Source organism: Silene latifolia, unplaced genomic scaffold, assembly GCF_048544455.1.
Source record: "Silene latifolia isolate original U9 population unplaced genomic scaffold, ASM4854445v1 scaffold_75, whole genome shotgun sequence".
NCBI lineage: Eukaryota > Viridiplantae > Streptophyta > Magnoliopsida > Caryophyllales > Caryophyllaceae > Silene > Silene latifolia.
The window spans coordinates 167,026-239,114 of record NW_027413661.1 but is presented as its reverse complement, the minus strand read 5'-3'; the positions used below and the strand labels follow the sequence as shown (position 1 = coordinate 239,114).

The window sequence follows — 72,089 nt, the reverse complement described above, 5'->3', positions numbered from 1 at the left end:
TTGGCCAAAGCTTGCAGTAAAGCTTGGCGATGTGGGAATGAGCTTGCTACTAATTGCCAGACTGAAAGATCAGCCTTTGTCTTCTGTAATTGCTTGAGCAAATGGTCGGTGGAGTCTTCTTCGTTATCATTTGGTGTGATAACGTTGGTTGGACCATTTTGAGTAGTGCTTTGATATGGACGTCCCAAACGAGTTAGGTGGTCCACATCTTGGTCTTCACCATTTTGGACTATTTCTTTGACTAGGGAGTTTTCAATGAGATACTCGTCCTCATCATCATCGGCCCACATTCCATTGATTTTAGCTAGTTCCCTCATTCTCATAATTTCATCTTCTAGTCGTAGGATTTGGTCGACTAGTTTATCAACCACGGCGACTACTTCTTGCATAGTAGCATTTTGAGAGAAGATTAGTGGTACATGCTCTTTGGGTGTTGCGTTGGGATCATGTAAAGTTGTCACCACATTTTCTAATTCCCAAACTTGTCTATCCACATTCCTTGCCCATGTGATGAAGTCGGAAATGGTAGGGGAGATAGTAGAGTATAACCCCTCACTCTCGATGGCATGGATATCATCTTCAATTGGAGAAATGAGGTGTGAACAATCTAAGGTAGATTCGTCACTTGTAACCACTAGAACTCCAAGAGGATTCTGAGTGTTGTTGGGTTTGCCTCCCGGCGGTATTGGTAGTCGACCATATTCAATCATGTCTTGAAGCACATTTTTCAACTTGTAGCATTTTTCTGTGTCGTGCCCCTTGCCCCTATGGTATTCACAGTACGAATTCTCGTCCCAGAATTTGGATTTCCTTTCGGGTTCGGGAGTAGGTCCAATGGGTTGAAGTTTGCCTTGCTTTATTAACCTTTTTAGAGCGTTGGAGTAAGTATCCCCAAGATTTGTGAATTTCCTTGGTGGGGTACTTTTATTGGATGGCTCGAGAAGGTTAACCTCATCGGTCTTGCTAGTGGAGCCGTATGAACGACTTGTTGAGCCTTGATATCCTCGACCTACCGTTTTGGACAAGAGTCCTTTACGGATGTCATCTTCAATCCTTGTCCCTAGTACGGTTAAGTCTTTGAAAGTCTTGATGTTTTGGTATCTCAAATGGTTGGCATAGATGGGTTTGAGATTATCCACAAACTTCTCCACAAGGGTAGCCTCATCCGGGCGTTCAACTAGTTGGGTACTAGTCTTCCTCCACCTACTTAGGAAGTCGGTGAATCCTTCTTTGTCATTTTGGGTAAGAACCTCTAGAGTGCGCATGTTAACTTGGATCTCGGCATTATCCGCATATTGCTTAGCAAACTCGATTGTGGCATCTTCCCAAGTAGCGACCTTCTTGTGTTCTAAAGAGTAGAACCATTGCTTCGGGATGGTGTCAAGAGATGAAGGAAAGATCCTTAAGAACATCTCGGGTTTGATGCCTTTGATAGACATGTAATCCTTGAAGGCACGGATGTGGTTCAAAGGGTTTTCGTGCCCCTTGAATTTAGGGATATCCGTCATGTTGAAGTTGGTTGGCAATTTGGAATTGACGGCCTCGTACTTACGATTATTCTCCCTGTAAATGTCATCCCCCTTAAGGTACATCAATTGCTCCTCTAAGTATTGGAGTCTTTTCTCGGCTACAGTTAGTCCCATGGGAGGATTTTCGTCCCTGGATTCATCCGCGGAGTCACCTATAACTTCACTTTCATGAGGAGGCAACCTCCCCTCTACGGCATAAATCCGGCCCTCGATGGTCTCAAGGCGATCATGGACTTGGTCTTGGGTAACTTGGATTTGGGCTAGCGCGGCTAGGATTCGATCATTACCATCTTGAAGTTGGTGGAGGTTTGTTTCGCTGGATCCAGGCATCTTGAAAACTGGATAAGAGATCGACGACGAATCAAAACCCGATCGACCATTCTAACACACTTGCTAAAAGAAGAAATGTTTTGACTCGTGAAGTGGGTGTGTGCCACTTGTGTTGAGTGAGCTTTGAAGAAAAGACAAGGATTTGAAAATGTGTATCCTAGTCAACTATAGTGTAGTTGTAGGAGTGGACTCGAAGTGAGGTTTTGAAATGGGCTTGTGGCCCGAATTTTGACTCGACAAACGGACAGAGTTTTGACTGGGTTTTGTGCTAATCAATGGCCTATTTCGAAATATTTATTTAAAAAAGGGTTTTGATTTTTTTGCAAAATTGTCATGGTTTTGTTTAGAAATGGTGATCACGTAAGGTACAAACATTTATACAAGCATTATAACGGGATGTTGAGTGCATTTAAAAGGGTTTTGGTTTAAAGGGTGGGTTGCCATACCGAACCATCAAACCCGAAGTCTGTGGAGAGGCTCGTACCAAACAAGAGTAAGGCCGATTACTAGTCGATTTCCTCAAGTAGTGAAGGCCCTTGATACAAACAAGAGTAAGCATCATGGTATGGATGACGTCAATCGCTATCCATCCTTAGGCCCAAATAAGAATTAGGACCGTTTAGACGGGACGATTGGTCGAATGGGTTGGGTTGGCCCTAGGAAGGCCGAATAAAACGGTCTAGGAAGACCGAGTTATGAAAACCGACAATTGTCTTGTACAAACTATTCCCTAACCTTGTTCAAGTTTCACCCTTGGCTACACGTAAGTGTATTATCCCAGTGAGTCGCCAAACCGTGGACAGCGGGGGGCCCACGGGGGCGCTTGGGAGGAAGAGAACAAGCGTTTGCATTTTTGTTGGAGTCGCCACCAATTTTTATGGGAAATTGGAACCGTTCGAATACCTCGTGCCATGTCAAGACACAAAGTAAAGACATGAACACCAAGCAATCGTTACCCTTAGCATTCTATGTCTAGAATGACTCTCGTGGATGCCAATGAACACGGATGTTCACAGAGATCTGGAGTAAGGGGTGAGGGTACGTATTAGGAAGCTCTTTTGATCGAACACCTAATCCCGCCCGCCTCGATACCGGCCTCTACTAATGATTAGGGAAGTTATTCGTACTTGATATATCGTCGATTATATGCATGCAATGCAACATTCAAGTTTTAATCCTAACATGTGAGAATTAGGCTAAGTCGGTTAACAATTAGTTTAACATACAATTAATGTCGAAGTAGGATTTAATGCTCAATTACATGTGAAAACATACAAGTGATACAAGAAATATGATAAAGAAAATAAATAAAATTACAATAACGAAAATTACAATAATTACAATGGAATAGGCGATTTATGTCGAAAATACCTTTAAAACGGATAATTTGAGAAAACGAATAAATAAATAAATAAATTAACGAACAAAAAAGTAGGTGATAATACGAATAGTAGTTAATTAATACGTAAACTAATTAATCTAGGTCAAGCAACAACGGAGTTCAGAGACAGAATTCAACCCGGAACAGGCGCAGCAGGACTGCGCCCCTTGGAATAGGCGCAGCAGTTGCTGCGTCTGTTCCTGACCTGAATTCTGGCTGTAAAGCCGGAATTGCGTGCTGTTAATACTGCGTCTATCTTTACATATATTCACCTGTGCTTATGTGTGATTTGAGCGGCCCGTGAGAGTCCATAATGATAAGTCTATATAGTTGACGGTTCAGCGGTTTTTTTTACGACTACATAACTCGTTTGCATGATTCATATTGCTAATTGATTGTTGATTTTTTTAGCATTAAATTGGTTTAGGCTTTACAGTTTGCATTTCGCTCTGAAAAGGAACGCGTTCCATTAAGTTTTAAGATCGAGTCTAGTCTTGCTTGGGGACAAGCAAGGGTTTGGTTTGGGGAAGTTTGATGCGTGTCCTAAATATGATGTTTTACACCCTATTTTACACGCATTTCAGAGCTCAATTATGTAGTTTATGCTACTATTTTTTTCTCTATTTCCGTCTACTTTCGTGTTCTTGGGTAATATTGCAGAAACGCGAAGAATCCAGCGGAAAATGAGCCAAATCCATCCCCGAGTACTTGGCATATTATTTGACATGAAGTATTTACTCAAGAAACGAACTTGGTGCGCATTTCGAGGCCTGAAAGACAAATTTACGAGAAGATGGCAGAAGCATAACTCCAGTAGAGGCAGTCGATCGACTGACATACTCAGTCGATCGACCAAGGAAGCTGAATCTTAAGTATCAAGTCAGAAGCTACTGTTCACATCGTGCTTAGGTCGATCGACCACTGTCATCGGTCGATCGACCGCTATTTTAATCTGACACAAATTTGGAAAACGAGAAAGCCCAATGAAATTAGGTTTTAGGAATAAAAGTTACGTAAGACTATCTATATAACGTAACCTGAGGTTTCAGAAGAGATATATCGAATTAATTAGGGTTCAATACACAGAAGTTGAATTTTGGATTATTTCATTAGTTTAGATTAGTTTTCATCAATAAAGTTTTCTTTTCACATTGGGTTTTGGTCTTTTCTCTTCAATTCTTCTTTACGGTATTCCTCTGTTCCTTTGCTCAATTTCGTTGCTTTAATTCTTCCGTAGTTTAGAATTGCTAGTTTAGATTTCCCAAAGCCAAATTCTCGTTTCATGTTAGTTATTTATTTAGTTAATTCAATTATGAATTCAATTGCTCTATTTGTTAATTTTATTGTTGTTATTGTCACCATCATGAGTAGCTAAATCCTACGTGCTAAGATGTAGGGGATCTGTAGGTTAGACGGTTTCGACAATAGGTATCCTGTTATCGGGCTCTGATCGATCGACTGACTTCGTTGGTCGATCGACTGCCACGTGTTAGATTAGCTTCGACTTAATTAACTTAATTTCTATATTTGACGAATCGAGTGCACGCGACTAGTTGAATGCTTAGGAATTGACCGACCCGATAGATCGAAAGATAGGGGAGAGAAATAGACTACTTAATTAAGACGACTAAATTAATAAGATCGAGAGATAAGTTAATTTAGGCTTTTAGTATCATTAATCATGAACGAAAGTTAGTATTTGTGAGACTTAGGGACCCGTAGCTTAGGCCGAAAGGTTGCTACCTGTTAAATTGGACCGAGAGGACTTTTTATTTTCCCGTCTAACATGCTTCAATCAGTTTACTTAGAGTTACCGCCGTCGAAACTACAGTGAACCGACCATCTTAGCATCCTTTTAATATTTGATTTCATCCATTCTTTTTAATTGCTCATTTATTTGTTTTAGTTTACTTTTAATTTTATTGCCCTTTAGTTATAGATCATTCAAATCAAACCCCCCCGAAACTGTTACTTTAGACTCAAATTTGATAACTTTAAATTGCTTTCCTCCTTGTGGTTCGACCCTGACTGCCACTATCTATAGTAGTAGTTTGGATTATAAATTTTATTTTTGGTACTCTACGACGGTATCAATAGGTACCTGTTTACACAAATCGTCGAGGGAAACTACGTTTCTCATGACTACGGATTCTTGCCACGTTAAGTGTTCTCTCTAAAGGTGTATGGATATACATACGAAGATCACATCGATAAAATTGCTCAACGGTTGACGACGCCCAAAAGCCTATCGCTTCCCCCATAAAATGAGAATCGGTATGTATAGTACTTTATTATAATGAATCACGATTCTATTCGTTTATTAACACGCTTACATGCATGTATATGAACTAAAAGTTCAATTTTTAATATTTCATAGCAACCATTGGCTGCTAGTGGCAATAAATGTGAGAAAAAGCATAGTTTACTGGATTGACTCTTGCGGGCATGGTCCCTCTGAGAAATTTGTAAAGTTTATAACTGAGTAAGTTTACAACCTTACATTATAATGTCATTTGTTATTGTATGACCTTTGAAGACTAGGCTCCTGTTAATGTCCCATCAATATTACTGAGTCAAATGCTAATTATAATTTCCTGTATATATTTATGAATTAGTGTGTTTCGAGCAATTGGAGCATTAAGTCCAACTATTGTCCGGATAAAAGTAAGTGTATTCTTAATAATTATTCCATCATTTAATTTATATTTATGCGAGAGGTTGATCTAATTTAGCTTATTTGTATGTGATTTATATAATAGTCTCCTCTACAACCAGACGACAAACAATGCGCCTTTTACTGTTGTCGATCCATGTGGGAGATTATCACCCGAAAATATACCAGCATAGAGTCACCGGTTAGTGTGTTTTAATAACTATTTAAACATAATTTGGGTTTAATTATGTGTAATATTCCACTTATTTTGTCTATTTTGATTAAGTATATTTTGATTTGTAGTTCCCACTTTCAATCAACAACAAAGACCCAACCTATTCGAAGGAAGACATCGCCGACATGAGAAATAAGTGGGCCACTTATTTTCTTTCATTAACGGATGGTCAATAGTCCGCTCATTATGTATGTGTGTATATAGAGCCATGTGTATTTAGTTTTGATCACCCTGTTTATAATATTTTGATGTAGAGTTGAATAGATCAATCTGTGTAATATTCGGATGATGCAGGATTGAACTTTTGCAATGCGCAACTGCTGAAATGCTATTTTGCAGTAGCATTTCAATGAACCAACTCTTTTCGCAAAAATTAGCATTTCAAAGAAATTTCTTGAACCTCGCTAAAACAATTTTTTTAAAAAAATATTTATAAATTCGATTACGGTTAAAACTAAAACCGTGGTCAATCAATATATTGACAACGGTCGCATTTAAATAGAAACCCGTTGACATATTCATCCAGAATGCTACGGCCAAAAATATAATATAACGAAATAAAATCGTTGTCGAATTCATGACATTTAAAACGGTTTAATAAGCATAAACCGTTGTCATATTTAATATTTTTCAACGGTTTTTTTTTCTAGTAAAACCGTTGTCAGAGGTTTCCGTAGAGCATTCCAACTAATACTACCACGATTTCAATATTATAGACAACGGTTTTTAAACCGTTCTTAATATTGTATTACGGTTATTTGAACCCGTTATTTATATTTCATAACGGTTCCGCCTTTTTAACAACCATGGTAAAAAATTAACAACGGTCGATGTAACAACAGTTCCCTGTTTAGTATTACAACGTAATATCACCTTATCTAATCGTTGTTGGTCCTATTATTTGGCGTAGTGTAATCTTGACATGAAACTCAAGGTTATACTAGTTTTAATCATAACCTTGAGTCATAATCTCAGGGTTACGTTAGTTTCAGCTATAACCTTAACTCGTAGTCCAAAGTTATACTAGTTCAACCTATAACCTTGATTCATATTTCCAAGGTTATACCTCAAACGGCCATAACTTGAGTCATAACTCAAGTTTGTATTAGCTTCAGCCATAACTTTGAATCATATTTTCAAAGTTATACCAACTTCAGCTATAACCCTGGACATCACTCTTGGCCGCAGGTCGAGCCGCCTCTAGGGTTTCACTCGTGAACCCTAGCCGCGCACATGACACAAATAACAACACATAAACCACACACGCATCATAATTAGGACATTAAAACATGCACAAACATATGAAACATATTATTCATGGCATTAAATCATCAAACATATACTTAATCATACAAAATAATCATTAAATCATATTAATTTTATCAATTGGTATAAACACAATTAAAAGAGAAACACCTAGTTACCTTTTTAGCAAAACCTAAAGATCGTCTTCTACCATATAGATGTCCTCTCTAGGTGCAACTTCCACCCCTTTAACGAATTATCCACATGTCAAAGATAACGGATCTAATTAATATACTTATTATATAAATATATTATATAAACGCGTAAACTACAAAATTTACGACGAATATTGATAGATCCAAGAGGTAGGATCGATCAAGGCACGAATGACGATGAAGAACGAAGAAGAAAAGGCGGCACGAATCCCTAGGGCTCCAGAAACCGTGCGGCTCAATGGGAGGGAAGAGAGGAGGAAGACTAGGTTAGTATACGAAAAGAAAAGTAAGGGTTTGGTTTCCTTTCTTATTTATAGAAAAACTCATGGGTTTACTCCAACTTAAGCCTAAAACTCCACCCACCTACCATAACCACACGTAAAACCCACAACCCAAGCGGGTCATCACCAAACTCAAGCTCGATCAACCCATTAAAAAAGAAACGAATATTTTCCCGGAAAATAAAATATGAAATATAGGGAAAAAAATAAAGAAATATATTACGGAAATTAGGGGTGTTACATGACTCCTCTAAGATGTGATCGAGCTACTTAGGCGAAAGAATATTTGGAGTATGCTAGGTACATGGTTGAGGTAACTGTAGGTCAACCCCTACCTGATTTCATTGAATTCCTTGATGAGAAAGGGATGCTGCAAAAGCAAGAGGTTTTATGAGTGGAAACCAGTTGTTTGCAACACCTACAAAGGGATGGGACATAAGAAGAAACCTATTCAGAAAGCATGGGTGCCCAAGGTTGTGGCTCCTGTTTTTAAACTTCAGAGGCAGGAGGTCCAACAAGAGGTTCAACAAGAGAATGTGGAGGTGCTTCCCTTGTTTAACCATGCAGCTTTGGTTACTCCCATGCCTTTCCAGGGATCTATGCTCAACTTTGTGTCTCCTGCTAGGTTTATGAATAGGTTTGCCAGAAAGGGTGAAGGATGTGTTCAGAGTGGACCTTCTTTTATGGACGTCTTGAATAATTCCATTAAAAAGAATCTTCTGAACAGCATTGGTAAGGGCAATATCTCAATCAATTCTCATGGTTAGTGTTGGATTTTGGAATGTTAGAGGTCTTAATAAAAAGAATAAGCAAGGGGATGTTCGTAGGCTCTTGCACATGAGTAATGTAGGCTTTTTTGGTGTTGTTGAAACTAGGGTAATGAATAAAAATATTAATAAAGTTCAGAAAGATTTGGGGCTTAATTGGCAGTTTGAAATCAATAGTGATGTGAAGGATGGAGGAAAGGTCTGGGTTCTATGAGAACTGGGTTTGGTTGGGTGTGTTCCATGGTAGTCTTAGGATGGGTGACCTCCTTGGAAGGTTTCCGGGATACGCATGAGCGAGGACAAAATGCGTTAGAAAGGACGTGTGTTGATATGTGGGACATGTACACAACCTGACGAGCTACCGTGAGTGACTGTTCCCGATGTTAGGTTTGGGTCGGGGTGTTACAAGTGGTATCAGAGCAACCCTGGGACCGTGCGGTGAGCCTGTGGTCAGGAGTTTAACACGCCCATTGATGCGTGCATTTTATATAGGCATTTTGTACTTCATTTGCATGCATTTCAATGCATATTACGTAGTATTCAGCTACAAATGTCCCCCGAATAGTCTACTTTGGTTTGTCTTGTATTATTTGTAGGTATGAACCGGAGAGGAGAATAATCAATCTTAGAACATGTCCCTATGCATGCATTTAGGAGATGAGTTGAGTCGGAGCTTGGAGACTACTATTTTGAGATGCGCATAGAAGTAAGGTACCTAGGCGAGTAAAGGAAGAGCTTCAAATTACTAGTACCTACTTTGAAGAGCCATATATCGAGTTATACAACCGATTTTCAAGTGATTCCAATTTCAGATGAAAGTTATCCTCCTAGCTTTCCAACGCCACCAATAACGCTCTGTTTTCCCAAGTAACGAAGAAATGGCGGCCGTTTGAAGTTCAGTACGCGAAGCAGGAATTGTGCGCTGGAAATCACTCGATCGAGTACTATAGTGCTCGATCGAGTGCCTAATGTCCTCGATCGAATGATGCCTTTTTGATAATGTTCGATCGAGTACCTAATGTCCACGATCGAGAGGTTTTAGCTTGGATTTGTTCGATCGAGTGATATGAAAGTGCTCGATCGAGTACTTTTCTATCTGACGCAATATTTTAATATCTTGTTATCGTATTAGGTTAAATAAATATCTCTCCTATAAATACGAGAGACTTAATTAGGTAAAGGGGATTCCTCCAGACTGTATTATTCATCTTTTATCACTTTTCCTCTGCTCATTATTTCTGTTCGACGCTACACTGCTCTATATTTCCGGATCTCAACTTTTGTAATTTCTTTTCTCTCTTTTATGTTATTTCCCTTTTGCACAACTCTTTTTATCATGTTGTTTATTATTTCTTTATCTTTCGTTCTTGCTTTATTTACCACTATGCATAGCTAATTTCTGTACTGCTAGGATTAGGGGAGCCTTGATAGTATAGCAATGATGCGATAATTTGGTTTAGGAGCTTTTGTTGTGAGAATTGATTCATTAGCAATATAACTGTAATTATTAGGTTGAATGCATGCAACTGAAATAATTAAACTGGTTAAATTCAGACCTAGATCGAGAGATTGAAATGAATAGACCTGCTATGAACAATAGACTACACTAATGAGGGCGAGAGCTAAGTTAGTAGTATTTTAGGGCGGATAGCGGACCGAGAGGACATTTCCACTACCCTTCTCACATCAGACCGACTGACCTACCTTTAGCTGATTTGTGTGATATCATGGTGAACCGACATCCTAGTATCTCTTTCTATATTTCCTCTCAATCCCTTTCACTTTTGCATTGTTACTATTTTCATTGCTTTTAGTTTAGAAATCAACTCAAACCCCCCGTTTTGTGACATTAGACAGACCGAATGACAAGTAGATAGTGACCGCCTCCCTTTGGCTACGATACCCGACTTACCTCTGCTGCATTAGTAGACACAATTGGTTTTATTTTTGATAGGGTTGCGACAGCCGTGTCAAATTTTGGCGCCGTTGCCGGGGAGGCAACTATTTTATCTGCTCGTTTTATTTTTGTCTGTCTTTAGCCTCGAGGAATTTATTCCTTGAGGTCGTTTTTACTTTCTTTTCTAGTGCTGTTTTGATAAGCCCTACATGTCCATCTAAACAGGTCTAGGAGAAGGATCATCAAGGGAAGGCTTGAGTACCTTTGATCTTCCACCTATGTTCCATCCTATGGCACAACAGGTGGTCCACTGTGAGAGATGTGGAGCTGCTGGGCACAAAGTTGTTATTTGCTTGGCAACGAATGACGAAGTCTATGCGTTTAGGAAGCGTAGACAACCCAGTCAACCCTTTGCATATGTGCCGCCACATCCGCTTTAGAAACGAGGGTATCAAAAGCCTCCATTCGTTTGGCCACCGCAACAACAAGCTCCTCCTCCTGATAAGCAGAAAGAAGAGATTGCTGAATTGACGTCTTTGGTGAAGACGCTTGCACTTCAAATGCAAGAGAATGATAAATCTAAAGAGGCTCATATCAAGGAATTTGAGTCTCAAATAGCTCAATTGGCTGCCGAGTTGGACTTTAGGCACTCAGAAACAGTATATGCTACTTGTACCGAAAGCGGTCTTTCCCATGAAAGACCTGAGTTGCCTATTGACAATGATGACATGTATGACTCGGAATCTGAAGATTTATCTGAAAATAAAGCATCATACGAAGACTTCTGCACTATACTGCAACAAGAGCTCGATCGAACAGAATTCATCCTTCGATCGAACACTTTGCACGAAGAACCACTCGATCGAGAAGTTATATGTGTGATCGATCGAGTAATATTTAGAAGGAAAGCTCTCGACCGAGTACCATTTTTGCTCGATCGAACACAATGGCCACGGAGAGGAATGCTATGTCATCTAGGTCCGTTTCGGATGACGATTTGGAAGAAGACAATGGTTATGGTGAATCTCCCATTTGGAAAGCCGAGCTAGATGCTTTGGAGGCTGCAATTTACGGGATAAAACCCATAAATGAGGGGAACGAGAAGGTAGCTGAGTCAGTGAATGTTCCTAACACGGTAGAGGTAATATACTCTTTTGTCAATGATTCCGACGTTAGGAGCGACCGACCTGAGGTATTTAACGATAACTTCTTGATTATTGTTATGACTAATAGTAAACTACCTCATGTGATTTTTACCTTATGTTTTGATGCTCCACCCTCCCCCGATTGGACAAATAATTTAATAAGGTTTCACCATACTTGTCATCGGCAATTTGTTAAGTTGAGACGATATTTCAGATTGCTTTTATATGCTCCTTTTGTATTATGGTGCTACTTATGCTTTTGTGTAGCACATGCGCAGATTTATGATCGATTGCTAAGAGCTTTGAGTTGCTTTGATTGTGACCAACTGGAGTGATTGAGATGAAGACAGAGAGAAGGTGGAGCTGGGACCTGTCTGAAACTAGCGATGTCCGGGAGGCAACCCGGAGTTTAAAACTTTTTAGTTGACTTTCAAATATTTAAGTTTTTGTTGGACATGTAATAATTGGTTTTCAGACGATAAACTTGAACGCGCTAGTAGAAAAAACATTATTTGCGGCTCTAAAAAATAGGCTATTTGAGGCGTTTTTGGTGTAGCAGCAAATAAGGGGGCAGCAAATAGCAAAACTATTTGCGGCGTTTTATAAACGCCGCAAATAAATAGCTATTTGCGGCATTTTTTTGAAAAAACGCAGCAAATAAGATGTCTATTTGCGGCGTTTTTTTGAAAAAAACGCAGCAAATAGGCATAAAAAAATCTTTTTTTTTTTTTTTTACTAAAAATTTAATCCAAACAAATGATTTACAAATAGTAACCCGCAAATATATTTTTGCACAAACAATCTTTACATGGTTTTAGTAAATATTCAAAATTCATACATCAAATAGAAATAATTCGTACATGAAAAAGAAATAAAACACATACAATACTCCAAAACTATCACGAGCACTAAAATATAAAAATTAAAAAGTAACTCAACTTTGATTCTAAACTCAAGCTTCTAATTCATTCAATTCTAATTCATTCAACAAGCCAGCTCTTATATATGTCACCTCTCCAAATGTTCAAAGCGTTCTTTCTAGTCACTCGTGTTTTGGTGGCTGACGAGTTCCTTGAGGATGAGTAAGTACCTGAATTCTTCAACTCAAGCAATCCAATTTGTTTTTTAAATAGTGTCTTCTGCAATGTTCCTCCACCTCCCTAAAAACACATGAAATGCCACCAATTACGAAGATGATTGACGGAGAAATTTTTATTTACTAGAAAATGGAAATATTAGAAGGGAAAACTTCAATTACTTACAGCCAATAGTTCATTTTCTACACTTCAATTTTATGTAAGGAATGGAAACTGCGCAACTATAATTCACTACAGCAAAATTATATCGGTGTAGAAAGTTACATACTTCAATTACTTACAGCCAATAGTTCATTTACAAAGATGGTTCACTAAAGCAAAATTATATCAAAGGACTTGTTTATAGTGTTTCAAGTCATTAATCTTATGATAAAGGATAAAAAAACACAGTAGAAGGACCGGGAAGCAAGAATTGCATAAGAAATTCAATTTCCACAATCAAACAAATTCCATTTGTGATAAGAATCACATTTTGACGGGTACAAATATAGGAGGCAACTTAAACCTTATCCAAGTATGGCAGACACAACATTATCGAGCTAAAACGATAATTAAACTAACGAGTCTTACCCAAGTCAAAACTCTTCAATAAAGAGACAAATAAGGGCAATAACTTGATAAAGAACTAAAAGAGAAGGGGAATGAGGGAGTCTTCAAGGCTTCAGGATTTATTTTTTGATGGGGGTATCGGGTATGTGAGGAAATTAGGTCTCTGGTGCAATAACAATTAAGTTCTATTTATAATCAAACAACATCAATAGTTTTGCTTGTTTTATGATACCTGTAGCTAGATAGCAGGCCAATAACACCCACCAGCAGCACCAGCTAGTAGTCTTACTACAGCTATTATCAGCGCATCAACTACTAGCACTACCAGTATGCCACCTACAGTTCCACTAGTACGTAATCAACAAACTTAACATTAAAAATCCAAAGGTTTGCGATTAAGCCCAAGCAAATCAAACTTCATCTAGTTCACGCTTAAACTAAATCCCCATAACTATATCCAATGTGCCACATTACAGTGTTGAAGATGAGGAAAGAAATGAATTATACCTTACTTTTAAAAGTTGCCGCCCTTTGATGATATTCCACATAAGACATACCTAAAAGGAAAGCATACAAGTGTGTTGTGTTCTTGTGTCCTGAAAAAAAAAAAGCATATTACTTTTACTACTGTTAGTTCATTGCTAATCTTCTGCCATTAGTATCTAAATCATTAAGTTAACTGAAACAATTGCCTGAAATTTTCAGCAGCTTAGGAATCATCATGATGTATACATGAGTAAACTTTTCTTGCCTGCAATCGACAATCTAGGATAAAATTAATGAAAAGAGTAAGTTAAAAGACAAAAGCAAACCTGAAATCAATTTTTCCCCAATTCTATACAAAAATCAATACCCTAGATCAGAGATAAAAGCAACAAACTTGAAAAAAAAAAGGCCAAAATTTCATATAACATCTAGATGAGTTGGGAACCATAAAAGCATAAAGCCCTATTAATGTAGGCTAAAGAAAATAGTAAAGGAGCTATCACCAAGAGAAAAAGGAACATTACAGCAACTCTGCCAAAGTTTCTGATCATGTCGACTTCAGAATCAAAATCCAAGTTCCTCATAATCTTATATTATCCCTGATTACATAGACATTTCACACATTTTTTTTTTAAAAAAAAGCTCAAAACGTGTAGATAGACCACAAGGAACTCAAGTTTTGATGGTTCAGACTTCAGAGAGAAAGTTTTAGGTATGAACACCTTCAATTTCGATGCTTCTCAGGGGATGTTGCTTATAGCACTGCACTTTACGCTTCAGGATACTAAAGACCAACTAAAAATGGAAACATAAGAGGGATTAGTTTCCGGGAGATGTGTGTCGTAAAAATTATCGAAACATAAAGTGGCATTGCTTCTGGGAAATGATGCACTATGATAGGGCTGTCGTATACCTATCAAAAATAACTAACTAAACTAACTATATAGTTAGGGAAGTCAGGTCGATCTCCTCATGAAGGCAAGATATCTGTAAGAGTCCGTCTATTTGGTCAGGAAAAGAGAATTAACCTATCAATAGAGAGGAGACATGTCAGGATTTCGGTTCACTACGGTAGTCCAGTGACTCAACTGTAAACAACTTAGATAAATTATTGCGAGACGGATATGGAAAGGTCCTTCCGGTCCACTTTCTATCCTACACTTCCACTAACTTAACTTCTGTCCTCACCAGGGTAGTCTACTGTTCATAGCAGGCCTATTTAGTCCGATCTTCCGATCCAGTATTAGGATTAAATTTAACCAGATTAAAAGGGTGACTCAGAAGCGTGCACTCAACTAAGTCGATAAATATAGTTATATTGCTTGACAGAATCTCACAATTAATTCATCTAACTTATTCACTACATCGTCACATTTCTACCGTAGATCCCCTAATCCCAACATGAAACAAGTTTAGCTACTCATATCGCTATTAATATTACCAAAACTAATAAAGATGAATGAACTAACAATAAACATAATGAAGCGACAATTAAATTGCATAAAAGTAATTAGGGCAAAGAAATAAATGAAGTAAAACGAACAATTAAAGTAAATGGAAGAGAGATTATTATTAAGAAAGGAGAAAGAGATTACAATTGCAAGAATCCGGCGTAAAGAACGACAAAATCCGAGCTAAATAACCCCGAAAGCAAAGTTACACTTGTTCCGGGTGTAATTCCAGAGCAAGTATAGTTACCACCCGAGGCTAGTTGAATGATGTCTTGAGCTGAATCCTTCTTCTCTTTATCGTTCCTCTCGGTCTCTCCTGCAACAATGAACGAACTGAGGGCTTGGCTTTGTGCCAGCGTACTCACTCACTCCGACGCTCAAGTCGAAACTTAGAGAGGTAAGTTGTTACTTGGTCAATGTATATTGTAGAGAGATAAGGAAGATATTACTGGATGAATAGTGTATTAGGTTTAGTTGTGTATTTTCTGGATCCTTTCCTCAATGAAGGTTGAGGAGTATTTATAGGCCTTCACCTTTTGTCACGTAGTGGCCAAGTGGCCAAGTGGCTAGCAGTGGAAAGACGATCTACCCCTCGGCCGAGGTTTCTATGGCAGGCCGGCGGGCCCCCTGTTGACTCACCGCCGAGGGGTCCCGGATGTGAGTACGCGGGTATGTGCCCCTACTGGCAAGTTGCCATGCCGAGACTCAGTGACGACGGCCGATGGGTCCGCATCGGCTAGGGCGTCTAAGTCGTTGACTTGTTTGTGGATATCTTTGACCTTGCTCAATATGTTGACTTGGTCGGTCGGTGCGTGCGATATGCCCCATCAATTTGCCCCCAAACGTAGTCTATGCCGTGGCATGGGCTCGATGTACGTTTGAGCGTATATTCTCGCGTAAGTAATTTGCGGAAAATTTCGATCGGCTTCTTCTGCGGCGGCTTCTTTTACCTCGGCCTAGTCTTTCTTAGGCCGTACCATATCCCCCTCCACATGGATGTGTAAAGGGCATCCGATGTGGAAAAGAAAGTGACGCGGGCCGAGACCAGGATTGAGTGTGCCGGTTGTTTTTGATTGCCCCGTGCGCTACTTAGCTTGGTTGACCATGTGGCTTGCGAGAACGATGCTTGGGAATTTGTTGAGGAAGGTGAATAGGCAAGGAGATATGAATAGGCGTGTTGAAGACGCTTGTTCTTGTTGCATTGATTGACGTCTAATCGTTAACAACGATTGACATCCCGTGGTTGCATGTCCGACACGTGTCCGCACGCCGATTGGTTGACGCTTGGTTGGGTCCTTCATGTTTTCTCTCGATTGGTCCTTCTTCATGGGCTTTTCCCTATAAATAGGGCAGTTACTCCGTGAAATTGGTCACCAATTTCATTCTCCAAAATTTTTCCTCTCTAAACTTTCAAAGGTTTCTTTGTCCTCTAATTTTCTCAGTTGTTACTCCGGCGAGTGTTTTTCTTCAAGGTAAACAAACAGATTTCTTCACTCTTTATTTTGTTAAATAACTATTGCTATTATGTCCTCTGCTGACGCCGGGACTAGCGCTTCTGTGCCGGAGAGTTCCCCGTTGCGTCTTGATGGGGAGGAGATATTAGACGCCATTCCGATAAGGTTTGGGGGCCCTAGGTCTCCTTCTCCCGTAGTCGATCCACCAATTATGGGGGAACGGGAGGATGAGGGTGACGATGTTGATGAGGATGAGGGGACTCCTTCTGATGGTGGGAGGCTGTCTATCCTGGATCATGGCGAGCCCTGTACGACTGGTCTTGACCGTGCTTGGTCCCATAAGTTCGCCAGTTGTTCCGGCGAGACATTTTTCGGAGGCCATTTCTCCTTCGGTGAGGGGTACAAGATTGTTATTCCTAAGAAGGGTCAGGCGGTCTGTTGCCCTCCACCGGGTCACACCGGCGTGTACATCAGGCATCTGGAGTATGGGCTGCGGTTTCCTCTGAATAAATACGTCATGGCCATTATCGAGCTATGAACGTCGCGGTGGCCCAACTACATCCGCCGCCATGAGGACGATAGTTGGCTTTGTGTGGCTCGTCTCTTTAGGGGGGAGGTCCCGACAACAACTTATTCCGCCGACTTCATAGTCTTGGCCGTCAATCGCCGGTAAAGTGGGGTGGTATACTGTACATGACGGAGCAGGCTATGTCTCCGTGAACAAGCTTACTTCTTGCAAAGACCGCAACGGCGGTGGGTGTACGTCCAAGTGCCGGAGGACTACCCATTGCCCCGGTCTTTCCAGAGCCCTGTTTACTTGCGGGGTGAGAACCGGGAAGAGTATGAGGAGTGTACCTCCCGGTAAAGTTAAAATGGACGCTTCGATGGTCTCTCTTGCGAGGGCGAGAAGCGGGCGATGCAACCGTTTGATGCTTTGAAGGGATGGCTGCCCCGACTCGATCATTCTTCAGATGAGCCGCTCTCACACGTCGGCCTCATACCGGCCCTCAGCCAGGGTGAGTGGGGTCGGTGTGAGGCCCATCTTTGCCTGTTATGCTCCTGTTTTTAGAGCTATGTTTTATTTCTTTCATGTAATTCTTGTTTGTTTTCTTGCAGACCGGTTTGGCCAGGGTCTGTCCGAGAGTACCTTGAAGAGGTTAGGCCTTGATAAGGACGGGAAGGTCGTTGAGCAGCATCCTACGGCTGAGAAAGGTGATCGTAGACCGGCTCCCAACGAGCTTATGGACAAACAGCTGAAGTCACTGGATCTGACGGCGGCCCAAGCTCGGGTTCTAGGTGGCGTGCCGAAGAGAGCAAAGAAGGCAGCGTCCAGGCTGGCGAAGGCGTCTGGGTCGACTCCTTCCTCGACCCCAGTGGTTTAGAAGGAGCCTGTGGAGGTCATTGATATCACTGGGGGGTCGGTGACCGTTGCTAAGGAGCCACCGTTTGCTTCCACCGTTGCCGATGAGAAGAGTAAAGAACCACCGTCTGCTTCCACCGTTGCCGGGGAGAAGAGGAAAAAGCCACCGTCTGATTCCGCCGTTGCCGGGCAGAACACTGACTCAGGCGGCCCTCGAACGAAGAGGGTCCAAACTGGTACGGATCTAACTTGTGGTTCGGATTTAGCTGGTTCGCTGGACATCCCAGATGACCGGCTTTCTGATGTGTCAATGCAAGGTGACATGGATGCTCTGTGTAAATTTTTTGTAGATCCTCCTTCGGCAACCGCCGTTCTTACTGAACGGCAATCAGGGAAGCAGCCTGAGAAGGCGGGTGGTGATACCCGTCGCTGTGAGTACCAAAGATAAAATTTATAAACTCTTATTAAGACTAACCTAGGCTAGTGGTAACAGGGTCGATCCACAAGGAGGCAGTTGTAAATTCTAGTTGTTCTATGATCAGTCTAAGGTAACTATTATGGGGGTTGAATTGAGTTGGTCTAAGTCTAAAGCAAACAAAGATAATAAACTAAAAATACGATTTAAACAGATAAAAGAAAGGTACTAGGATATTCGGTCATTACAAAATGCCTGGCAAAAAACTAGGTCGGTCTGAAATAAACACAAGTAAGGCGGGAAATAAGAGGTCCTCTCGGTCCACTCCTAACAATTAGCATCTCTCGATCTCGCTAAAGGTCCCTAATGTCACTAATACTAACTTTCGTCCTGAAAAGTGACTTATAATCTAAACTTTACCTATCTTTCGATCTCAGCATAGTTTAGTCATTTTAATTGGTGATCTAACAACTGTCCCTATCTCTCGATCTAATGGGTCAGTCAAATCCTAAACATTCAACTAGTCGTGTGCACTCGATTCGCCGAATTAAGAATTAAAACAATTAAAACGAAAGGAAAACCTCACGTGGTCAGTCGATCGACCACGCATAGCAGTCGATCGACTGACATACGATTCAGTCCGAATTTATTCTACGCCGCCTACACTATAATTCGCCTACATCCTAGCACTAATTATTTAGCTACTCATTCTAAGGGTAACAACAATAACATCAATGATAAATCTAACTATTGAATTCATGTTTAAAACGGTGGAAGAAACAATTAACATAAAACAACAGTTCGGCTTTTGGGGAAACTGATCTAGCAATTCTAACACTATAAGCAAAATACTAAAATAGAAACAGTAGAATACCGTGTAGAATTGTGAAGGAAAAGAACAAGGCCGAATTATCCAAGCAAATTGTACTCAAAACCGAAGCAAACCTTGAACCCTAATTATTCTAAATCAATGTAAAACTCAAAAATAAAACTTGATGTAAAATTATCCCTAAAAGACTTGATAATAAAACAGAAAGTTGTGTTACGTTATATAGAAAATAAGCGCAACAACCCTTTCCTAAACCTAAACTTCACGGGCTTTGAGTTCTAAATCTCGTCTGGAATCGAAGTCTGGTCGATCGACTATTCAGATCGGTCGATCGATCGCTTCTCAAAGAATAAAAGAGCTTCGGGAACCGAGCCTTGGTCGATCGACTGAATAAGCTGGTCGGTCGACTGGCTAAGCTGCTGCTTGACTTCTTTTAACTCGTGGACTTGTCCTTTAGCCCTTGGATCGCGCACCAAGCTTGTTCCTTAAGCGGTTCCTTTACGTCATTTGCAATGCGATTACTCGAACAGATTTGGCTTGATTTCCCGCTAAATTCTCCACATTTCTGCAATAAAGTATAAAAGCACGAAAGTAGAGGAAAATAGAGAAATATGGGCATATATGGCACAATTGAGCTCTGAAATGCGTGTAAAAAAGAGATGTAAAACATCATATAAATGGCACGCATCAAATCTCCCCAAACCAAACCTTGCTTGTCCCCAAGCAAGAACTAGACTCGATCTAATGACCTAATGGAACGAGTTCAAACTCAGAGCGAAATGCAAACTGTAAGGCCTAAACCAATTTAATGCACAACCAACAATCAACTAGTAATGTGAATCATGCAAACGAATTACAAAGTCGTCAAAAACTCGAAATCGAATCTTGACTATAGAGACTTATCAAATTGGACTCTCGCGGGTCGCTCAAATCACTCAATCAAGCACAGGTGATATATTTGTAAGATAGAAAGAATTAATTTTGTAGTGACTCTCACCTAACTACGACCTATGAAGACATGCCAGCAATAAATTATGAAGACGACCTCTATGACCGTACATACGCATCCCAACCAAACAGATGACCATTGACACATGCCGAGGTATAATTATGGGAATGTGAGGTATGGGTAAGAAGAGGCAAAACATTTTATGGTAAAGTGGAGGTACAGGTGATCAAGCTAGTACCAAAACGGAACCAAAGGACAACATCCAACTTCTTTCTCATAATCAAACGAAACGGTGCTATAGCAAGCACAAAACTCACAATCTCCAAACTATTAAATCAATAAACTCCCCATAAGAAATAAATGAAACATGGGAGCAAAAATCGCCAAAGGCTAAGGATTAAATCATGCGAATTGACTTTTTTCTTTCTTTCACGAATCTCAGTCGATCGACGAAAGGTGGCAGTCGATCGACTGCTTACACAGTACAGAACCTCTTTTTTTCTTCTTTTTTCGAATCTTTTTTCTTCTCTTTTTTTTTCTTTTCAATTCTATTCTTTTCTTTTTTTTTTTCCTTTCCTTCCACCATTTCACCCAACATCTCGAAATGAGCATATAACCAAACCGCAAATAAACACATTCCCAAAACTAATACTACTAGCTTGACAAAGGCAGGCTAAATATAGGATGTAGTTAAGGGACAAAAAGGCTATTTTTGGCTATGAGGGGTTCATGGGTAAAATGAATAAAGGGAAACCTCTACCACATGTGTCAACAAACCACAACCCGAATGCATACAGGTATTAAGTAGATCAAGTTCATAATTATGCAAATTAAGGAAACATGTCTCATAAGGAGTACTACTCACATTCCTAGATAAACTGGTCATAGATGTCACCAGTTATAGGCTCTAATACTCAGAAATATGATGTAGCTTGCCAATTATTAAAGTCAAGTCTCAAGTTCAGCAAGAATGTAATGAAAACTCGTAGATATGCATTTACGATTCTACTAATAACATGTAAGTCAAGCAGGGCTCAGGCAAAACAGGTGCAAATGCAAAATCATCCTTGAAATACTACCGTTCCGACTCGACCTAAATGCTAAAATAAACGTGCATTTTATGGAAATTTTTGAAATTTTTTCAATTTTTTTGAATTTTGTATATATATGAAATGAAATTTTGTATATATATGAAATGAAATAAACAATGCAAAACAAAAGTAAACGTGAATGCAAAACAATGATATGCGACGCAAAACCCTTCCCCAAACCAAATCGCACAATGTCCCCATTGTGCAAAATCATGTAATGAAGAAAAGAGAAATGGGAATTTGCGATAAAAGAGAAATAAAAACACAATGACATAAAGTAAAGACTTGGGAACTCACAAGACTTTAAGCGCGAAAAGAAACCTCCCAAACCAAATGAGCTAGGAGGTTTCAGTAGCCAGCAGTGCTACTAATAAAAGTGCCTGAAAGACAGAAAATACCACGCATAAGACCGAAGAAAACAATTTTAAAGCGGAAAAATTGTACACAGGTGAGACAATAGAAGAAATAGAGAATTCGACGGAAAAATAAAGTGAAGTAGAAGACTCCCTTAAGTCCGCATATCGACCAAACACAAAGGGGGAGAGGTCGTGAACGAATATAAGCAAGAAGCGGTGGTCGATCGACCTAAAGAGGCGATCGATCGACCAGGTGTGTGGCATGAACAAGATAGCTCCTGTAAACCTGCAATTCAGTCGATCGACCATGATGGCCAGTCGATCGACTGAAATCACTGCTGCAGCGTCTTATTTCTTCGTAATTGCTCAATGATTTGAGCTAACAAGCTCGAAATACCTGCAAATGCACAATAATACGCGCCCAAAATTGCGCAAAACCCAGAACGAAGTCTAAAGTACTTAAAATCCTAAGCAAATAAAGTAAAAGCGAAGTTTTCGCGCACACAAAAGCAATAGAAAATAGTTCGAAAGCAATAAAATGAAGTTTATAACGAACTTGATCAACTAATAGTTGATCAAGAAGGACCACGGTATGGCCCACTTCGTCGGCTTCACGGCTACATGAGGTAGCCTCAAGCAGTGCTCATCTTCTCACCGCACTCTTCTCACCCCAACATCCGCAAAACTCAATGGATCAACTTGGTCATCTCCCAATCAAGGATTTCCTTGGACTCGTCGAATCCAAATCGGACTTCGTTGCTTTGACCGGCTCGTCATCCACTTCCTCATCAGTCCCATAGCTCAAGCAACCAAGACCACCCCTTGAAATGATTGGCTTCTTTGCACCGAGCAACTTGCTGCGCTCACCCTTCCCAAACCAGCTCTCCCGCAATATCGAAATAGACCGATCTTCCTCCAATTTGCTCCCAATTTGGGGCGGAGGTGTTACAACAGAGCGAAATAGAGACAGTAATTCAGGGGAAGCACAAAGCACGATTTCTTTTCGAAACCGTGTTGCAAGTGACCGCCACATGGGGTCTTTCTTCTTAGCAGTCGAGTAAAACGATGGACTGTTTCCCTACTTTAAAGGTCAACGTCCCCGAGCCTACATCTATAACCGCACCAAATAGTGTGCGAAATGGTCTACCCAAAATAATAGGAATATGAGCATCCTCGGGTATATCAAGTACAACGAAGTCAACAGGGAAGAAAAACTTCCCTATTTGGACATGAATGTCCTCTAAGACTCCTATAGGCCGGACCGCAGAACGATCGCCATCCGTGCTCGGTCATGCTAGTAATCGCAAACCTAGTCAAATTCAATTTCCTAGCTAGACTCAAAGGCATGACACTTATATCGGCTCCTAGGTCACACAATGCCCTCTCAATTGAGAAGGTACCTATGTTGCAAGGAACAGAGAAACCGCCCGGGTCCTTTAACTTAGGGGGCGCGCAGTGTGAGACAGATAGGAGCAAGACTCCTCGATAAGTGCGACAAAGGTGTGCACTTTGTTTCAAGTGACCGCTTTTTGGACAACAATTGTTTCATGAATTTCGTGTAAAGGTGCACTTGTTTAATTAATTCAAGAAAAGGAACTTGTACATTTAAGCTACGGATAACATTTTCGAACTTATTAAATGATACCTGTTCCTTGGTCGGCACTAACCTCTCCGGGTAAGGGGTCAAGAAGAAGAACCTTAGCCCTCTCCTCTAAATCACGCGTGCCAAAGATCCTTGGACTTTGGCCGAAGTCCGTCACCTTCTCTTTGTTGCAGCTCGACCCTTCTTCGACCGTCTCAAATGTGAGCCATTAACCGTCATCGGATCGAACTTGGAGCCGGGATCGACCCATCAAGACACTCGGTTCGCTTTCAATATTTTCGGATCGTGGTACCCCAAACAAGTGGTCTCTTAGATTAGTTGGCATTAAAGGACGAAATTCCTCATTATCAGCAGTGATCTTGGTCGATCAACCTACCTCCTCAGTCGATCGACTAGTCTGTACACTCCCAGAAGCTCCTGTGACCCGTGATTCGATTCATCGATCGGGTACTTGATCGATCGATCAATTGCCTGCGACGTCTTTTTTCTTCTTTTCGAACCGTCTTTCGCCCACGATGGACCCGGCAATAGTAGACCCGCTCCTCAATGTTATGGCATTCAAAGTCTCCTTTTGCCCGGTCTCATCTTTATCAACAATATCAGCAGTAGGCGAGGTCGATTGACTTTCAAATGCGGCAATTCTACTCCTAACGCTATTCTTCCGCGCTCCGAGAGTTCAGCCTCTTCTCTTCCCAATTCATCTTTATTCGGGCTTACCCTTTCCATAGCAGGCTTTTCAGGGGTTGACCCATTACAACCGCGTATAGCATGCACGGTCTCCAGGCGTTGAAGAGAAGAAAGGTCGGCCATTCGGGAGTGAGTCGATTTAAACCATGTCTTTGCGCTTTTGGCCGAAATCTCTTCTATCATAGCTTTGAGATCCGCTATCTCGTCAGAGGGAAGAGGGATTGGAGGTGGTGCAAAAGAATATGGAGGCTCTTGAAAGCCTTGATGATAGTACGGATGTGGCGGCGTATAATGACCTTGTTTATATTGCTTGTAAGCATAAACTTGGTCCATAGTTGCTCGGCAGATAGCGAATCATGCCCCTCAAAGACCACATCTCTCACAAAATTCCACCCGCTGCTCCCAAGAACGGAACATGGTGAATCCTCCTGGCATCTGCTAATAGGACCTGTAGGACCTATCGAAACAACACTAAAGAGGAAGATAAGAACGCCTCAAGGTACTCGCCTCTTCCCTTGAGGCTAAAGACAGACCAAAATGAAAACAACTAAAACTAGCGCTACCTCCCCGGCAACGGCGCCAAAATTTGATACCCGTCGCTGTGAGTACCAAAGATAAAATTTATAAACTCCTATTAAGACTAACCTAGGCTAGTGGTAATGTGGTCGATCCACAAGGAGGCGATTGTAAATTCTAGTTGTTCTATGATCGATCTAAGGTAACTATTATGGGGGTTGAATTGAGTTGGTCTAAGTCTAAAGCAAACAAAGATAATAAACTAAAAATACGATTTAAACAGATAAAAGAAAGGTACTAGGATATTCGGGTCATTACAAACTTCCTAAGGCAAAAAACTAGGTCGATGCCGAAATAAACACAAGTAAGGCGGGAAATAAGAGGTCCTCTCGGTCCACTCCTAACAATTAGCATCTCTCGATCTCGCTAAAGGTCCCTAATGTCACTAATACTAACTTTCGTCCTGAAAAGTGACTTATAATCTAAACTTTACCTATCTTTCGATCTCAACATAGTTTAGTCATTTTAATTGGTGATCTAACAACTGTCCCTATCTCTCGATCTAATGGGTCACCAAATCCTAAACATTCAACTAGTCGTGTGCACTCGATTCGCTTAATTAAGAATTAAAACAATTAAAACGAAAGGAAAACCTCACGTGGTCAGTCGATCGACCACGCATAGCAGTCGATCGACTGACATACGATTCAGTCCGAATTTATTCTACGCCGCCTACACTATAATTCGCCTACATCCTAGCACTAATTATTTAGCTACTCATTCTAAGGGTAACAACAATAACATCAATGATAAATCTAACTATTGAATTCATGTTTAAAACGGTGGAAGAAACAATTAACATAAAACAACAGTTCGGCTTTTGGGGAAACTGATCTAGCAATTCTAACACTATAAGCAAAATACTAAAATAGAAACAGTAGAATACCGTGTAGAATTGTGAAGGAAAAGAACAAGGCCGAATTATCCAAGCAAATTGTACTCAAAACCGAAGCAAACCTTGAACCCTAATTATTCTAAACTGAATGTAAAACTGAAATAAAACTTGATGTAAAATTATCCCTAAAAGACTTGATAATAAAACAGAAAGTTGTGTTACGTTATATAGAAAATAAGCGCAACAACCCTTTCCTAAACCTAAACTTCACGGGCTTTGAGTTCTAAATCTCGTCTGAATCGAAGTCCGGTCGATCGACTATTCAGATCGGTCGATCGATCGCTCCTCAAAGAATGAAGCTTCGGGAACCGAGCCTTGGTCGATCGATCAATAAGCTGGTCGGTCGACCGCTAAGCTGCCGCTGACTTCTTTTAACTCGTGGATTTGTCCTTTAGCCCTTGGATCGCGCACCAAGCTTGTTCCTTAAGCAGTTCCTTTACGTCATTTGCAATGCAGATTACTCGGGAACAGATTTGGCTTGATTTCCCGCTAAATTCTCCACATTTCTGCAATAAAGTATAAAAGCACGAAAGTAGAGGAAAATAGAGAAATATGGGCATAAATGGCACAATTGAGCTCTGAAATGCGTGTAAAAAGAGATGTAAAACATCATATAAATGGCACGCATCAGGTGGCAGGAATGTCATCGTTGATTCCTCAGCTCAGCAGACTCCTGCCTCCGAGCTTGTGGCGGAGGGTTTGAAATTGTGTAAGAGGCTGGTGAAGTGGACCCAACAAGCCTGCTCCTACATCACAGAGCAGGAGAAAACCATGGCCCAAGCCGCGCCACTGGCCGAGAGGACCAAGGTTGAGGAAGCTGACGCCGCCACTGCCAAGATGATGGGGGAGCGGGACAGGTACAAGGACGGTTATGACGCCGTGGTTGCCAAGGGGGAAAAGTGAAAGGATATGTTCCACAACCAGGCGGAGGCGCTCAGGGACGCGCAGGCCTCCCTCGCTCAAAAGGAGAAGGATATTGCAATGCTTCAAGATGATCTTCTCCCTAAAATGTGCGCCCACCCGGGACCAGCCGAGGAGGCGACCAGGGAGGCAATAAGAAAGCTCGTCCCCGAGGGCTCTTTCCCGTGGGATAAATTTGAGCGGCTTTTGGACGAGATGGCTGATGCTGCGGAGGCAGCGGCTACAGAGAAGGCGGAGGCGGCGAAGGCGGCTCAGATAGCCGAGGCCAAGGCGGTCTATGATGCCAAGGTGAAGGAGGGTGACGCGCTAAAGGCACTTGAGAATGTCGAGCCCTCTTCCGAGCCAGCCACCGAGGCTGCTGCTGCTGCGATGGAGGACAAAGAACAGCATAGGGAGACGGGCGGTCGTCACCGAACTCACCAGGCGTCTCGGATAGCTTTAGCTGTTCGGGGCCAATTATTGAGCCTTCTCTCCCTGCCATCTTTTGGCGCTTCAAATCCCAAGTCTGTAACCTTTTGTTTTTTGTTTCCTTGCTTTTTGTAAAGCTTTGGTAGGTAGAGTTTAGGCTATCCTTGTGGGGACGGCCGTCGTCTGTACTCTCTTTGCAATTATTTTCAGTAAAGTTTTATCTGTTCGGTCCTTGGCTTGGCCGGGACTTTGATCACGACCCTTTGCTTTTCTTGCGTTATTAATTGAGTGCCTTCGTTTTTACCGTCAGCATGGCCGAGGCAGTTAGAATACATATCTCAACTGTGTAACGTCTTTAGCATTTCTTCTAGCGTACCAGTCATTGTATCCCCGTCGCTCTCGGCTAAGACCGAGGTAATCGGGGTTATGGCTCGATAGCGATTCTTCTAGCGTACCGGTCATTGTATCCCCGTCGCTCTCGGCTAAGGCCGAGGTAATCGGGGTTATGGCTCGATAGCAATTCTTCTAGCGTACCGGTCATTGTATCCCCGTCGCTCTCGGCTAAGGCCGAGGTAATCGGGGTTATGGCTCGATAGCAATTCTTCTAGCGTACCGGTCATTGTATCCCGTCGCTCTCGGCTAAGGCCGAGGTAATCGGGTTATGGCTCGATATCAATTCTTCTAGCGTACGGTCATTGTATCCCGTCGCTCTCGGCTAAGGCCGAGGTAATCGGGGTTATGGCTCGATAGCAATTCTTCTAGCGTACCGGTCATTGTATCCCCGTCGCTCTCGGCTAAGGCCGAGGTAATCGGGGTTATGGCTCGATAGCAATTCTTCTAGCGTACCGGTCATTGTATCCCCGTCGCTCTCGGCTAAGGCCGAGGTAATCGGGGTTATGGCTCGATAGCAATTCTTCTAGCGACCGCCTGATGGCAATTATGGAGAGGACAAACACTTCGATGGAAAACTTGGGTGATTCATTTGCTTGTCATGATCGTGCGTTGGGGTGTCCACAGGGGTTTGGACACCTCCGCCGCTATACAAAGTATTTCCTTAAGTTATCGGTGTTCCAATGGCTCATCAAAGGCACACCTTCCATGTCTGTCAGCCGGTATGTGCCCGGCTTCATCTCTTCCACCACTTTGTAGGGACCCTCCCAGTTGGCCGTCAGCTTACCATGAATATTTCCTTTGTTGGTGGCAACCGACTTTCTTAGGACTAGGTCTCCCACTTTTAGGTCCCTTTTGTGGACTCTTCGGTTGTAGGCTCTTTTCATCCGGTTTTGATATACTGCCAAGTTGAGGCGTGCTGTATCTCGGCTTTCTTCGACCAGGTCTAAGGAGGCTCTCAGGCCTTCCTCGTTTTCAACTGGGTTAAAGGTAGCCGTTCTGAATGTTGGAACCGTCGCTTCAATTGGTAGGACTGCTTCGGAGCCGTAGACTAAGTGGAAGGGGGTGTACCCCGTTGCTTCTTTCTCCGTGGTCCGAAGGGACCACAGGACACCGGGTAGTTCATCGGCCCACCTTCCCTTGAGGTCTTCGACTGTCTTCTTCAAACCGTTTAGGATTGTTTTGTTGGCTGCCTCCGCCTGCCCGTTGCTCGTGGGTGGCGACGGAGGAGTACGCAAACTTGATGCCAAGTTCTTCTAACCAGCTTCATTATCGTCGCTCCAAAACTCTCGGCCGTGGTCAAATACCATAACTTGGGGTAATCCGGCGGGTTATAACATTTTCCCATTACCTTTCGACGGCCGCCGTGGTCTTCGGCCGGTACTCGCTATGGCTTCAACCCATTTGGTGAAGTAATCAACGGCGACGATCAAGAACTTCCTTCCTCCGGAGGCCGTTGGGAACGGCCCTAGCATGTCCATCCCCCACTGTGCGAAAGGAAGGGGACTAAGCACCGGTTGTAGGTCTCTGGAGGGTGCGTGTATCACCGGGGCATGCATCTGACAGTTCGTGCACTTCTTGGTCTTTGTTCTGGAATCTTGAAGCATGGTGGGCCAGAAGTAGCCAGCGCGGAGAGCTTTGTGGGCTAGCGTTCTTGCCCCCATGTGGTGTCCACAGATGCCTTCGTGAATCTCTGTCGATGCTCGATTCTGCGTCACTGGACCGACACACTTCAAGAGTGGTCTTATTACGGATCTTCCGTACGCTTCCCCTTCGAATACCAAGTACCTGGCGGCGATCCTTTTTATTTGGCCGAGGGGTTGCGGCCCTCCGGTAATTCACCTGTAAGTTTGTATTTCATTATCGGAGTCATCCACGTTGTCTCGGTCTCTATGTTACCCACCATGCCGACGGTCTCAGTGATGCTCTTCGCATTCCTGATATCTACCAGCACGGTTCGGCTGACATTCTTGATGGTTGAGCTGGCAAGTTTGGAGAGAGCGTCGGCCCGGTTGTTCTCGGATCTGGGAATGCATTGAATTTGGAAAGACTTTAATTTTGCTATGTCGGCTTTTACCCTCTCTAGGTAACTTACCATTCCGTCGTCCCTAGCCTCAAACTCCCCTCTGATTTGGTTAGTAACCAACAGTGAGTCTGTCTTCAACACAATGTGCTCTGCTCCGGCAGCCCTAGCTAGCTCGACTCCGGTTATCACCGCCTCGTATTCGGATTCGTTGTTCGAGGCCGAGAAGGTGAATTTCAAGGCGTACTCAAACTCGTCCCCGTTTGGGCTGATGATAAGGATACCGGCTCCTGAGCTGTTCGTCGTAGAGGAGCCGTCGGTGTAAACCTCCCATATGCCTGGGTTTGGCTCTTCTTGATATGTGCATTCGGCCAGGAAATCTGCAAGTGCTTGCCCCTTTATCGAAGGCCTTGGCTTGTACTGAATGCCGAAACCGGAGAGTTCCACTGCCCATTTGATGAGCCTGCCGGATTGTTCGAATTTTTCCAAAGCTTTCTCCAACGGCTGATCGGTTAGGACCGTCACGGGGTGTGCGTCGAAGTAGGGTTTTAACTTCCTCGTGGCAACGACGACGGCGAAGGCTGCTTTTTCAATCAATGGGTAATTTCTCTCGGCGGGCAACAGCGTATGGTCGACAAAGTAGATTGGGTGTTGCTTTGTTTGTCTTCTTCCCGATGATCACCGCACCGACCGTGGCCGAGGTAATCGCTATGTATAAGTATAGCGTCTCCCCGATGATCGGCCCGGACAGAGTTGGGAGAGTCTCGAAGATGAGCTTTCGATTGCTTGAAAGCCGTGCTCTGTTCCTCCCCCAGCTGAAGTCTTTATTCCCTTTCAACACTTTGAAGAATGGGGTGCTCTTGTCGGTTGACCGAGAGATGAAACGGGCGAGAGCCGCCATTCTTCCTGGTCAAAGCATCATAACCTCTTTTCGATTCCTTGGCTCCGGCAGGTCTAGGATTGCTTGGATTTTGTCCGGATTTGCATCGATGCCTCCGCACTGACAAGTACACCGAGGAATTTACCTGCCCGGACACCGAAGTTGCATTTCATTGGGTTGAGCTTCATCTTGTACTTCCTTAGTGAACAAAATGTTTCGTGTAAATCGGCCAGGTGCTCGCTGTCGGACTTGCTTTTCACAATAGCATCGTCGACGTAGGCCTCAATGTTTCGCCCTTTTTGATTTTGGAACACTTTGTCCACCAGCCGTGTATATGTTGCGCCGGCATTTTTCAAACCAAACGGCATCATTTTGTACATGTATGTGCCGTTAGCGGTGATGAATGCGCATTTAGGCATGTCTTCCTCAGCCATGAATACCTGGTGATATCCCGAGAAGGCGTCTAGCAGGCTCAACATGGTGTAGCCTGCCGTGGCGTCGATTAAGCTATCTATCCGAGGCAAAGGGTAACAATCTTTGGGGCATGCTTTATTAAGTTGGGTAAAGTCTACACACATTCTCCATGCCCCCGATGATTTCTTTACCATCACAACATTGGCTAACCACTCAGGGTAAGTGCAAGGCATAATAAAGCCCGCCGTAAGTAGTTTATCTACCTCGGCTTTGATGGCCTCATCTTTCTCGGCTGAGGAGTTCCTCATCCTTTGCTTGACAGGGCGAGCGGTGGGGAGTACGTTCAGCTTGTGGATAATTACCTCCCTGCTTACGCCTGGCATCTCGGCCGCTGAGTAGGCGAAGACGTCTTTATTTTTCCTTAGCAGGTCCAGGAGTTCGGCTCTGAATTTTGGTTCCAGGTTGACACCGATGGTTACGGTGCGGCCCGGGTCAATCTCCACCTCCTCGGTCTCTGCTCCTTTGACCATGCTGATGGTTTGGTCGTTCTCGGACCTGGGAGTGTGCTGTATCTGGAAGGATTTTAATTTTGAAGCGCCGGCTCTCACCCTCTCTAGATACCTCGTCGTCCTATAGTCCCGAGCCTTGCACTCTCCTTTGATCTGGTTGGTCAATAAGAGCGAATCTGTTTTTACCACGACATGCTCGCCCCGCGGTTCTGCTAGCCCGACTCCGGTTATCACTGCCTCGTATTCGGATTCGTTGTTTGAGGCCAAGGAGGTAAGTTTCAAGGCGTGTTCAAACACGTCTCCGTTCGGGCTAATAATAACGATGCTGGCCTTCGAGCGATCCGTCGTGGAAAGGCCGCTGGTGTGTACCTCCCACATGCCGGGATCCTTCTCGTTCTTCGAGACGAGCTTATGTGCTTCCCCCCGGTCCGAGACGTATATCAATGTCAAGGCCCGGATGGATATTACGGCGTCGGTTTCACTCAAAGTGACCCTGCCTATGAGAACGTCGTGGGCAGACGTGCCGTTGATAACTATAAACTCAGACATAACATTCCTGGCTGCACTTCCCTCGCCGAACCTCACCGGGAGTCTGACCGACCCCAGGGGGACCAGGCCGACCCCAGAAAAGCTGTACAACGGGTTGGTGCAGGGGCTCAAGTCTTCGACTCTCAGACCGAGGCTGAGGAAGCATTCTCTGTACATAACGTTTGTGTAGGCGCCCGTGTCAATCAGGCACCTTTTCACCAAGTGGTTGGCTATGTCCAGGTGGACCGTAAGTGGGTCATTGTGAAGAGCGTCGACTCCCTCGTAGTCCTTCTTACCAATGGTCATATCGGGGATATTGGAAGCGGGGGTGGCTGTGTTGGGCACAAAGTTGATGGCCTGACATGGTTCATTCAGGTGCCGTTTGTGCCCATGAGCGGCCCCACCATTCTCGTTGCCCTCGATGATAGCATGGATTACTCCTATCCGTTCAAAGTCGGACTTGCTATGCGACCCGCCGGCATCTGGTTTTTGGCCTCTGGCAACATATTTGCCGAGGCTCCCCTTTCGAATCAGTTCCTCAATGGCATTCTTCAGATGTCGGCAGTCGTTGGTTAAGTGACCGGTGTGGCCGTGGTACTCACAGTACTGGCTCGTGTCACCGTCACTCCTCGGCCTAGGGGGTCTTTCCCACTTCTGGCCCTCGTTCTTGCTCAAAGCGAAGACTTCGGCGGCCGATACGGCTAGGGGGGTGTGATCATCGTACCGTTTTTTGTAGTACGTTCCCGAGCTCCCCCCGGCATCCGCCGAGTTCTGTTTCCTGGCAGACTTGTCCGACCGTGACCTATTATTCTCACGGCGTCTTTCATCGGACCGTGACCCGTTGTTGTCACGGCGTCTTTCATCCGGGTTGTCCTCCCGGTGGCTCTTCTTTTCTGAGTGTTCGGCCTCGCTGGGGCCTACCCAGGTCTTGTGATAGTCTTCTACCTTGATGGCCTGGTCGGCCATCCTCCTGGCGGCATCCAAGCTCAGGCCTCCGCACTTGATGAGCTCATTTTTTAAGTCTCCCCTCGGGAGGCCCTTCATCAGCGCGAAGGCCGCCAATTCGGGATTAATTTCTCGAATCTGCTGGACCTTTCCGTCGAACCTCTTCACATAGCTTCGTAGAGACTCGCCCCCCTCCTGTTTGATAGTTAGGAGGTCCGACGTCTCCACGCCCTTCTCTTGTTGCAAAGAGTACTTGGGCTAGAAAGGCGTCCCTCAGGTCGGCGTAATAGTATACCGAGCCGTCGGGAAGCCCTTTGTACCAACTTTGAGCCATCCCATGCAAAGTTGTTGGGAAAACTCGGCACCAGACCTCATCGGGCTGCTCCCATACCGACATGTAAGACTCGAAAGCCTCAGCGTGGTCGGCTGGATCACTATCTCCTTTGTATGATAGGGGTGGCAACTTGAGCTTAGTTGGCACCTGGACTTCTAGGACGTAGGCGTTGAGGGGTCATCGACCACGTGTCGAACGACACGCGGCGATCGGCTCCTCGCATTCCTAATCCGGCTCCTCTCCTCGTAGCGGGAAGGACTTCTCCTTCGACTCGGACTTCTTCTCCAACTCTGCTGAGTCGGGCTCCTCTGGTTCCTTTGGGGTAAGCCTCGTTCGTGTTGCGGGGACGCTGTCCTCCCATGAGTGCGGGAAGGACTTAGGTCTACCACGCCCACTTTGGGCTCCCCCGGCGACTTGGCCGGGTCGGCTTCTCCCAAAGGCTCCGTTCAAATTTCTCGGAGTCACGTTTTGGGCTCTGGTCTCCTGGGCGTTTTCCGCCGCTCTTGTCGGCGTGACAGTGTGAGCAGGCGTATTACTAATTAGGTCCAGGACCATTTTCAGTTTTGCTATGTCGACCACGTGTCCCATGATGGTGACCTGGTTAGCTGGCAGCGACGTGTCCGGCATTATTGGCATCCCGAACTCCGGTTGGATTACTCCGCCGGTGGAGGGCTGCACGACTCCAGAATTGTTGAAAGTATCATCGTGGTAGAATGCGGTTTCGTCGGTCACGACTGCGTCTTGTTGTTTTGACATCTTAGCTTTTTGGGTGGGTTTTTGTTGTTTTTTTTTTTGTGTTTGGGAATGAATGTGACTAGCTTCTAGTGTCTTTCCCCACAGACGGCGCCAATTGTTCCGGGTGTAATTCCAGAGCAAGTATAGTTACCACCCGAGGCTAGTTGAATGATGTCTTGAGCTGAATCCTTCTTCTCTTTATCGTTCCTCTCGGTCTCTCCTGCAACAATGAACGAACTGAGGGCTTGGCTTTGTGCCAAGCGTACTCACTCCGACGCTCAAGTCAGTAACTTAGAGAGGTAAGTTGTTACTTGGCTGAATGTATATTGTAGAGAGATAAGGAAGATATTACCAGATGAATAGTGTATTAGGTTTAGTTGTGTATTTTCTGGATCCTTTCCTCAATGAAGGTTGAGGAGTATTTATAGGCCTTCACCTTTTGTCACGTAGTGGCCAAGTGGCTAGCAGGTGGAAAGACTGATCTACCCCTCGGCCGAGGTTTCTATGGCAGGCCGGCGGGCCCTGTTGACTCACCGCCGAGGGGTCCTGGATGTGAGTACGCGGGTATGTGCCCCGGCTGGCAAGTTGCCATGCCGAGACCCAGGCTGACGGGCCGATGGGCTGCATCGGCTAGGCTGTCTAAGTCGTTGACTTGCTGTGGATATCTTTGACCTTGCTCAATATGTTGACTTGGTCAGCGGTGCAGAATATGCCCCATCAACACTGAAGGATGAAAGCAATATAACGCAGTCTTCGAAAAATGATAGATAATGAATTAGATGCTAATGACCTAGTAAAGTTGCGTTTAAATAGAAAATAAACTAAGTTCAAAAGCCAAAACAAGTTCACGGGCTAATTAAAGCCCACGAAAGCCTAAACCCCTTGATCGAGTAGTTTGAAACCACTCGATCGAGTAAAACTCCAGATAAGTTACTCGATCGAACATAAATGTTACTCGATCGAGTAACTCCACTTTCCAGCACTTCTTGATCGAGTAGAAATCCACTCGATCGATCAACCAAGGCTATAAAAACCACTCGATCGAGTAATAAAACCACTCGATCGAGTATTCTTCCTTCAAATCAGCCCAATCTTGTGCCCGACTGCCTCGTAAACCGTGCCTTTCACGCTTCCCAATGCAGGAACTCACTCCGGAAAATCCCGTCTCCTCAAAATGCATGCAAAAAGGATGAAAAGTGGTACGATTCCACTACTTTCGCGTTCATTTCTACAAAACGGACAAAACGAACCAAAGTAGCCAATTCGGGGGCAAAATGCAATATAACAGTATGAAAGTGCATATAAATACGTGCTAAAATAGGCTTAAAAAAGACTATACAAATTGCACGTATCACACTATATGGTGGAAATATGTATTGAGTAGTTGAATTTGGCTAATACTTTCAGGATTCAAATTTGATAAATGAACCAGAAAACAAAATGCACTAAAGCGATATTGTGGGTTTTACTACTCGATATATATATGTAAAAGCAAGTACACCCATTCCAACTAGGGTCATATTTTACCTAAAAATACAATCAGTATAAACAAGAAGACCAACAAAGAATTTCACGAGTTATGATACAATTGGGTTGGGTCATGTCAAGTCAGTCTTGACGAAGTTATATGAGAAGCAGAACAGTCACCCAACACTCTGTAGGCGAATGGATTATGCCAAGGGCTAAAGACATAAAGTTCCAAACTACCACCCTCTCTCTTTAAATCTAAGCGTCCCAATTCCGCCATTTTAGTAAGAGAGATATTGAATTACAGTGCCCTCCGCCACCTATACTCCATACACACGATAAAAAGACTACTCCAACTTAATTTCATAAGATAGCAAAGCATATAAAAAACAGAACATATAGCTACTCACAGCATGGAAGTTATTATGCTTTATAAATATGAAACATAGTTTATATTTGTTAACATAATTTAGCATCATACTCATTCAACTTCTGAGATTAGTTAGCAGAAGTCATTTACCTAAATATAAAGTCAAGGTTGACACAATTTCTAAAATATTAAAGCAACAAGCGGAAAAGGAATGTAATAGGTACCAAAATATAAGGGGCAGTATTACACCAGAATTGAATGTATGAAAATAAGAGCAGATATTGAAGCGCGAAAAGAAGAAAGAAGAGCGAAAAAGAGTAATACGATTGTAGGAATGAAAACTTGACAAAAAAAAATAGGGCAAAACGAAAAATCAGAAGAAACCATCACAAACTGTAGCATTGAGGCACAAACACAAGACAAATATGCAATCATGAGGATGAAACCAGTTAATAAACACAAGACAAATATGCAATCATGAGGATGAAACCAGTTAATAAACCAACTTTAAAAACAAAAACTCAGAAATCTCTGATTTGTATTGAAGAGAAAATCCCTAATTTCTTCAAAACCCTAATCATCAAATCCACTCAGTTAAGCCAAATACTTATAATGAAACAGAAATTATGCTATATTCGAATCACAATACAAACATTAAACAACAATCCAATTTTGTATAATTCGAATAAATAAACTAATTACCAAACCTTAATTAGTTAATCAAAATTATTCTAGTAAGTGATTATACCATGGGAAAGAGAAAGAACAATTGCAAAGGTATGAGCCGCCGTTGGACACTCGACGTCTTTTGGTGGTGTTGTGCCTTGCGGTGGAAGAGTTGGCGGTCGATGGCAAGGATGTGTGGATCGAGCAAAGGGAGTAGATCGCTGAATTGATGTATTGGGATTTGGGAGTAGGAATGGGAATGGGAATGGGAAATGGGTTAGAGGAAGAGAATACGAGAGTCTAGTTAGGGTTTGTCTATTTGTATTTGCTGCGTTTTATGGAAAAAACGCCTCATTTAAGGTATTTGCTGCGTTTTTCTATAAAACGCCTCAAATAATTTTTTTTTTTTACAAAAAAAAAAACGAGACATTGATTTGGATTTGCGGCGATATGGCAAAAACGCCTCAAATAGAGAGCCGCAAAATAATGATTTTCTACTAGTGACGTTTGGTTTTGTTTTGTCAGTTTTGTGGGTTGTCTGCAGGTACCTCTCGATCGAGTACTCATTTCACTCGATCGAGTGCCTGACCTTCTCGATCGAGCACTTTCGTAGCCCATTTTACTCGATCGAGTACCATGCTCTCTCGATCGAGTAGGCTTGTTTTGATTCGCTTCCTATGACGCTGTTATGGAGCTATTAGCGACCTCCCTTGTTGCTGGTTGGTTTGGGGAGGTCCATACTTCGCGTGTTTTTGTAAGTTTTCGGCAGCTTCAATCTTTCTTTTCGCATTTTATTTCCCTATTTTTGGGTAGAATGAGGGCATTGTACAGTTTGGTTTGGGGAGGGGTATATGCATCCATATTTGTGTCTGCATACTGTTTTTATTGCATTTCTGTTATCACGTTTAATTTTCTGCTTGCATTGTCTTTTATTTAAAAAAAAATTAAAAATCACAAAAAATCAATAAATTCAAAAATTTCCAAAAAAATTTCACTTTTCTTTTTACATATAGGCCGAGTCGGAACCGTAGATTTCAGTGATGAACTTGCACTACATTTTGTCATTTCACTTAAGCCTTGCAACAAATTGATATTTTATTAGCTTGGTCATTTGCATAATCTACGAGTTTATGTTAAAATTTAGCTGAACGAATAGACTTGACCTGAAATGTTGGCAACCTACTCATATTTTCTAAGTTTTAGAGCCTTAAAACTGGTGTCATTAATGACCAGTTCATGTAGGATTGTGATTCGTTGCTCCTTGCAAAGCATGTATCATTAATTTGCACATATATGAAATTCAATTGCCTTTTACCTATATACATTCGAGTTAGTGGTTGGTGTCACATGCAGGGAGGTGCTTGCATTCCCCCTTTCTTTTATTCTTATCCATTTAACTCCATATGTAGCCAAATTTGCCTTTTGACCCTTAACTACATCCAAATTTAGCCTGCCTTGTCAAGCTAGTTTAGATTGTTTTTGCGGTATATTGTTTTTTATGCCGAATTTGGTTTGTATTGATAATCGGAGTTGGTAATATATGGAGGAGGAGGAGAATGATGAAAAAGTATGAAAAAAAAAAGAAGTTGAAAAAGAAAAAAAAAAGAATGAAAGAAAAATCAGAAAAACCGAGAAAGAAGAAAAGAAAAAGAAAAGGAAAAGAAATGAAAAAAAAAGAGATTGAATAAGATTGGTTTTGCTCCTATGTTTTATTTTCATCTTATGAGGAGTACTACTTTGGTTTGGTGAGTTTGTGTGCCGAATTAAGGGCACTGTGCTTATTTTTATTGGATTAAGAATCGATATGGTTCATTAATTGGTTCTGTTTAGTTAGCTAGCTTGGCTATTAACCTCACATTTCCAGAAATGTTTTGCCCTTTCTTACCCATTGCCTCACTATTCCATATTTTTGTAAGCCCTCGGCTGTGACGGGACCTTGTTTGGTTGGAATGTATGTGTACGGTAGCTAGAATTGTCTATCATATTAGCTGCATGCATGTTTATTTGGGTCGTAGTTTAGGTGAGCGGCTATATTTCTTTCTCTCTTACATTTAATTGCTTACCCTTTTCTTCATGAGAGAAGAGTGACCCGTGAGAGTCCATTATCAAAGGTCTTGCAAGGTCGACGGTTCAGCTTTATTATAGACATCCCATAACTCGTTTGCATTTGACAGTATTTGCTATAAGTGTTAGTTTGCTTGTATTAAATTGGTTTAAGTGGACAATTTGTAGCTAGCTCTGAGTTTTCTTTTCTGTTCTGTTAGTTGCATTTAGTTTTCTTGGGGACAAGCGAAGGTTTGGTTTGGGGAGATTTGTTGCGTGCATTTTATATAGGCATTTTGTACTTCATTTGCACGCATTTCTATGCATATTACGTAGTATTAAGCTACAAATGTCCCCCCGAATAGTCTACTTTGGTTTGTCTTGTATTATTTGCAGGTATGAACCGGAGAGGAGCATAATCAAGCTCATAACATGTCCCTGTGCATGCATTTAGGAGATTAGTTGAGTCGGAACTTGGAGACTACTATTTTGAGATGCGCATAGAAGTAAGGTAGCTAGGCGAGCAAAGGAAGAGCTTCAAATTACTAGTGCCTATTTTGAAGAGACATATCTCGAGTTCTACAACTGATTTTCAAGTGATTCCATATGGAGATGAAAGCTTATCCTCTTAGATTTCCAACACCACCGAAAACGCTATGTTTTCCCAAGTAACGAAGAAATGGCGGCCGTTTGAAGTTCAGTGCGCGAAGCAGGAATTGTGCGCTAGAAATCACTCGATCGAGTACTATAGTGCTCAATCGAGCACCTAATGTCCTCGATCGAATGGTGCCTTTTTGATAGTGTTCGATCGAGTACCTAATGTCCTCGATTGAGAGGTTTTAGCTTGGATTTGTTCGATCGAGTGATATGAAAGTGCTCGATCGAGTACTTTTCTATCTGACGCAAGATTTTAATATCCTGTTATCGTATTAGGTTAAATAAATATCTCTCCTATAAATAGGAGAGACTTAATTAGGAAAGGGGATTCCTCCAGACTGTATTATTCATCTTTTATCAATTTTTCTCTGCTCATTATTTCGGTTCGACGCTACACTGCTCTATATTTCCGGATCTCAACTTTTATAATTTCTTTTCTCTCTTTTATGTTATTTCCCTTTTGCACATATCTTTTTATCATGTTGTTTATTATTTCTTTATCTTTCATTCTTGCTTAATTTACCACTATGCATAGCTAATTTCTCTAATGCTAGGATTAGGGGCGCCATGGTAGTATAACAATGATGCGATAATTTGGTTTAGGAGGTTTTATTGTGAGAATTGATTTATTAGCAATATAACTGTAATTAATTAGGTTGAATGCATGCAACTGAAATAATTAAACTGTTTAAATTCAGACCTAGATCGAGAGATTGGAATGAATAGACCTGCTATGAACAATAGACTACACTAATGAGGGCGAGAGCTAAGTTAGTAGTATTTTTGGGCGGATAACGAACCGAGAGGACCTTTCCACTACCCTTCTCACATCAGATCAACTGACCTACCTTTAGCTGATTTGTGTGATATCATGGTGAACCGACATCCTAGTATCTCTTTCTATATTTCCTCTTAATCCCTTTCACTTTTGCTTGTTACTATTTTCATTGCTTTTAGTTTAGAAATCAACTCAAACCCCCCGTTTTGTGACATTAGACAGATCGAATGATAAGTAGACAGTGACCGCCTCCCTGTAGATACGATACCCGACTTACCTCTGCTGCATTAGTAGAGCCAGTTGGTTTTATTTTTGATAGGGTTGCGACAGCCGTGTCACCCATCTACCAAGGAGCCTTAACAAGACCTTCCCCAACAGATAAGGGTGTTACCATCTCGGTTACCCGAGGACAGTAATAATCAAATGTCGATAAAAGAACAGTTATATTAAATTACAAGTGATACAAACAAAACAATGGTACAACTCGTGACTACTATCAACTATGTAAACTATCTCTGCCAAGACTCGTGGTAGACTCGTCTCTCCAAGCACCCAGCTAGGATCCATACATCAACCTGCTAAGACTGACTGCTCACCATGGTGGATCACGGCAGACACAACACAAGAAGATAACACAACAACACCACACAAGGTCAGCAACTGAAGGAACAAATATAAAAGCAGACACAACAAATACAGTAACACACATACACCACCTCCTCCAATCAACCACACATCTCTGACTGCTCGAAGGTCCAGTCCTGCCAGATTACCAGTCGCGACTAGTAATCCACACCGCCAGTGGGGACCATAGCCGTTCCCACCTAAGCCCCGCTCATCTAATCCGAGCGATAACCCATGTTTCTTAATGTGCACATCCCCTCTATGGCGGGTTCCAAAGAGGGCGAATCATGGGCGTGAAGCCATTCCCGCAAGTGACTCAACTTAGTTGAGGTCGCACCTCGAGTACCACAAACGAACAATCACAACCAACTATATTATACAACAACAACGATCAACAATAACCAATCTACACCATCAATAACGACACTAAACCAATTATACAACAACAACCGACACTCTAGACAACCAACGGTACTGAGTAGGAAAACCTACCTTTAGCAAACTGCAACAATTCCGCTCACGACCACAAGACAACAAGCAATCACCATAACCACCTATAACAACCAGCATAACTATCTATTACTACTACCATAAACACAACTGAATCCAAGGGAGACGATGATGATGATGGCAACATACATATACAAAGCTATCCAGCGTCAAGACCGCTACCCGACTCAAGTATCCCATCCCTATGGTGTAACCACTCTCAAAGGCCTCAAAAATATGAACCATGGTGAAGGAGAAGTGATATGACGGCATCTAAGTTTAGGAGAGAAGGAGCAGAAATGATTTGGGTTTCACGATATCACGATTTATAATTCCCCGCTGAACTCCCGTTACTCGATCGAGTGGCCTCTACTCGATCGAGTGACTAAGCTACTCAATCGAGTAGCCTCCGCTAGATCGAGTAATCAACACATCAAAGGGTTATAACGTCACAAGGTTAGCTCGTAAGGTTTCCGAAGGTCTAGATAGGTGTCTAGGGTCAGTCAACGACAGTCAACGGGTCTCTAAAAGGACGGGTATTATAGTCTTTCCCCCTTAAAAAGAACTTCGTCCCCAAAGTTCAACTCATCCTCCCCCACGACACATGGCAAAAAGGAACTAAGGCAACCTACAACTATCCATCCCGACAAGGACAAACACAACCGTTCGTATCTACCACCCAGTTATGAACGCTCACCACCCATCATCATCATCTACCCTAGCACCCAACGTCCCACACGGCTTCCTAGCAAGTCATCAAACATATATTATACACGAGAAAAAAACCGACATAACCGTTAGTTCCACTTATCTCATGTCATTATTCAAGTATAAACCAACACGAAAATCATTTTTATTCCTCCATCAACTACTTGTCAACAATCATTAGTTATCAATCACCCAAAAGCAGTAGATTATCGATCACTTACACAACAAACAAAATAGCATTCATTTTAAATTAATTCCTTTAAATCGTTTTTTTTATTACTCAATCATGCAGCAACAACTCAATTATTTAACAACTTTATGAACAATTACTTGGAAATGAAATAATACAACATGATAAATTTAATCAAGAATTGCCAACAATTATACAACAATCACTAACAATTACTCAAACAACTACTCAAAATACTATGAGATTGTCATAATTTTGTCATTTTCCCATGCGACATTACTCTTCCCCTCTTAAAAGGAACTTCGTCCCCGAAGTTCACCTTCAAGACGACTATAACTATTATACGAGACGTTAACTTTTATTCGACATTGACATTACGAACAAATTATACTATACATTGAGACTCACAACGAACATGGTACTTCCTTGCTATTACAAAAATATGAACCTTGCATACTAAGACCATATGAAAAGTGGACAATATAATTACACATTCCGTCATTCCGTTATTTTATACAACATCGATTAATCTCCTAAGCGGCATTACAAAACATGCAACAAAATTAAAACCACCATTCAACATGTTACTTGAGGCAATTCAATTTAGCATGCAAAAGTGTATAAACCATACTTATATTGTGTAAACCACATATATATAACCTTACGAACCATATTTGAGACACTACGATGCTATCACCAAACACGACAAAGGAACATACTATCAACAAGATCCACAAGCATGAAGACCCAAAACAATTTTGAACGAAATAACCAACATACAGGGGCACTCGATCGAGCTTAGAAGTCACTCGATCGAGTTGACGTTACTCGATCGAGTTCATCAGCTACTCGATCGAGTACGTCGAGTCCAGAGAGCATTTCTAAATCACACCTGCAGTTACTCGATCGAGCTAGGGGCACTCGATCGAGTAGCCACAGGTCAAAATCCTCCAAATGGATAAGTTGCAAAACCAAGGAAACATCTATAAGTCGGAATTTCATTTCCGACACCAACCACCTGCATAGCAAGTCCTAAAATCATCCAAAATACGGCCTTATGGCCAATACAAACCAAAGTGTATCAAAAGTACCAACCAACCAAGTACTAACTACGATAATCCATGAGACAGTATATATATAAAACAAACAAAGAACGTCACTCCAAGGCCGGCTCCTCCATCACCTCATCTTCGCCTCCTCCTCCGGATGTGCCCGCTCCAGCTGTACCCTCACTTGTGGTAGCACCTATACCAGAATCTGCTCCCACTCGCCATGGTGCCAAGTAACCGTAAGGGTAACTCCTGGGGTCCCCCCATGTAGTCGGATCCACACCAAAGGAGTGAAAGACTCCACTGTCGTCTCCAACACCTCTCCACCACACCGGTTAGGCCGAGGCGGTCCCAATGCCCTGCATATATGCCATCTCGTGTAGGTTCCGGAGCATCAAAGTGGCAGATACCCTCTCTGTGAGCTCACTCACCAGCATTATCTCAGGACTAAAGAACGAAGGGTAGCTGGGAAACTAATGCTGTGGAGGCACGGGCTGTTGTGGCTGGGTCTCAGCGACTCTCTCCCTCACCCGTCTCGGAACCCTCCCCACTCTAGGTTGTCGATCCTCAGGTCTAGCCTGATCCCTCTTAGTCGGCTCTTGCATCACCTCCAAAATATCTGCATCAATGAGGTAGTACTGCCGAGTAGGAGTCTCCTCTTCATCATCGGAATCCAATGCCACTACCGCCGTTGTCAAGGGCTCAGTCACAGAAAGGTTATCGGGGTCAGGTATCCTCATCCAGCTCATACCCCATACTCTCCAAGCCAAACCACCACCCTCCAAAGTTCTCAACCATTTCTGGTCGAGGAAGTAGTCTCGGTCCAAGGTAGGCACCGATGGAGCCATAGGTGTAAAGGCCGAGGAGGCCTCAAAGGTGGTCAACTGCTCAGCTAACCGTGTGGCAATGGCGCCACAACTCAACTATCGAGTCTCAGAGGTGGCCATCAAAGCTAGGCTAGCACAGACTATGGCCGGGGTACTGTAAGAAACTCTCGGGGCTCGGGCGGGGTTAAGATAAGCAACTAGCAACATCACCTCATGTGAGTTCAACTTACTCACATCCTTCCGGTCGTAGCGCAGACAAGTCAAGGCATGAAGAAAGATCTTCAAAGTGACATGTTGAACGTCATTTATCAACATGTTACTTGAGGTGGGGGCGTTCTTACTGGTAAAACAAGGCATGCAACTACTAGCCCTGCACTCCGTCGAGATATCCCTAAGGGCTCCTTTCTCCGGTCGGGCAAGGCCAAGATGGGTAGCAAACATGTCCATGGTCAAGAGGAAACTAGTGTTCATGAGACGAAACTGTACGGTCTTAGCCGCCGCATCATAGGTGAAAGAGCTCATGAACTCCAAGGTCAATAAGGCGTAGGAATGCTTCCTAAGGCGATACAAACCAGTCAAACCCAAGGTCTCAAATATATGCCTCTTATCCGTCTCTACCCCAAGGTCCTCTAAGATAGTGGTGTCGATATATCGGGTTTGTTTCATATGACATTTCTGTAACTCGACAAAAGCATTTCTTTGCTTAGAATCAGCAAAGACAACGGTAGAATACTCAGGCACGGGTGGGACAGTGGGTCCCTGACTCCCCTCACCAATCTCGGGCTCAGAAGCCCTTCTCCTCTTACTCTGACGGGTGCCAACTGCAGGTCTTGGCATCTGTTTCAACACATATCTTTAGACACACAAACAGACTTACTTGGAGAAAATAAACTTTTCATGCAGACTTATGGAGGAAGAAACAACTATGTAAACACACTTTCACCAAAACAATCAAAAGTTTTAAACATGCCACTCCCATAATCCATAACAGACGGTCTTTATAGCTTTCAAAAATACGAAAATTGTAACATCAATCAACAAATTAAGGTAATAATCCTTTCAAAATAATTTCACAAAAAGGTAACCATCGTAAAGAATTGGGGCGAATTTCAGTTTGGGGCACTTTTAAGACGGAGTTTTAAGACAAAATTTTGGGCAAAACTAATCAAAATCAACAGTAAACATGATACCCACAACATACATTATTCAATTTCCCCCCTTCCATACTCAAAAGACAAATCAAAATTCAATTTGTAACCCAAACCCTAGAAATTTTGGTCCACATATACTCCCATATTGATTCGATTTTTCTACTTCTAGCATCAATAATCGGCAAACTAGAGCAACTATACCATATTACAACAATTAAAAACAAAAATACATGAGTATAAATTGAATTTTCAGAAAATCTAACGCTTTCATATAGTTCTAATTGATTAAAAATAAAGAGAAATATGAGCATTCTTATCTTGAATGATTAGCAAATGAATAGAACGAATTAATCATGAAGGAAACTAATAAATCAAGCATAAATTTCACCAAGATATGGGAGAAAAAGATGTTGGTAGAAAGTTAGGGTTTAGAGTATGAAGAAATAAGAGAAGGAAGAAGATTGGAAAGTATAAGAATCCCATGTGAGTCCGGGTACTGTAGCACTTACTCGATCGAGTAAGTTGGGTACTCGATCGAGTGGCCTCTACTTGATCGAGTTGGAGCTACTCGATCGAGTTTTCGCTGGCAGTTCCAACTTCTTCGATCTAATAACTCCTCAACTAGATCGAGTAAGGTCTACTCGATCGTGTAGGCACTCGTACTCGGTCGAGTAAGGTTAGGAACGAGGTCAAAAGTTACGAGTTCGGTTAACGATTCTTGCAAAACAACAACTCGCTCGTGTAGATTTCAAAGTATATTTGGAACTCGTCACGGGTTATTTCATCTAATTACGATACATTATTATTACTCAAACGTAATACCACTATTTCATCCAAACATTACACATATCCTTCCGTCCCATACCAACTATTAAGCAACACAATTCAACTACAACATCAATTTGTTTTTATGTAGAATCAACACATTATTCTACGTCTACTTACACATTTGCAAATTCAATTATCCAACTCATGTTTACACTACATTAAGCATCCATTTGGCAACATATTTACCACTTACTACACACAAGTTTGCTCATGGTTTCAAACATGTCACAACAATTCATCCATTGCATTTCCAAATATTACTTGACAACTTTTATTAACTAAAACGCATATAAAGACTCACAACTCATTATCATCACTACATTATCCAATACTCGTATGCAACTCCTAGCATATACACCATCTTTACCGCATCCACACACACACTTCCAACAATTCACAAAACTTCACAGTTCATCGTTACTATTTGCACGCACTAAACATTACCATAGACTCCATCACAACTATTTCTAACCTATTTATCATACACATCTATGCACACAATTCCCGACTCGATATCCCCATTCTCGGTGACTGGCTTAAGCATATTGGGGCCATGATTTTGAAATGAGGGCGCCTTCTCACCCAAAATCAAGCATCAGCCGAGGCTCCCAACATACATACACCAGGTTCATTTTATTAGACTCACTACGTTCATTGAGTTCATTAGTTACAGGTTCCAAAATCGTCTCTCTGATACCACTTTGTAACTCCCCCATCTACCAAGGAGCCTTAACAAGACCTTCCCCAGCAGATAAGGGCGTTACCATCTCGGTTGCCCGAGGACAGTAATAATCAAATGTCAATAAAAGAACAGTTATATTAATTACAAGTGATACAAACAAAACAACGGTACAACTCGTGACTACTATCAACTATGTAAACTATCTCTGCTAAGACTCGTGGTAGACTCGTTGGTGTGGATATAAACTCGTCGTCAAAAGTTAGCAACCAAAACAATATTTATAACTTTACAAACTACTCTTAGCAAAGAGGCAAGTAAAGGTCGGAGCCCAAGGGACGAGTATTGATGTAGGATTTTCAATTGCAAATGGTTGTGTCTTAGAGTGTCAGAATTTGGGTTGAGATAGGAGATCAACTAAACTAATCAACAATATAAAAGTAAAGTAATAAAAACAAGCAAGATGATTAAAAGGGGTGTAAACAATTGATTAAAGGCACTAGGGTGTCATGGGTTCATAGGGGATTCATGGTAGTTGATCATACAAACATGTTCTCTATTATATAGCAAGCACTTATTATTGTGATGGGATCGGGTTGGTGTTTAAGCTTACAATCCCTAGGACGGTTTGGGTCCCGGAGCCGAATCGATTAGATTGTATAACACCTACAAGTCGACTTAGTCCTTCCTATTCAACTATATGCATGGTCTAATGAGACTCGAGTTGGTGTATAAGATTACAAGTCTCATTGAAAAGATAGGTGATGGGGAAAAAAATACAAGGATTCATAGGCTCACATTTCATCAAACATAACATGTGCATAAGTTGAAATCACAACAAGCAGGCAAATTAATTATGAAAACATATTAGATTAAGCATGAATCAATCCCCATGTTGGTTTCCCCTAATTCCTCATTAACCCTAGTTAAGAAAACTACTCACTCATTATCAAGTTCAACATGCTAATAAGGTTGTCAATCAAACTAACAAAGCTAAACATGATGAATAAATGAAAGTAATTAACAATAATTAAAACAAGGGTAAAAGGAATTATACCTATGAAGATGATTCCAAATAATAATGCAAAGAATAATAGAAATACTTGATGATTGATGGAAGGTTGTCAATCTCCCAAATAAACCCAAATAATCTTCTAATTACCCAAAATAAAGGAAGAACAATAGAGAATTAAGGAAAGATTAAGATGTGATTAATATTGATAAATTGTATTACAACTAAATTAGGACTAATTTGAGAGTATTAGGATGAGATTACAACTTAATTAAAACTTAATTCAAGCTTGATGATAATCTAGGTAGTACAAAGGGGTATTTATACTAAAGATTAGGTACCAAGATTAGGGTTACTAAGGGCTTAAATGACTATTAAGACCCTTAAGAAAAGTTGAGGAAATGCTCCTCTCGAAGGAAATGAGCATATCTATGTGCTAGTCCTGCCATGATCCGTGCGTCTTGAGTTGTGGCTCGGGCTCTCTGACTTGCGATCCGAGCAGATTGCCTGGAAGACACTCGGATCTTTGCGCTGCGGGACGCTCGTCTTGGGCACGAGATGCCCGAATATTGATGATAGGAGACGCCTGGATCATGTCTGATCCGCTCAGATCCCTGGGCAGTCAGCTACTCTTCTTTTCCTCCTTCACAATCCGCAAGGATCAATTCGGGGATGCAAGGATCCTTTCATTATTGCCCATTTAACTTTATTATCTACATAGGCCTCCTAGTATTGTCTTCTATTTGATGCTTGGTCATTAGATGCGATCAATTTAACTCCATTCTGCCTCATAGATGTAAGGTTAGCACTCCTTTCCTACCAAAAGGGACAAGGCCTCAAAGAATATGCAAAATGGGAAACTAAAGATAGTAAATGACCTAATTATGTGCTATAAAGCATAGGAACAAGGTTAATTCGGGGACTAAATGTGCTCAAATACGAGTCACATCAAACATCCCCAAACCGAACCTTTGCTCGTCCCGAATAAAGAGGTGACTACAACTAGGACCTTTATTTAAACTAACCTACAAATATAGCCGATATGAGATAATTAGCGGGTCTCACTCCGCCCCTTCAACTAACAACAAGAAAACCATGTGGTAGGATGCCTTCTTGCAAGGCAAGGTGGGGCTTGCCAAAATGGCGACACATCCAAGCATTAAGCACACAAAAGCAAGTAATGGATGCATCTACAAAAAATGAATAGCCACTTTCCTCATCTAAGTGGCGGAAATTATCTACAAGGGAAGCAATTTAAGGGTACACACTCTATCATAGATATGGTTTCTTCAAACTACTAAGCCTAGAAGGATACCAATAAATCACCTCCAAATTGTGTCAAGCTAGGGTACCTTTGTCCTCAATTGTTAAATGTTTTCGTCAAGAGTAGACTCCCTATGGTGTTAGAAACACTGGAGGATCGCAGAATTACCCTTCTTGCCTAGACAAGAAGAAGGGCCATCCCCTCTCTACCATGCACAAAAGTGGATTCGATGGAAAATGGATCAATAGATATTGAGTTTCATGTGGGATTTTGCTTTTGTTGTTGTTATTCCCCCCAATTTCTTGTGGCATTTGACATTTTAGAACACTTTCTTTTTGCCATTTCTTTGATGTTTGGCATTTTAGTACTTGAAAACTTTCAACTTTTTGCATTTTCTTTTGAACATTTTCAAAGCTACCCCATTTATAGTGAAGGTGCTTATATTTGAAGCATGGAAGTTCTTATTTTTGGTACTCCTCTTTTCTTTGATGCAAATTGCAAACTTTTTTACTTTCATTTCAATGCTTAAACTCAAATTTGAACAATTTTTGTGCCCATTCCCTTTTGTTGACAAAATGTGGTAGAATGTGGAAGATGGTTGCATGGTTTCAAGGGTCACCTTGGAATAAAGGGTAGCCAAGGAGTTATCACACCACAAGGTACTCTTGACTAGGCCTTAATCCATGGGTCAAAGGATACTACAGAACACATCCTAGGGTGTTTTACAAGCATTCTAATTAGCAAAGTCTTAAGAAGAAAAAAATTTGCACGGGTCTTATATACACTTGTCAAACTTCCCAAATAGATGTTTTCACAAAAATTTTCCTAAAATGCAACTATATGCCATGATGCAACTAACATATATACAACCTAATGCATATGCTTCTACCAACTAGTATGCCATATAATCTAAATGCAATTCCTACAATCATATTGGTGTAAACCGCATCAATCAAAATAAAGCCACATAGTCATTAACATAGAGAGGAAAAAGGAGATTGGAAAGATCATACCATTCGGTCTTCATAATCCTCATGTCTCGGATGTGGCGTAGTCAATAAATGTGAAAGAAGGACAAACAAACAAACAAGTATATACAAAATATATACAATTCTATGCTATAAAGGAATGAACATGTTTTTGGTTTTTCAATTTTTTATGGTTTTTGATTTTATGAAATAAAGGAACATATTTTTGTATTTTTTCAATTTTTTCAATTTTTATCATTTTTTTTATTTAAAAGTCAAGTTAGAATTTTCCATCCCTACACTAGTATGGGCATTGTCCTCAATGGCCAAAACGATAGGAAATTATGCAAGCTAAATAAGAATGCATGATTACTACACTAAATGCAATCTATATGACATATACACAGGTGATGCAAACTACGCTACACTATATGACGCATGAATTTATTTGTTGGAGAGCTAATTTAGATTAACTCCCAATGCTTGTGCTTAAACTTCCCCAAACCAAATGAGACACTATTTCTAGTGTAAAAAATGGGGGAGTTCATGCACAAGTATGCAATGCATGAAACTAGTTTGTCATTTTGGATTTTCAAAAGTGGGAACAATATAAGACACCTCAATGGGACCGAGGTGGGAGTCCTTTGAGTGTTGCTAGGACTCAAACAATTGATCAAGAGAAAAGTAATTGAAAACAAGAGAAATGAACAAAGCTAAAGGAGGTGTAGGAGACTCACAATGGGTATGTGGCATCCTCCAAAAAGCTTGCTAATCCTCAATTGTCGCTCATGGCGACATCCTCATCACTTCCATCGTCATCATCATTAATATCCTCACTATCATCATCATCATATACCTCCATGGACCCGGAGGCTTCACCATCATCACTTGAACTTTGAACATCTTCTTCCTCATCGTCCTCTTCTTCACTCTCAACAACAATCTCCTTCCCCTTGGTAACTTCACCATCCATGCTAGCATCTCTAGGAGCATTAGGAAAGAACACTTCCCTATTCACCCAACTAGGCAAAGGACATGATGGATCAAGGAGTCCTTGCCTAGCTAAGTGTAGGAGGGGCGGATATTGAGCCCGGTAAGCATTGACCCGGTCCTCATAAGCTTCCCTATGCATATGTTGCATCAATTGGGCCAAGTAATTGTTACCTACCTCAACATCTTTGGGTCGGAATTCTTGGTAGGTAAACGGATAGGGTGGAGTCACAATAGAGGAGGAGGAGGAGGAGGAGGGCTCGACAATAGTTTTCCTATGTTGTTGCATAATCAACTCAACTTCATCGGAGAGTGGAAGAAGGTAGTTTGGGCTTCGGACATTGAGTCGGCAAATCTTATTGGGTAGAATGAAGGACTTAGCTTCCTTAGTGAGCCACTCATACTTGTTATCAAGATTATCATTCTTGACCCAATGAAATTTGTGAATCATAGTGGCTAAATCAAGAAGGTTGCCTCCTTTAACCGGTGTGTATGTGTTGTCTTTGTTGAAATCCAGGTTAAAGTGTTTGGCTAACCATGTTACTAGTCCTCCATTCATAATAAAAGCCGCTCCTTCTTTCCCATGGTCAATTGTAAGCCACCGATCAATTAGGAGTTGAAGTATATTGTATTCCTTGGTGATATTTTTGTTGACATTCATGGTGGATTCAAGGTAGATAAAGTCGAGTTCGGTAAAATGATTTGTGCCTTTCCTTGCAATTAAAGTATTGCCCACAACCTTATGCCACACTCTTATGCCCGGATGGTGGACATAAAGAACACGACTCACATGGAAGGATTCGAATTTCCTCCCGGTGATTGCTTTCCATAGAGGTGTGAGGTCATATTTCGAAGGCTTCTTCACATAAGTAGAATGGTCCTTAAGGCCAAATACCTTGCCAAACTCTTCCAAAGACATTTTTCTATCCTTGTTTTCTAGGCGGAATTTAACATTTTTCCGAGTCTCTACCTTAGTGACTTTCAAAGAGCTTATAAATTCCAAGGTAAGAGAAGGGTAAGTTAATTCTTGCATATCGAAGAGTGTATTCAACTTCATAGACTCGAAAAAATTCTTGGTCCTCTCAAGAACACCCAATTTGGCTAAAGCATCTTGACATATAAATTTGGTAGGCAAATTGTCTTTCTAGCAAGGGATATGAATGCTTTTCTATGAGAATCGCTTATGAAAGTTACCTCCGGGTAATCTTGCAATTGCTCAATGATCGGAGTAGGAGTAGCTTCCACCATAGGAGTAGTAACCTCTTGAATTTCCACCCTTGCTCGATGCACTACCATAGCCTTGGAAGCTTGAAGAGCTTGTTGCCTTTTTGAAAGATTTGATTTTGTGGGTGCCTTATTTCCACCTTTTGTCCTTGACATATTCTTCTCCTTGTTAAGATTGTATCAACAAACCAAAGTTTTTCTTGAATGCTCCTAGTATCCTCAAGCTTCAATGAATCCCTAATCGATTTGGGGTTTTCGAATTTTGCCTTGAAACCCTAGAAAATCGATTCAGTTTTTGAGGATTTTGATGTTTGGTTGGTGTTTTGTTGATGAAGGAGTAATTTAATTGTGTTTTTACGAAGTCTGGGTTTGATTTTGGTGAATTTGGTTGAGGATTTTGAGTTTTGTTGATGAGGGGATTGAGGGTTTTGAGGGTTTTGAATGTGTGTTTGTGTTTGAATAGAAAAGAAATGAATTGGGGAAGGAGGGATTTTAATCACGTGATTTAGCATTCAGCAGCAGGAGACGAGCGGATTTCTGCAGGAGACGAGCGTCTTCTCTTGGGGACGCTCGGACTTATAGGCAGTGGGAACTCTAAGTTTTTTCACAGGCTAAGACGTGCAGATTTCCTCCGAGACGAGCGGATTCCACCTGAGACGGGCGTCTTGTGTATAATCTGCTCGGATTGTAAAGCAGTCCCAATTTTTTCAAATTCAGCACTCACAAGACGAGCTTCTTAGAGCCAGGATGCTCGGATTTGCCCAAGACGAGCGGATTCCCTCTGGGAACCCTTGGATCTCTTCCTGCACAGCACCCACGAGTTCAGTTCCACCCGCGGGAAACTTCATTTCCCATATCATTTCTTCTTCATTCCTTTGGTCTTCATTGTGGGTGCACTATGAAGGCTCGGATAGCCTAGGTATTTTCTATCCCCACACTAGATCAAACAATACACATCAAGAAACATTAAAGTACCTCCCTCACTTTCTCTCATAAATATAATCTTGATCAAAGCATGAAAATGTAAATCTAACATTGACAAAAATGCAATACAAGAAGTAAAATGCAAGTTAAAGGGTTAGAATATTTACAAATGGTGGTTTAGGGAGGACTCCACTAAACTCTCATTCTTCAATGAGATGTCAAGGGGGGCATAGCCAAGGTGTTGTTGATGTTGCTCAACACCTTGTAGAAGTATTCGAAGGCTTGTTCATTTTCATTAAAATGATCTTCAATAGAGCTTTGCATATTGTATTCTTCATGGTGGTGACTTGAGTCAAGATGGTCACCAAATTCTTGGTCTAAGGTCATAGCATTGCCAATGTAGGGGTTGACCAATCCTTCAAATTCGTCATCCCATAGACCATATACTTCACTAGCTTGCTTTCCTATGGTATCATGAGTTGATGAAAACAACTCCTCTTTCTTGTTGTCATGGCCAATGAGGCCTTGTTCTTCTTTTGTCATGATTGGTGGTGAGCTATTCAAGCTCTCATTGTTGTTGAAATTTCCTTGCTCTCCGATAGAGCATCTTGAAGAGTATCCACTTTCTTCTTCCATATGGGGGGTGATTAGTTACCCATAGCTTGATCTTTGCATTGAGATGCCAACTTCTTCCTATCGCTTTCTCGAGTGATCAATCTTGAAACATGGCTCATGTAGTCGGGGAGCTCTTATCGTCTTGTCAAGGTTAAAAGTGTTCCTCTCATCTCCCACTTCAAGTGTGAGTTCTCCATGCTTCACATCAATCACCGTTCCCGCGGTATGCAAGAATGGTCTTCCTAAAATGATAGAAATGTTGGAATCCTCCTCCATGTCAACGATAACAAAGTCCACCGGGATGAAGAACTTGCCAATTCTTACGGGCACATCCTCCCATACCCCTAAAGGTGTCTTCGTTGATTGATCCGCCATTTGAAGCGTAATGTTAGTGCACTTTAGCTCTACCATTCCTAGCCTTTTGCACACCGAGTATGGCATGACACTCACACTTGCTCCAAGGTCACATAAAGCTTTGTTGATTGTAGTGTCGCCAATGGTGCATGGAATAGAGAAGCTTCCCGGATCTTTGAGTTTTGAAGGTGAACTTCCTTGTAGAATATCACTACTCACTTTAGTGAATGCAATAGTCTCTAACTTCTGGATGGATTTCTTCTTGGTAAGAATATCTTTCATGTGCTTTTCATAGGCCGGAACATGATTGATCAATTCCGTGAATGGGATTGAGACTTCTAAGTTCTTCACAATCTCCATGAACTTTCCAAGTTGTTCATCAAACTTAGGCTTAGCTTGACGATTTGAGAATGGAAGTCTAATCACAATAGGCTCTTTTTCTTTAGCCTTTTCTTCATTCTTCTTTTTTAAAACCTCTTGGGTGATGGGTTCTTCTTCTTTAGAGTTCTCCACAACTCGTTGCTTGTCACTAGCATCCACAATGTCTTCATCAATTGGCTTCTTCGGCCCTTCATACCTTGTACCACTCCTCAAATGGATGGCACTCATCGATTAATGTCTTGGGGGATTACTTTGAGGTGGTAATTGCCCCTTTTGTCTTTGAGAGCTAGAAGATGCTAATTGAGACATTTGGGTTTCCAACATTTTGGTGTGGGCTAGTATGTTGTTGATGGTGATGTCTTTGGCTTGGCTATCGTTTTGCATCTGGGTGAAAAATTCTTGTTGCTTCTTTTGCATTTGGAGGACCGCTTTTTGAACATCAAAGCTTTGGTCATTAGATTGATTGTATGAAGGTTGGTTTTGATAACATTGGATGTGGGGTGTATGTTGGTTGAGGATTTTGAACATTTTGGCTTTTGTATGAAAGATTGGGATGGAATTTGGTATTCTCATTGTAATAGTTGGAATAAGGGGTGCCACTCTTGTATGCTTGGAAAGCATTTACTTGTTCACTTGTTCCCCTACATTCACTTTGGTCATGTCCCAAAGTTCCACAACTTTCACATACTCCACTTGGAATTGAGGACGATGCCACCATAGCATTAACATGTTGTTTGGGTGATTTGGAAGCTTCATCAAGCTTAGCCATGGCCTTCTCAAACTTCAAATTGATGGTGTCAATATGAGCACTTAGTTGAGCACCCAATTGAGTGATGGAATCTACCTCATGCTTTCCTCCTCTAGTAGCCTTCCGAGGCCTACTATATTGTGAATTATGAACCGCCATTTCTTCAATTTTGGCCCATGTCTGATTGTCATCAACTTCGGTAAACATACCATTGGATCCCATATTGAGAATGTTTCGGGAGTCTTCATATAGACCATTCCAAAATTGTTGCACAAGGAACCACTCGCTAAGACCATGGTGTGGACAAGAACAACAAGTGTCCTTAAATATCTCTCATGCTTCATACAATGACTCCTCATCCCTTTGTTTGAACCCGGTGATTTGGGCTCTAAACATGTTAGTCTTCTCCAGAGGATAGAATTTCTTGTAGAAAGCAAGTGCCAACTTCTTCCATGAATCAATACCAAGAGTAGTCTTGTCTAGACTTTTCAACCATTGCTTTGCGGTACCAATCAAAGAAAAAGGAAATAAGACCCATCAGATTTGGTCTTGAGTAACTCCGGTTTGAGAAATCGCATCACAATAGTCACAAAAAGTCTCCAAATGTGAGTGAGGGTCTTCACTAGGCATCCCTCCAAATTGACTTCTCTCAACTAGTTGTATGAATGCGGATTTGGCAATGAAATTACCGGTTAAATGTGGTGGTGTAGGAATACCATTTGGTAGGTTCTCCTCGGTTGGTACGGAATGTGATGAAAATTTAGGCATTGTGGGTTGATTTTGTGGTGGGTTTTGTATTGGGTTGTCCTCTCCTTCTCTTGCAAAAGGGTTGGTAAACTCAATGTTATTTGGTTGAATGTCCACAATCTCTCCATTACCTCTTAAAGTACCTCTAGCAAATCTTCTATTGTTGGTTAAGGTTCTTTCAATTTCAAGATCAATGGATAACAAGTTACCTTGTGATCTCCTAGACATGCAAAATATCAAACAACTTGAAAACAATTAGAACAACCTTGAGGAGATTGACTTCTGATGTGACCATAATTAGAGCATATTTAGTCCCCGAATTAGCCTTGTTCCCATGCTTTTTAGTGCATATTTGGGTCATTTATTGTCTTTAGTTCTTTGTTTTACATATTCTTTGAGGTTTTGTGTCCTTGGTAGGAAAGGAGTGCAAACCTTGCATTTTCATGGCAAAATAAGACTAAATTGATTGAATTCAATGACCAAGCATCAAAGAGAGACAAGATTAGAAGACTTTTGTACATACTATAGTAGATGGGCAATGATGAGAAAAGATCCTTGCATCCCCGAGGAAATCCCCAAGGATTTTATGAAGAAAAGGGAAGAAAAGAAGAAGAAATGAGACTGTCCAGCAATCCGTGCGGATTGTCCTGAAGACGCCCGTCCTCCACCATCACAATCCGAGCGTCTTCTCCACAAGACGCCCGGGCAGCAGCTTCAGAAGACGCCCGTCTTCTCCCAAAGACGCCCGGGCAGAGACCCTCGAATCCGCCCGTCCCGTGCCAAAGACGCACGGATTCCCAGGCAGACAATTTCGTTTCTTCAAGCTTCAAGAAAAGATGCCCATCCTTCCAAAAATACCGGCGTTTCCTTAAGTAGGGACTTAATCGTCATTTAAGCCCTTAGTTAACCCTAATTCCTACACCTAATCCCCACTATAAATACCCCATTAGTCTAATTAGAAGAGCATGTTCTTCTTAGCAATCTTTAGTGTAGTCAATATCAATCAAATCTCTCTTTAATTTTGTAATCAACAATTAATCAAGTTTTAATACAAGTTTTATTTCCTTAATCTCTCTCTTGTTCATCCTTTATTTTGGGTAATTGAAGATTATTTGGGTTATTATTGGGAGATTGACAACCTCTCAATCAAGCATCAAGTACTTCTTTTATTCTTTGCTTTATTATTAGAATCATTAGTAGGTATAATTCTCTTAATCCCTTTTTAATTATTGTTAATTACTTTCATTTATTCATCATGTTTCACTTTGTTGGTATGATTGACAACCTTGCTAGCATGTTCAACATGATAATGAGTGAGTAGTCACCTAGCTAGGGTTAATGGGTAATTAGGGGAAACCAACATGGGGAATGATTCATGCTTAAATTAATATGCTTTCATGGTTTATTTGCTTGCTTGTTATGATCTCAACTCATGCACATGTTATGTTTGATGAAATGCGAGTCTATGAATCCTTGCATTTTTTACCCATCACCTATCTTTTCAATGAGACTTGTAAGACATAAACCAACTCGAGTCTCATTAGACCATGCATGTTGTTGAGTAGGGAAGACTAAGTCGACTTGTAGGTGTTGTACAATCTAATCGATTCGGCTCCGGGACCCAAACTTTCCTAGGATTGTAAGATATAACCCAACTCAATCCATCACAACAATAATTGCTTGCTTATAATTTGAGAATATGTTTGTATGATCAATTCCCATGATTCCCCTATGACCCCATGACACCCTAGTGCTTTTTATCAATTGTTTACACCCCTTTTAATTCATCTTGCTTGTTTACTTTCATTGCTATTTAGTTTAGTGACCTTCTACATCAACCTCAATTGTGACACCTCTAAAACACCACTAGTTGCAATAGAAATCTCATCTCAATTCCCGTCCCTTGGGATTCGACCTTTACTTGCCTCTTTACTAATTGTAGAGTTGTTTGTGAAGTTATAAATTGTGTTTTGGTCTAGGTGCTCCTAACGACAAGTTACCGAAAAGATTGTGTCCGGCCAAAAATGGCGCCGTTGCCGGGGACGGTGTTAACTTGATTTAGATTTTCTTATATTGTTATTAGTTGTGTCTTTCTTTGCCTTGAGGAAGTAATACTCCTCAAGGTTTTTTCTAATTGTTTTCGAGTTGTTTGATATTTTGCATGTCTAGAAGGTCACAAGGTGATTTGTTACCTTTTGATCGTGAAATTGAAAGAACTTTGACAACCAATAGAAGACTTGCTAGGATAAATTTGAGAGGTATTGGTGAGGTTTTAGATATTCAACCAACTATTGAGTTCATCAACCCTTTTGCAAGAGAAGGTGAGGAGAACCCAACACAAAATACAACACAAAATCAACCCACAATGCCTAAGTTTTCATCACATTCCGTACCCACCGAGGAGAACCTACCCAATGGTACTCCCACACCACAACATATAACCGGAAATTTTATTGCCAAATCCGCATTTATCCAATTAGTCGAAAGAAGCCAATTTGGGGGGATGCCTAGTGAAGACCCTCATTCTCATATGGAAACCTTTTGTGACTATTGTGATGCAATTTCTCAAACCGGTGTAATTCAAGACCAAATTCGATGGGTCTTATTTCCTTTTTCTCTAATTGGCACCGCGAAACAATGGTTGAAAGGCCTTGATAAGGCTACTCTAGGAATTGATTCTTGGAAGAAGTTGGCTCTAGCTTTCTACAAAAAGTTCTATCCACCGGAAAATACTAACATGCTAAGAGCTCAAATTACGGGTTTTAAGCAAAGGGATGAAGAATCTTTGTATGAAGCTTGTGAGCGGTTCAAAGGAATTTGTCGCTCATGTCCTCACCATGGACTTAGCGAGTGGTTCTTGGTACAACAATTTTGGAACGGTCTTTATGAAGATTCAAGGAACATTCTCAACATGGGATCAAATGGAATGTTCACCGAAGTTGATGACAATCAAACTTGGAACAAAATTGAGGAAATGGCGTTCCATAACTCACAATATAGTAGACTTCGCAAGGCTACTACAGGAGGAAAGCATGAAGTGGACTCCATTACTCAATTGGGTGCTCAACTTAGTGCTCACATTGATACCATCAATTTGAAGTTTGAAAAGGCTATGGCTAGACTTGAAGAAGCCTCAAAATCACAAAAGCATTATGTTAATGCCATGCCAGCATCTTCATCAATCCCAAGTGGGATATGTGAGAATTGTGGAACTTTGGGACATGACCAAAGTGAATGTAGGGGAACAAATGAACAAGTGAATGCTTTTCAAGCATACAAGAGTGGTACCCCTTATTCTAACTATTACAATGAAAACACCAAATTCCATCCAAATCTCTCATACAAAAGCCAAAATGTTCAAAACCCTCAACCAACATACACCCCACCTCCCATGAGAAACCAAAATCAAAGACCCTTTTACAACCAAAACCAAGGTTACCAAAATCAAACTCCATACAATCAACAAAATGACCAAGGTTTTGATGTTCAAAAAGCGGTCCTTCAAATGCAAAAGAATCAACAAGAATTTTTCACTCAAATGCAAAAGGATAGTTAAGCAAAGCAAATCACCATCAATAACATCCTAGCTCACACCAAAATGTTGGAAACCCAATTGACTCAACTAGCATCTTCAAGCTCACCAAGACAAAAGGGGCAATTACCACCTCAAAGTAATCCCCCAAGACATGAAACGGTTAGTGCCATTCACTTGAGAAGTGGTACAAGGTATGAAGCACCGAAGAAGCAAGTTGAGGATGAAGTTGTGGAAGCTAGTGACAAAGAAGAAATTGTGCAAAACTCCAAGGATGGAGAACCATCAAAAGAAGAAATTTCAAAGAAAAATGAAGACAAGGTCAAGGAGAAGGAACCCATTGTGATTAGACTTCCTTTTTCAAGTCGTCAAGCCAAGCCCAAACTTGATGACCAACTTGGAAAATTTATGGAAATTGTGAAGAATTTGGAAGTCTCAATTCCTTTCACGGAATTAATCAATCACGTGCCGGCCTATGCAAAATACATGAAAGACATCCTCAAAAAGAATAAGTTGATCCGGAAGCTTGAGACTATCGCCTTCACTAAGGTGAGTAGTGCAATACTTCAAGGGAGTTCACCTCCAAAACTCAAGGATCCGGGAAGCTTCTCAATACCGTGTACCATTTGCGACACCACGATCAACAAAGCCTTATGTGATCTAGGGGCTAGTGTGAGTGTTATGTCGTACTCGGTGAGTAAAAGGTTGGGGATGGGAGAGCTTAAATGCACCAATATCACACTCTAAATGGCCGATAGATCGACGAAGACACCATTAGGGATATGGGAAGATGTTCCCGTAAGAGTTGGGAAATTTTTCATCCCGGTGGACTTTGTCATTGTTGACATGGAAGAAGACTCTAACATTCCAATCATCCTAGGAAGACCTTTCTTACACACCGCGGGTGCGGTGATTGATGTGAAACATGGAGAGCTCACTCTAGAAGTGGGAGATGAGAGCATAACTTTTAATCTTGACAAAACCATGAGAGCTCCCCGTTTGCATGAACCATGTTTTATGATTGATCATTATAGCCGGAAGGATGATAGGAAGAAGTCGGAATTCCAATGGAAGAAGAAAATTGAAGATGCTCCATTCAAAGAGCAAGTGAATTGTAACAAAGAAAGCTTGCAAAGCTCATCAAAGTCAAGCAATGAAGAGGATGGCCTCATTGGCCAAGAAAAGAAATTGGGAGAGTTGTCTCTATCAACTCAAGAGATCTTTAGTGATCAAGTGGATGAAGTTTGTGGTCTTTGGGACGACGAGTTTGAAGGGATTTTTAATCCCTATATTGGTAATGCTATCGATCAAGACCGACAACAAGGGCAAAGATCTATTGAAGATCTTTATCATGATAATGAACAAGCTTTTGATTACTTCTTCAAGGTGTTGAGCAACATCAACAACACCTTGGACATGCCCCCATGACATCTCACTAAGGATGAGAGTTTGGTGGAGTCCTCCCTAAACCACCATTTGTAAATATTTCTAACTCCCTAACTCGCATTTCAATTCTTGTATTGCATTTTTGTTATTTTTGGATTTTTATACTTTGATCAAGATAATTATCATTTTTGAGAGAAGTGAGGGAGGGACTAATGATTTTAATTGATGTGTAGTGCTTTAGCTTAGTGTGGGGATAGCAATTGCCTAGGCTATTCATGCCTTAGTAGTGCCCCCATAATGAAGAACACGGGATTTTGAAGAATGAGAAAAATGACAAGGGATATGCAAGTACACGGATGGAACTGAATCCGGGTAAAAGGGGAAGAATCCGAGCGTTTTCAAGAGAATCCGCCCGTCTTCAGGCAACCCAGGCGTCTTGGTCAGAATCCGCCCGTCCTTCATGAGCTGAATTTTTGAAATTTTGGGACTGTTGACAAATCCGGGCGTCCTGCAAAAGAATCCGCCCGTCCTCAGAAAGACGCCCGTCCTGCAAGAGAAGACGCCCGTCTTTTTGGCTGAGAAAAACAAGAAAAATCCCTAGAAAGAAATCCGCCCGTCTTCAGTGAAAGACGCCCGTCCCGCAGTTACAAATCCGAGCGTCTTTGCTGAAAGACGCCCGTCTTTAGGCGAGAATTCCTGAAGCTCATCCAGACAGAATCCGACCGTCCTGAAGGAAAGCCGCCCGTCTTCCCCCTGCATTTCAAATTTCTCGGGTCTATTATAAACCCCGTCCCACATTCATTTCTTCATTCCTTCATTCAAAACACTACCCATAAACCCCAAAACTCAAAACCCTCATCCTCTCCATCACAAAAACAAGATTTCCTCAACTACATTCATCAAAATCAAATCAAAACCTCCTTTTAACAAAAATTAATCACTCCTCTTCCAACAAAAATCAAACCAAGCACCAAAATCTTCAACCTTTGAGTCGATTTTTGAATTCATAAAGGCAAAGCCTTTCATCTTTAAATCGATTTGGGTATACTTGGAAATTGAAGATTTTCACTCTTTTCTTGGTTCAATCATCAATGGCAAGGACAAAAGGAGCAACAAAGGCACCAAAGGCAAAGGCACTCTCAACAAGACAAAAGTGTCTTTAAGCAAAGAAAGCCTCATTGGCTATGGTGGTAGCTAGCTCAAACTTGGAAGTGCAACAACAACAACCTCCCTTGGAAGCAACAACATCAACTACTCCGGAAATTGCTCAACTTTCGAACTATCCGGAGGTAATTTTCATTTCTAAAACCCATAGGGACACTTTTGCCAAGTATGCTAGAAAATCCTTTCTATCCACCAAGTTTATTTGTGAAGATGCCGTAGATAAGTTGGGTGTCCTTGAGCAAACTAGAGCCTTCTTTGAAGCCATGGGGTTGGGCAAATTGTTTACAACAAAAGAATTGACATACCCCTCCCTTACCTTAGAATTATTGAGTTCTTTGAAAGTTAACAAGGTTGAGACTATGGAAAGCATCGAGTTCCGCCTAGCTAATGTGATTAGGCGCATCTCCTTTGAGGAAATGAGTAAAGCTTTGGGTCTTAGTGATTCACCTAGTTATTTCAAGAATGTTGGCAAGTATGACCCCGCTCCTCTTTGGGAGGCGATTTCCGGAAGGAAATTTGAGAACTATCATGCTAGTCGCGCTTTATTAGTCCACCATCCGGGCATTAGAGTGTGGCACAAGGTCATAGGGAATACCATCATTACAAGAAAAGACACCAACCACTTTACCAAGCTCGATTTTGTTCTTCTTGAGTCGGCCTTAAACATTGGAAGGGAATTCACCAAGCCTTTCAACTCTCTAAGGCTTTTGGTGGATAGATGGCTAAATATTGATTGTGGGAAGCAAGGCACTACCGTTATTGTGAATGGAGGTCTAGTCACTCTTTTAGCTAAATACTTTGATCCGAACTTCAACAAGGATAGCAAGTATGTGGCGAAAAAGGGTGGTCATCTCATTGATTTGGATACTATGATTAACAAATACAAGTGGGTCTCTCATAACCCTCTTGACACCAAGTATGGGTGGCTCACTAGTGAGGCTAGATCTTTTACTTTGCCTTCGAAGATTTGTCGTTTAAGTGTCCATCGGACCAATTATCTCCTTCCCCTCTCAAAAGAAGCCGAATACATTATCCGACAACAAAGGGGTGAAATTGAAATGCCCTCCTCTTCCATTGTCACACCACCCTATCCTTTCAAGTACCAAGAGTTCAAACCCGAAGGTGTTGAAACAAGCAAAGATTATATGACTCTTCTTATGCAAGAGATGCACAAGCAAGCCTTCAAGGACCGGGAAGATGCTTACTTAGCCCAATATCCACCCCTCCTTCATTTAGCTAGGCAAGGACTACTTGATCCTTCATGTCCTTTGCCTAGTTGGGCGGATAGGGAAGTCTTCTTTCCGAGTGCATCTAGGGGTAAGATTCCGGGTGGCAATGAGGTTGTCGGTGATGATGATGTTGATGATGACATTGATGAAGAGGCTAGTGAAGAAGAAGAAGAGGATGATGAACAAAGTGAACAAGAAAGTGAAGAGGGAAGTGGTGATAAGTCCACTTCTATTGAGGAAGATGATGATAGTGATGATATGATGGAAGATTAGCAAGCTTTGGAGGCTCCTACCCTCTTGAGGTTTGTTCTACTTCTTTCTTTGTTTTAATTATTTTTCTTGATCATAGTTGGATTAGTCCTAGAACCATAGAGGACTAACACCTCGGCCCCATTGAGGTGTTCTTATTTCATTGTTCCCACTTTTGAAAATCCAAAATGACAAATTTAGTTTCATATATGCATTGCATCGTGTGTGCATGAACTACACCCAACCTTAGGTCATTAGAAATAATGTCTAACTCGGTTTGGGGAAGTACATGCATACACAACGGGAGGTAATCTAAATTATCCTCTCCGTCATAAACAAAAAACCATGCATCATGTAGTGTAGATTAGTGTAGCTTGTATTTAGTGTAGAAATCATGCATCATGTTTGCATAATTTCCCATCATTTTGGCCATTGAGGACAATGCCCATATTAGTGTGGGGATGGGGAATTCTAACTTAACTTTTATTCAAAAATCCAAAAAAAAATTGAAAAATTTCGAAAAAACCATAAAAATTTGAAAAATTGAAAAACCAAAAACATGTTCATTTCCTTTGTAGTATAGTCTAGTATATATTGTGTTTGTTCTATCCTTGTTCACATTGATCGACTACGCCACATCCGAGACATGAGGATATTGAAGACCGCATGGTATGATCTTTCCAATCTCCTTTTTCCTCTTTATGTTAATGACTATGTGGCTTTATTTTGATTGATGCGGTATAACAATGTGAACTTAGGACTTGCATTTAGTTTATATGGCATATTAGTTGGTAGAATCATATGCATTAGCATGTTTATATGCTAGTTGCATCATGGCATGTAGTTGCATGTTAGAAAAATTTTGCGAAACCGTCTACTTGGGAAGCTTGACAAGTGTATATAGGCCCTAGTAGATGCTTTTTCTTCTTAAGACTTTACTTCTTAGAATGCTTGTAAAACACCCTAGGATGTGTCATGCTAGTATCCTTTGACCCATGGATTAAGGCCTAGTCAAGAGTACCTTGTGGTGTGATAACTCCTTGGCTACCGTTTATTCCAAGGTGACCCTTGAAACCATGCATCCATCCATCCATCATCCATGTTCTACCACATTTTTGTCATCAAAGGGAATGGGCACAAAAAGAAATCAATTTGAGTTCATTAAAGTGAAAAGTGAAAGAAAGTTTGCAAAAATGCATCAAATGAAAAGACGAGCAAAAATAGAACTCCTAAAGCTTCAAATATAAGCCACCCTCACTACATATGGGGTGACTTTGAAAATGTTCAAAAGAAATGCAAAGAAAAGTTGAAAGTTGTCAAGTGTTGAATTGCCAAAAATCAAAAGAAATGGCAAAAGAAAGTGTTCTCAAATGTTATATGCCACAAGAAATTGGGGGGAAAAACAAAAATGAAAGCAAACTCCCAAAGTGAAACTCAAATTCTATCGATCCCTTTATCCATCGTATCCATTTTTGTGCATGGTAGAGAGGGGACGACCCTTCTTCTTGTCTAGGCGAGAGGGGGAATTCCATGATCCTCCAGTGTTTCTAACACCATAGGGAGTCTACTCTTGACAAAAGCATTTAACGATTGAGGACAAAGGTACCCTAGCTTGACACAATTTGGAGGTGATTTATTGGTATCCTTCTAGGCTTAGTAGTTTGAAGAAATTGCATCTATGAAGGAGTGTGTACCCTTGAATTGCTTCCCTTGTAGATAATTTCCGCCACTTAGATGAGGAAAGTGGCTATTCTTTTGTAGATGCATCCATTATTTGATTTTGTGTGCTTAATGTTTGGATGTGTCACCATTTTGGCAAGACCCACCTTGCCTTGCAAGAAGGCATCCTACCTCATGGTTGTCTTGTTGTGAGTTGAAGGGGCGGAGTGAGACCCGCTAATTGTCTCATATCGGCTATGTTATTAGGTTAGTTTAAATAATGGTCCTAGTCTTTGTCACCTCTTTACTCGGGACGAGCAAAGGTTCGGTTTGGGGATATTTGATGTGACCATAATTAGAGCATATTTAGTCCCCGAATTAGCCTTGTTCCCAAGCTTTTTAGTGAATATTTGGGTCATTTATTGTCTTTAGTTCTTTGTTTTGCATATTGTTTGAGGTTTTGTGTCCTTGGTAGGAAAGAAGTGCAAACCTTGCATTTTCATGGCAAAATAAGACTAAATTGATTGAATTTAATGACCAAGCATCAAGGAGAGACAAGATTAGAAGACCTTTGTACATACTATAGTAGATGGGCAATGATGAGAAAAGATCCTTGCATCCCCGAGGAAATCCCCAAGGATTTTATGAAGAAAAGGGAAGAAAAGAAAAAGAAATGAGACTGTCCAGCAATCCGTGCGGATTGTCCTGAAGACGCCCGTCCTCCACCATCACAATCCGAGCGTCTTCTCCACAAGACGCCCGGGCAGCAGCTTCAGAAGACGCCCGTCTTCTCCCAAAGACGCCCGGGCAGAGACCCTCGAATCCGCCCGTCCCGTGCCAAAGACGCACGGATTCCCAGGCAGACAATTTCGTTTCTTCAAGCTTCAAGAAAAGATGCCCATCCTTCCAAAAATACCGGCGTTTCCTTAAGTAGGGACTTAATCGTCATTTAAGCCCTTAGTTAACCCTAATTCCTACACATAATCCCCACTATAAATACCCCATTAGTCTAATTAGAAGAGCATGTTCTTCTTAGCAATCTTTAGTGTAGTCAATATCAATCAAATCTCTCTTTAATTTTGTAATCAACAATTAATCAAGTTTTAATACAAGTTTTATTTCCTTAATCTCTCTCTTGTTCATCCTTTATTTTGGGTAATTGAAGATTATTTGGGTTATTACTGGGAGATTGACAACCTCTCAATCAAGCATCAAGTACTTCTTTTATTCTTTGCTTTATTATTGGAATCGTTAGTAGGTATAATTCTATTAATCCCTTTTTAATTATTGTTAATTACTTTCATTTATTCATCATGTTTCACTTTGTTGGTATGATTGACAACCTTGCTAGCATGTTCAACATGATAATGAGTGAGTAGTCACCTAGCTAGGGTTAATGGGTAATTAGGGGAAACCAACATGGGGAATGATTCATGCTTAAATTAATATGCTTTTATGGTTTATTTGCTTGCTTGTTATGATCTCAACTCATGCACATGTTATGTTTGATGAAATGCGAGCCTATGAATCCTTGCATTTTTTACCCATCACCTATCTTTTCAATGAGACTTGTAAGACATAAACCAACTCGAGTCTCATTAGACCATGCATGTTGTTGAGTAGGGAAGACTAAGTCGACTTGTAGGTGTTGTACAATCTAATCGATTCGGCTCCGGCACCCAAACTTTCCTAGGATTGTAAGATATAACCCAACTCAATCCATCACAACAATAATTGCTTGCTTATAATTTGAGAACATGTTTGTATGATCAATTCCCATGATTCCCCTATGACCCCATGACACCCTAGTGCTTTTTATCAATTGTTTACACCCCTTTTAATTCATCTTGCTTGTTTACTTTCATTGCTATTTAGTTTAGTGACCTTCTACATCAACCCCAATTGTGACACCTCTAAAACACCACTAGTTGCAATAGAAATCTCATCTCAATTCCCGTCCCTTGGGATTCGACCTTTACTTGCCTCTTTACTAATTGTAGAGTTGTTTGTGAAGTTATAAATTGTGTTTTGGTCTAGGTGCTCCTAACGACAAGTTACCGAAAAGATTGTGTCCTACCAAAATGGCGCCGTTGCCGGGGACGGTGTTAACTTGATTTAGATTTTCTTATATTGTTATTAGTTGTGTCTTTCTTTGCCTTGAGGAAGTAATACTCCTCAAGGTTTGTTCTAATTGTTTTCGAGTTGTTTGATATTTTGCATGTATAGAAGGTCACAAGGTGATTTGTTACCTTTTGATCGTGAAATTTAAAGAACTTTGACAACCAATAGAAGACTTGCTAGGAGAAATTTGAGAGGTATTGGTGAGGTTGTAGATATTCAACCAACTATTGAGTTCATCAACCCTTTTGCAAGAGAAGGTGAGGAGAACCCAACACAAAATACAACACAAAATCAACCCACAATGCCTAAGTTTTCATCACATTCCGTACCCACTGAGGAGAACCTACCCAATGGTACTCCCACACCACAACATCTAACCGGAAATTTTATTGCCAAATCCGCATTTATCCAATTAGTCGAAAGAAGCCAATTTGGGGGGATGCCTAGTGAAGACCCTCATTCTCATATGGAAACCTTTTGTGACTATTGTGATGCGATTTCTCAAACCGGTGTAATTCAAGACCAAATTCGATGGGTCTTATTTCCTTTTTCTCTAATTGGCACCGCGAAACAATGGTTGAAAGGCCTTGATAAGGCTACTCTAGGAATTGATTCTTGGAAGAAGTTGGCTCTAGCTTTCTACAAAAAGTTCTATCCACCGGAAAATACTAACATGCTAAGAGCTCAAATTACGGGTTTTAAGCAAAGGGATGAAGAATCTTTGTATGAAGCTTGTGAGCGGTTCAAAGGAATTTGTCGCTCATGTCCTCACCATGGACTTAGCGAGTGGTTCTTGGTACAACAATTTTGGAACGGTCTTTATGAAGATTCAAGGAACATTCTCAACATGGGATCAAATGGAATGTTCACCGAAGTTGATGACAATCAAACTTGGAACAAAATTGAGGAAATGGCGGTCCATAACTCACAATATAGTAGACTTCGCAAGGCTACTACAGGAGGAAAGCATGAAGTGGACTCCATTACTCAATTGGGTGCTCAACTTAGTGCTCACATTGATACCATCAATTTGAAGTTTGAAAAGGCTATGGCTAGACTTGAAGAAGCCTCAAAATCACCAAAGCATTATGTTAATGCCATGCCAGCATCTTCATCAATCCCAAGTGGGATATGTGAGAATTGTGGAACTTTGGGACATGACCAAAGTGAATGTAGGGGAACAAATGAACAAGTGAATGCTTTTCAAGCATACAAGAGTGGTACCCCTTATTCTAACTATTACAATGAAAACACCAAATTCCATCCAAATCTCTCATACAAAAGCCAAAATGTTCAAAACCCTCAACCAACATACACCCCACCTCCCATGAGAAACCAAAATCAAAGACCCTTTTACAACCAAAACCAAGGTTACCAAAATCAAACTCCATACAATCAACAAAATCGATTCGGCTCCGGGACCCAAACTTTCCTAGGATTGTAAGATATAACCCAACTCAATCCATCACAACAATAATTGCTTGCTTATAATTTGAGAACATGTTTGTATGATCAATTCCCATGATTCCCCTATGACCCCATGACACCCTAGTGCTTTTTATCAATTGTTTACACCCCTCTTAATTCATCTTGCTTGTTTACTTTCATTGCTATTTAGTTTAGTGACCTTCTACATCAACCCCAATTGTGACACCCCTAAGACACCACTAGTTGCAATCGAAATCTCATCTCAATTCCCGTCCCTTGGGATCCGACCTTTACTTGCCTCCTTACTAATTGTAGAGTTGTTTGTGAAGTTATAAATTGTGTTTTGGTCTAGGTGCTCCTAACGACAAGTTACCGAAAAGATTGTGTCCGGACAACTTCCCCAAGGTAAAGAAAGACACAACTAAAAACAATTAATGAAAATCAAATCAAGTTAACACCGTCCCCGGCAACGGCGCCATTTTTGGTGTGGATAAAAACTCTTCGTCAAAAGTTACCAACCAAAACAATATTTATAACTTTATAAACTACTCTTAGCAAAGAGGCAAGTAAAGGTCGGATCCCAAGGGACGGGTATTGATGTAGGATTTTCAATTGCAAATGGTTGTGTCTTAGGGTGTCACAATTTGGGTTGAGATAGGAGATCAACAAAACTAATCAACAATACAAAAGTAAAGTAATAAAAACAAGCAAGATGATTAAAAGGGGTATAAACAATTGATTAAAGGTACTAGGGTGTCATGGTTTCATAGGGGATTCATGGGAGTTGATCATAAAACATGTTCTCTATTATATAGCAAGCACTTATTGTTGTGATGGGATCGAGTTGGTGTATAAGCTTACAATCCCTAGGAAGGTTTGGGTCCCGGAGCCGAATTGATTAGATTGTACAACACCTACAAGTCGACTTAGTCCTTCCTATTCAACTATATGCATAGTCTAATGAGACTCGAGTTGGTGTATAAGCTTACAAGTCTCATTGAAAAGATAGGTGATGGGTAAAAAATGCAAGGATTCATAGGCTCGCATTTCATCAAACATAACATGTGCATAAGTTGAAATCACAACAAGCAAGCAAATTAATTATGAAAACATATTAGATTAAGCATGAATCAATCCCCATGTTGGTTTCCCCTAATTCCCCATTAACCCTACTTAAGGAAACTACTTACTCATTATCAAGTTCAACATGCTAATAAGGTTGTCAATCAAACTAACAAAGCTAAACATGATGAATAAATGAAAGTAATTAACAATAATTAAAAGAAGGGTAAAAGGAATTATACCTATGAGGATGATTCCAAATAATAATGCAAAGAATAATAGAAGTACTTGATGATTGATGGAAGGTTGTCAATCTCCCAAATAAACCCAAATAATCTTCTAATTGCCCAAAATAAAGGAAGAACAATAGAGAAATTAAGGAAAGATTAAGATGTGATTAATATTGATAAATTGTATTACAAATAAATTAGGACTAATTTGAGAGTATTAGGATGAGATTACAACTTGATTAAAACTTAATTCAAGCTTGATGATAATCTAGGTAGTACAAAGGGGTATTTATACTAAAGATTAGGTACTAAGATTAGGGTTACTAAGGGCTTAAAGACTATTAAGACCCTTAAGAAAAGTTGAGGAAATGTTCCTCTCGAAGGATATGAGCATATCCATGTGCTAGTCCTGCCATGATCCGTGTGTCTTGAGCTGTGGCACGGGCTCTCTGACTTGCGATCCAAGCGGATTGCCTGGAAGACGCTCGGATCTAATGTAAGGTGGGATAATTAAATAAAAATGAGAGAGGAGCCTTATATAGCACCCTCTAATAATAATAATAATAATAATAATAATAATAGTAGTAATAATAGTAGTAGTAGTAGTAGTAGTAGTAGTAGTAGTAGTAGTAGTAGTAGTAGTAGTAGTAGTAGTAGTAGTAGTAATAATAATAATAATAATAATAATAATAATAACAATAACAATAATAATAATAACAATAATAAAAACAATAAAAACAACAATAATAATAACAATAATAATAATAATAATAACAATAATAATAATAATAACAATAATAATAATAATAATAACAATAATAATAACAATAATAATAATAATAATAATAATAATAATAATAATAATAATAATAATAATAATAATAATAATAATAATAATAATAATAATAATAATAATAATAATAATAATAATAATAATAATAATAATAATAATAATAATAATAATAATAATAATAATAATAATAATAATAATATGAATAGGGAGAGGCGATCACGCGATTCTGGCTGCTGCTGCCGTCAGCGTTCACTATCACCCTAATCTTCACCACCGTGACTGCCGCCTCACGGCGGCCATTCTGGATGTAATATCCCATATTTTGATAGTAAGTTATGAGAATAATTTATGTAATTCAATAATTTATTAAAGACATTTCTAATAATAAATACAAGTAAGACGTTAATTAATTAATAAATTAATAATTCAAACCGGGAATTGGGCTTAGATAATAATCGAGTGTTGGGCCGTGTGCCATTGATTAATTGGACCGAAATTTATTAAATTGGTGTGAGTGTAATCGGGATTTATATCGGAAATTAATAATAATATATTATGAAAATAGTAATATACAAAAGTAATAATAATTATATCAATAATAATAATAATAATAAGTTATGGCAAATAATAAATTAGTAAATATTGTATGAGAAAATCCTATTTATGGTAAGATTAACATATATAATAATAATAATAATATAATGGTAATTATAAGAATGATAATTCCTATACTAATTAGAATAAGGTAAATTATATAGTTTCCTAATTGACCTCGCATTCTCTATATTCCTACACTATAAATACCCTATTAAATCTGAGAAATAAATCACAAATTAAGAGGAGAGCTTTTGAAGACGGAATTAGCAAGCGGTAATTAATAAGTAACAAATTCTAATCTCGTTTTATTTTCTTATTAAGCTGAACGTCAGACGATCTTAAGACGCTTAGAAACTGACCCAAACCTTGACGGAATCAGACCAAACTTTGGTGAGTGGTACGTGGGATTGCAAGGGTTGGAATGGGTGTGGTGGTGGTGTCTAGGAAGGCCTAGGGTGGCGGTGGCAGGCGGCTAAAGGTGGCTGGTCAGGGAGGTGTTACGAGTTGATCGTGGGGTTTGGGATGAGTAATTGAACCCTCTAATGGCCGAGACTTGACCTGGGTAAGGTGGAGTTATGACGGGGGTAGTTAGTCGACCATGTTGGTGGTGTTGGCGTGGCGGCAGGGGGTGGTTGTTGCGGGTGGTGGCCGGAATTTCGTAAAACAGGGGAAGGTCGAGTATCTTTGTGGGTGTTGGTGTTTGGTGGATGCCGTGGTGGTTGTCCTTGGGTCAAGGAGATGAAGGACCATCCCTAGAACAACGTGGGTCAGTGGTGGCTGCGGTGGTGGCCAGAGGTGGTAAGGTTCAGTGAGAGGGTGGTGTCGGGTTTTGGATATTAGTAGTGTTGTGGGGTGTTTAGGGCGTGGGATTTTAGGGTGCTGGTGGTGTTTTAGCAGGTGGTAGGTGGTTGTCGGGGTTGGCCGTGGTGCGAGCTAGGTGGTGGTAGGTTCGAATGGTGGTGTCGGTGGCTAGGAGTGTCATAATAGGCGGGTTTTGGTGAGGGGTTTGGACTCGGTGTTGACGTGTTGTTGGTTGGTATTTGTGTTGTTTCACGTGGTTCACGTGATTGTAGGGTGCATGGGTGGTTTTGTTTCATTTAATTAGTTAGTAAAGTCGGGTTTACGTAATCGTTACACGGGAAAATAATTAAATTAAATTAAATTAAATTGTAATTAATTAAATTAATATAATTAGAATATAATTGAATAATTAATATAATAAATGGAATAAAAAAATTAAATAATTGAATTATAATATTTTGATTAGGTGACGGTTGTGAAGAATTATAATCGGATCGGATTGCTTTATTTATTGGGTTGCTT

The 72,089-nt window shown here is 41.0% G+C and overlaps 1 long non-coding RNA gene and 3 other non-coding genes across 4 annotated transcripts; 1 reads left to right on the top strand and 3 right to left on the bottom strand.

The window, feature by feature from the left end:
• Window positions 1–12,575: 12,575 nt before the first annotated feature.
• LOC141640249 (uncharacterized) lies at window positions 12,576–14,326 on the bottom strand. The gene is made up of 3 exons (XR_012542925.1): window positions 13,832–14,326; window positions 13,557–13,660; window positions 12,576–12,838 (listed from the first exon to the last, which is right to left on the bottom strand). It is a non-coding gene; the product is annotated as an uncharacterized LOC141640249 (long non-coding RNA).
• A 40,532-nt stretch (window positions 14,327–54,858) lies between these two features.
• On the top strand, window positions 54,859–54,965 carry LOC141640331 (small nucleolar RNA R71). The gene has a single exon (XR_012542962.1). It is a non-coding gene; the product is annotated as a small nucleolar RNA R71 (small nucleolar RNA).
• Window positions 54,966–58,053: 3,088 nt separating this feature from the next.
• LOC141640309 (small nucleolar RNA R71) lies at window positions 58,054–58,160 on the bottom strand. The gene has a single exon (XR_012542941.1). It is a non-coding gene; the product is annotated as a small nucleolar RNA R71 (small nucleolar RNA).
• Window positions 58,161–67,329: 9,169 nt separating this feature from the next.
• On the bottom strand, window positions 67,330–67,436 carry LOC141640308 (small nucleolar RNA R71). Its single transcript, XR_012542940.1, has one exon. It is a non-coding gene; the product is annotated as a small nucleolar RNA R71 (small nucleolar RNA).
• Window positions 67,437–72,089: the final 4,653 nt, after the last annotated feature.